This window comes from Cynara cardunculus, unplaced genomic scaffold (genome assembly GCF_001531365.2).
Source record: "Cynara cardunculus var. scolymus isolate 2C unplaced genomic scaffold, CcrdV1 Un_Scaffold_1775, whole genome shotgun sequence".
In the NCBI taxonomy this organism is placed as follows: Eukaryota; Viridiplantae; Streptophyta; class Magnoliopsida; order Asterales; family Asteraceae; genus Cynara; species Cynara cardunculus.
The window spans coordinates 6,474-78,562 of NW_020200871.1; the positions used below are offsets into that span (position 1 = coordinate 6,474).

Consider the following 72,089-nt stretch of genomic DNA (forward strand, 5'->3'; position numbering starts at 1 on the left):
TATTCTGTTCTTGATTGTTATTAATCTGAGTGAAGATTTGGGATTCACACCCTCCTCTTCTGATCCCAATTCTTTCTTAGAGGAGGAGTCAGTCCATGATGATGACGTGGGCCCCCAGTATCATCTAAAGGCCGCCCAAGGATATGATCCCCCCTTCTATACGGCACCTTCTGACCATCACCAGATGCGTCATCCTGACTCATATGCATCATTAGAATGATTTGACCAGACTCTAGACCGATTACTATGGCTACAGGGTGACTCACGACCCTTTTATAAGGATACGGAGAGACGTCTATCGACTGTCGAGTACCTTTGCCAACAGTTCACGTCTTGTCAGGTAAGTGTTTAACTTAATTTATCGGCCACCATTTTTTATTTGTTTCTTGATGAACCTTTGTTTTCTTTTATTAGATGTTGGGTGGCCAACAGTTCGATGTGTCACATGCATCTAAATCTACAATGTTCAGATCTATGTTCTTAGGATCTACACCGGCCCACTACACACAGCCTATAAGTCATTAATCAGGAGTTTCTACTGAAAAATTACCAATTCTTTATTTATTCTTTATTTATTTTGAAAAATGGCCAATATTTTCTCAATTTCCAAGGTATTTCACCATCGGGTCATTGTTCCATGTATCCCAGCTGATGACCTATAGTGTGGTAGTTGATGTGGGGTTAGCTCCATCGTATGGTACACAGGCCCTTATATGCAGCCTGTAAGTTACTACTACCCTTTGTTTATTTTTTTGTTCTTCTAAAAAAATCTATTGAAACTGACCAATCTCAATTTGCAGGGCACATCGGGGTCATCATTCTAGTCGATGACTCATGATTTCTCTAGTCATATACGGTCAGCATTTGACATATTCCAGTCATCATCTACCGGTATGTCAGACCCATCAGACTCATCATATGGTAGGAGTGGCATGTTCAGTACTCCAGTTTGCATGGTAGCTGAGACATCACCCCCTGTAGAGGCCCAGTAGAGGCCAAGACGCAAGAAGAGGTCAGGAAGACAAATATCATCTTCTTTGGCTTCCTACCTACTACTACTCCTCTTTCTCTCACATTGGTGGCTACTATAACCACACTATACCATAGTTTTCAGTTGCCCGAGTGTTGGCTTAGGTCTTACTATAAATAGGCATTGGTGGAACATACTACTGGGCTTGGAGAGTGACATTTCTTCTGTTATTCCTAGATCCACAGCAAATCAAGAATTAAACAGTAATTGAGAGATTGTAGATGAAGATCATGAACATGATGAAACCACCAATTCTTTATTCATAAAAACTAGAAATTACAATCTCTCAAACACCTTACACGACTCTCATGAGAAGAATAATTAGAATCAACAACTATTACTTCTAAGCGCATGTCACCTTTTTATAGGAGACATTTACAAGATAAGCCCAAATGCCCTTAGTCCAATTACATGGATATTACAATACAAAGCAATACATTTGACTTTATAAAACTTTCTAAAGCTTAGGACAATTTTGGTCCTAACATAGTTGTTGAGCCTTGTTAGTACAAAAGTTAATTTAAGTATTACTACTATAATTGAAGATATAAGTAATTAGATGAACAATTTCTGTTTTGTTAATAACACAATGATTGTTGGGTACGAATGCTCCTAGAATCGCGTTCGAAATCAGCACCATGGATGGTTATGATAGCCGATTTCTAGGAGTTCTTGGTTGGCCACCAAGGCCCAGATTATGTCTATACGCAAGCTGATGGTAAGATAAATGATTTCCTGTTATGGTATCATCTAAATAGGGTATGGAAATATGTTTAGATTTATTTAATTTAACTCATAATATAGTGTATTTTTATTAAGTATTTTTTTTTGCTACTCTAATATTTCAGTTCTTTATCCCCATATGCATCAATAACAAGTATTGGGTGATTGGATTTTCAACCTGCAGATGTTTGAGATGATTGTCTATAACAAGTATCGTGTTGCCAAGTTCTTTTACTTATCTCGATGACCAGCATCATGTATGGATGAGTGGAGAGTTCTCATGGGTTTACACCGACAATGTACCACATCAGAACTCCCCCCTTGGCGATTGTGGTGTCTAGGCTTGTAGGTTCCTCTCATAGTGGGTTTCTGAAAGACCCCATCAGCTATGTGGTTGATGCAAGAAGAAAGGCGATGCAGTGGCGATGGCACATTGCAGAGGTCTTATATGCGATGCGGTAGACGTCACATGCGGATTAGCTTATTTTATATGTATCATTATTTTATATGATTGTACGACTTTAGCTCCAAATGACATAATTTATTATGACTGCATAACTTGGTATGATTACATTTACATTTTCACCTTTACATTTACATATTCCATACTATACATATATAAAATCTTTAATCGACTAACAATAATTTATTATATATGATAACTAAGTGACAACGTATCTTAATTCACTAGGAACTCAAATCTGTCATGTGTTGAAAACCCCATTATAGTCAGGAGCTTGTTTGCACAGACTATGGATCTTCATGCTTTATCCTTCTTGGTCAAAGATGGGAGTGTTATGATATTAGTAGATGACAAAGGCGGTCAACCATTAATGATATACTTAAGGCATCCTTTTCTCATCAATGGTCTCATACCTCATCTTTCACAAAGAAAGGAGAAATCAAAAAAGTGCTCCAAAATTTGTCCAAACGAGCTCCTGTTAAGCATAAGGTTTTCAACACATTACAGATTAAAAGTTTCTTATTACTAAGATATATGGTCATTTAAATGTCAAGCTACGACTACACAATCTCTGGTTTTTGCACAATCTCGTCCGACTTCTTATATGCTCTAGTGGTATTCGAGTAGAACTGTCAATATCCACTTTATCGCTATAACATATTGATGTATATTCATTACATCTTCATCGATGGTCAATGCTTCTAGTCCACTCAATAAGTCCGCCTTAGCCTTAAAAAAACAGCTTATAATATTTGCATTCGTTGTATCCTAGCTCTTCTGTTATCTGGTAAAGTAGTTGCATGGAAAGATTGTCGACATCCATTATGTCAACATAGATTTCTAGACCACATAACTAATGTCTTCTAGGTGGTTCTGGAAAGCACCCTTGATGATGGAGTTTCATGGTGAACAATTGTGGATGAGCAACTATTGATGAATATTAACAAGATTAGCCTTAGGCAGGATTTAACACAACTAAGACCCATAAAAAAATAAGCACACTAACCATATAACTCGGTGGTAGTAGTTGGAAGCGATTTGGGTTAAACACCTGAAGTTCCAGACATGAATATTTTCGGATGTCATGTATTCACTTTTGCCTTACTGAATACATTTTTCTTTTTCTTTTTTGTGGTTTAAGACCCTTGCGACTTGGGTATTTATAGGCAAACATGGAGGCACATCCGCAATTGCAGAGGTGAAACTAGTAAAAGTTGCGAACGAGGATCAGGTCAAGATAATGACATTAAAATTGGTTTGAAAAAACCTACAAGCTTTTTCTGTAAAGTTTGCCTTTCAAGGTTCTTCTGAAAATCCTGCAAGATTCGTCTGAAAAGCCTTCAAGATTCGTCCTTTATTTATCTTGACCAAATCCACGTCCGCAATGTTGACCAGTTTGACCTCGCAATTGCGTACGTGCCTGCTTTTTTGCCTATTTTGCAGTCATTAGTTGTTTATTGTTTACTTCACTATAATCCTCGTTTTCCTTCATAAACAAATGCACCATATTCAGATGGTATGCAACCATTTAGCAACAACTGATAGCAAGAATTCACTAGGACATCATAGACGGGATCTGTTGTAGACTTATGCTCTATAATCTTATTTTCCTTCAAGATCTCTTTTGAAGATAGTTTCTCTACAATCATCAGTGATAATATTTGTATAAGTTAGGAGGTCATACCCATGCATAGTCACTATCAAGCTTCTGAAAAAAACCTGCAAGATTCGTTTGAATTTGATTTGTTTATCTTTTTCAAATGATACGTTCGCAATATTGATCAGTTTGACCTCCACAATTGTGTACGTGCCTCTGTTTTTGCCTTTTTAAATAGAAGAGGTTGAATGATTTGTTACTTGCTACCCTTCTCTATTTTCTCTATAAGGTTGAAAGATTTGTTACTTGTTATCCGTCTCTAACAATGGATGGAAGCTCTTCCAGTCCTGGCTTTAAAATTCCAACAATGGACGAGGAGTGGTGGTTACCTATCAATGATGGCTTGATACCTTAAAAACGGACGAGGAGTGGTGGTTAACTATCAATGATGGCTTGATACCTTAAAAAACAGACGAGGAGTAGGAAATGTTGGGAGCTTCATGGGATAAAAGATTTTTAGGTCCACTGAAAATGCCCGATTATGTACCGGGGGAGATCAAGGAATATGAACTAAAAATCCATGCATTAGTTTAAAAATGTGCAGAGCTTGGTGTGAAAAAAAAAAGATTGAGCAAGAGGTGGATGAGAGGAAGAGATGGATTGCTGATGCAAAAGAACAAATTAAGCATAAGCAGAAGTGGATTACTAATGCAAAAAAAAAAAAAATTAAAGAGAAAGAAAAAATAATGATGCATGGTTCGAACTTGCAGTCGGAAAGACTTATAGGCGCATTAGGGACAATAAGGCCAACAAAACTTCCGATTCCACATTCTCTCTGAACATAACAACCAAGCTTTGATGTGTAATGTGCACAATTGTATAGTGCATTGTATCACCTGAACAAATATAATCCCACCCATCGTTTGCTCGCACCCATTGACCACCAACACAAATATGTAATGTAATTTTTTCGACATCGAAACTCGTTTTCAAATGAATTCAAGGAACAAAAATATATAATGAACAAAGAAAGAAAGAAATTAAGCTATTATGCTTTTTCTATATATCTCCATCCTACTAGCGTTGCTATTTATAGATCACATGAATTAAATTCATCCAACCAACCATCAACCAATTACTAGAAAATGGTACAAATATTTGTACAAGCCGCAATTAAACATGTATAAAACATCTGAAAAATGATAATTTGTTCAAAAATTACGGAGGTCGAAGGTCAAAATATAGTCAACAAATAAGGTTCGATTAGTTTCACCCGGGCCCGACAAGTGTAGGTGTGCAAAAAGCCAGGTCCGCAATTGCCGACCAGGGTAGAAAGTGTAAATCTTGAAACTCGAGAGGGCATTTCTCCACTTGCGGACCGAGGATATTGTGGACGGAGGTATAAACTATAAAGTATAATTTTTTTGTCGTTTAGCTGAGTCGGCAATTGTAGACCTAGTGTGTCACGGACAATATGACAATTTTGGTAAAAATGAGGAGGACATAGCTAAAATCTGAAACCAAACTCAGAAAATAACTATTTTAATTAATTTTTTTTTTAAATAAACAATAACGTATAACATGAATAAAAATAATTTAACATATTTAAAAAAAATTTAAATGCCACGTCGGCCTTCGTTCGTAGTCGTTGAAACAAACAACAAAAACCCTAGCGGCCTCTTGGATCCCGATTCACGACGTCGCTTACCCGTAACGTCTTCCCACCTTCAGGTGAATGAAAACTGCTACTAGATCTTAACATTTTACATGTTAAAAACAACCAATTAAGAAAATTTGAACACAAAACCAGAGCAATAATCATTGAACACACTCCATTCGGTTCGAGTTCGATCGTCAGGTGCTCTACCTACCTAACGTCCTCTCTCCAATGGAGGACGCATTCGCCAGATCTGTACCGGAGGTATAATTCATAACTTAATTTGTTGGACAATATTTGCGAACTTAAGATTGAATTCCCCTAATCCTAACATCATTGTCTAGCTAGGGTGATGTCTTTTTTCCTGTATAACTCCATGCAAATGTATGTTCTTTGCGAAGGTGGACGTTTCTTCTGTTTTTTCTTTGGGATGGAGTTGGTGGATGATCCATGATTTTTTATCGTTGGCATTAAAAATATAGCATTCTTGATGTATTATTGTTCTACTAATGTGTGTGCAGTCTTAGCTTCATAGTGAAAATTGACCATGTTTATCATCCTAAAACTATGAACAACTGAGCTCCAACTCCTATCTCTAAGCATTAATGTAAATTGTAATTTAACGTTGTTTTCCTACTGGGCATGCAATGTATCTGTTTCTATATGCAGGTCCTCGATTTCTTCGGAGTAGATCCCACAAAGGGTCTCACAGATATCCAGGTATGGGGTGGTTGACAGCGATCATTTTTCCAACCTTCTGTCCCCGTCTAGTCGATTGATTTGGCTTTTTAGTATGAACTGACATTTTGTTCAAAAATTCATTTTCTGGAATACTTACAGGTCACAAGTCATGCTCGGATTTATGGCAGAAACGGTATGCCCTTGTTTTGATATTCCAGCTGGTTAATGTCTAATTGAACTCTGAATACTTGGATTAGTGACTGGACTGGTCAGTAAAAATATATCATATTATCTGCATGTTTAGATTTTTTATATCAAAAAGGAGCAAAATGTGATGATAAAAAAAAAGGAAATAGATTACAATGCAATGCTATGAAAGTGAAAGCGTACAGTGTAAAATCTCTGACTATATGATTAGGCTGCTTTTGTTGAAGCACTAGATAGATAAATCACACAATACAAGGACATTTCACTAACAAAGCGAACCCAACCAAAAAATATGACAGGGGTCAACCGCCTGGTTCAACCCTACCATTGTTTTCTCTGTAAATGCACCCATATGGCTCATCTCTACACACCACACTGAGGTTTCAATGAAGTAAGTTACTAAGGGGGTGACGACGGAACAAATAATGGGGCATAGAATACAATGAACAACCTGATCTTTGTTTCTGGACGCTTCTAGTGTCAGAAACTCTGACCTGATTGTTACTTGGAAACCTCAGATTCTATGAATGCTAAACGGACGTTGTTCCAAACTAGATGGCTAGGCTAAAAATGAGGCCAACCAGAACTATTGTGTCGTATTTTTTGTAAAGACTTATGCTGATGTAACTAGGCCTCAAAGGATCTTGAACATGAATCTACATTGCTCTATTTTAGGCAAATCCTTTGGTAATTTCCAATTCTTTATATGCATGTTGACTACTTTTCTGATGTTATTTTCTGCTTACCTGCATTAACAGCTTCATCCTTTTACATTCATGTGTTTAGGGTCAAATTGAATGTGTATTACTTTGAGTGAGACCCCTAATACAGTACAGAAGAACGGCCTGTGGGTTTGGGCTGATAAACAAATAAACATAATATATAAAACAAGAAACTAGTACAACATCTTAGCAGTTTTCATTCTTATCCGAAGCTCTGTTAGTACTGAGTAAACGACATCGAAGTAATGCCTCATTTTCTTGTTAATTAGTGCCAACCTTTGGGTATCCTCATTTCTAATTCTTAACGTCTTTGTCTTTGCTGACATCCACCACCATATTCAAGAATTTGCATTTGTCATTTAATATAAAGACTTAAGGAAGCTGGAACAGATTACAGGTGCTTAGGAAAGTGTAAAGTGGCCCAATATTTTTTTATATCACATAATATACACGCCGGGCCCTTTAGGACTCATCTTCTATACTGTGTACAGTTTCCCAAGTTCTGTCTAGCATCGCCATGGTGTGCCCTGACTAAAGTACTGTTCCCCCCCTAAAGTTTTCTCCCAAACTAGAAAAAAATTCATGCTATTGCTGACGGGTACTTGAATGCTTTATGGATGATCCTTAGCTGATAATTTAAACAAGGAACGATTGAACCCTTACTCCGAACTGTAACAACAAGAAATGCATAATAAATAAATTCCATGGAATTTGACAGACAATAGATGAAGAAATTGAAATTTTGAATCATTAAAATGTTAGAGGAAGTCTTCAAGAACTATACTAAGTTCACACGTCATATAGTGACAATGTCTAGCCTGCAATATGGGAATGCATTTCCTACAATATCGGAAGATCCTTGTATCCATTTCTATCGGCTTCTTTCATCTTCCCCCTTGAACTTTCAATGTGGATTTCAAATTCATTATTGGTTTGAAGTTTAGTTATTTTTGGTGCCACAATAGATGCATTTCATCAAAAAGGTACTTTAGAGTAGATGGAAAATGTTCGTAGAAGTAGAGTCTTTATTTTTTGCTAAACTCTTTCTCCTCCTACCATTTGAATGTGTTACTTGGTGAAAACACAATTTCAAATGCATCAAGCACAACACAAAATCTATATGGGGCATCCAAAGTTGTAGGAAGAACATAGTTCCAAGAAACCAATCATTAAGGACATAGTTGCTTGATGTTAACAAATTAATCGTATACCTTACAGAATAGCGGATTGTCCAACTCCAGTCTCATGCTCATGATGTTCTGCCGTATGAACTCTCTCATCATGCCTGCTGAGATAAGGGACTCCAGGGAATTCTTTTACAAATGCTACACTTTGTATCATTATCATATAATTCTTATTAATTAGCACACATCTAATAGATGCTGTTGACGTTATCATGAGGTTAAACACCATCTGATTGACTTTCTGTGTATCACGAAAAAAACAGAATGAACAACACAATCTCTCATGCAATTAGTAAAATATTGTAGTTGACATATGTGCTCATCAATGCACTCTGCAATATGATTTCAAGCAAGAGGCCCTTTCTTAATGCACTTAGCATGCCTTGTAATGCAACAGAATATATTTTAACGATTTTGTTCATATCTTCTTATTCTGTTGTCTGTGCAAACTCCTTCACACCAATCCGAGCAGATTCGAAAATCTGGTTGCCCTTTGCATAGTATCTTTAGTAATTCCAATTTCGATGCAGCTCATGAATATAGACTTATGTCATAAACAGCTTGGCATATTTCTTTCTTGTCAGCTTAATGAGTATGATTTCAGCTATATTTTACGCCGTTTGCTCTTTACTAATTGGTTGCTCTTTTTGTTGCAGTGTTGCCTCAAGAAGAAAGTAAGTATAACCTTTGCTCTCGTCCTTTTCTACTTATTTTTAGTAGGTCTCTTATAAGCTACTTCTTTGTGAAGTAATTTTCATCTTTCTCATCTTTGTACTGGAGATAAAAGTTTTCTGTTATTGTAGCTGTGTTGTGGGGATTTATCATTTTTTTGGGGGGAAGGGTGTTGGTGAGTTCTGAGCATAATTAGTAGTGATTAAGATTTTCCTTAGTTGTGAGTTTCTTGATTCCATACTCAATGTTTTAGATTTACTGCTCATATGAACTTCTGGTAGTTGTTTGCTGTTAAAGTTGTATTGCTTTAGACATTGTGAATATAGATGGCGTCCCCTTACGGATGTACTGCATGCTGTGTGGGCATTTTTGTGAGTCGTGTAGAAAGAGATTTAGTCAAGAATATGAAGAACATAGAAAAATATCAACAAGAATGATATCGGATATCATGTATATTGAATAACAAGAAGTGTTTGCAAAAGAATCTAAATGATATCTATACAATCTGTGTATCAAAAGTTACAAAACAAAGTCTAACAGACACTTATTTATACTAGAACAGAAATGCTAGATACATGGTTTACATGACAAACTAATTACATGAAGACACGTGTTCTAGTATCGTATAAGGAATCTTCGTTTGTGAGAAGTCCTTGATCTGGAAATCTTCTATATTTAATTTTGTATTGAACATTTAGAGTTAATGTTCTAACTCTAAACTCCAATTCTTCAGACTTAACACTTGGTCGCATTTGCTTTTCTATCGAACTCTGGAATCTTAACTCCAGAACTCTGAAGACAACACTTTCAAAGTTAGCACTTGGTACAATTAATTCATCTTTCGAACTCTAAACTCTAGGATTCCAAATTTCTAAAGGCAAGTCTTCGGAGTTAAGACTTAGAGTTTGAAGCAACTTTATCTTATTAGACTGAATGTACTTAAGTGCAATTAGTATAATGTAGAGGACACTCCTATGTAATTAGTATCTCTATATATAGAGACCGATTGTAATTAGGATATCAAATCAATACACAAAACCCTTGTGGTTTATTCTGGTATCAGAGCCAAGTTACCAAAACCCTACCTGCCCTCTTGGTCACGCCACTAGAAGGTTGATCGTCTGCTGCCGTCGCCGGAATCTGCCGTCTGTTGTCTGCCGCCGCCGCCGCTTACCATGGTAGTGAGGCTCTCCATGTTGGTAATGGTAAGGGACTCCCTATACTTCATATTGGCTCCTTAATCATTTACTCACCATACAAACCCTTTTGTCTATCTAATATTCTTCACGTTCTAGAAATCACCAGAAAATTTCTTTCTATTCAGAAATTTTATTTAGATAACAATGTTTTCTTTGAATTTCACTTAACCTTTTTTGTCGTAAAGGACAAGTCTATACGCACTACCGTGCTTATGGCCCAGTGAGAATGGTCTTTACTCTGTCTTCTACCCCAACTCAAGTCTATTAAACAAATCGCTTTTGTTGCTGATCATGCATTCTCTACCATTTGGCATAGGCGGCTTGGTCATCCACATCAGCGTCTTTTTCATTTTATGCTTTCTAGATTTTCTATTCTTGCTACAAATAAGACATTACCTTTTTGTACGTCCTGTCAAATGGGCAAATCATCAAAACATTCATTACCTGTTTCTTCCTTTCGAAGTAATAAAATTTTAGATTTGGTTTATTGTGATGTCTGGGTCCTGCACCTATTTTATCTTTTGAAGGTCATCGTTACTTTATGCTATGTGTTGATCATCATTTTCGTTATATGTGGATCTATCCATTGGCTCAAAACTCAGATATCCACAACACGTTCAAAGGTTTTCTTACCATGGTCGAAATCTATCTCCCTTCTTCTCATCCCTTGGCATTGTTCATCGCTGTTCATGTCCTCACACTAGTGAGCAAAATGGCTTTGTGGAACAATGCAATCGACATGTCGTTGAAACTGGTCTCACTCTGCTTGTTCAATCCAGTGTTTCTGGAATTTACGCCTTCGATACTGCTGTATACCTAATCAATCGCATGCCTTCGCAAACCTCAACAAACAAGTCACCGTTCGAACATCTCTTCAAACGATCTCCCGATTACTCTTTTCTTCGGTTGTCAATGCTTTCCTCACCTTCGACCATACAACCATCACAAAATTGACTTTCGATCTACCCCTTGCGTTTTTCTTGGCTATAGTCCTTTACATCATGGCTATCGTTGCCTTGACCTTCGACCGAGCGTGTATACATTGCTCGTCATGTTCGTTTCAATGAAGACCACTTCCCCTTTGCTATTCCTACTGTCCCTACTTCCTCACCTATATTATCATGTCCCTACACCTCCTCGATATCACCTCACGTGGTAATCGACAACACTCCACCTGTCGCTCCATCTCCTGTACCTGATCCGCCCAGTTCACCACATCCTTTCTTGCCCATCTCTCAATGTTCTCCTGAACCCTCTTCCTCTTTACACATGATCCAGATATCAGTGGTTCATCTCCATTATCATTCACTTCCTTCTCTCCATCACGGCCTCCGCCTCCTAGACAAAGTCCTCCTCACCTCCAACCCAACCCCAAACAACGGGTTCCCTTCAATCCCCCAGCTAATCGTACCACCACTTCCAGTACACCTATTGGACCAATCTCGTTTACCATTGCCTACAAATCTCCTGAATGGCGTCAAACTATGGCCAGGATTACTCCGCTCTTGTTAAAAACGGTATGTGGTCTCTAGTTCCTCGTGCTCATGATACTAATGTTGTTGGTTGTTAGTGGGTTTACAGGATAAAACGGGACAAGACAAGTGCCATCACTCGTTACAAAACGAGACTCGTCATAGAAGGTTTTCGGCAACAACATGGCATTGATTTTCAAGAAACCTTCAATCCTGTTGTCAAGAAGACTACCATCAGGGTTGTTTTATCGCTTGCGGTTTCTCAGAGATGGTCGCTCAGGCAACTTGATGTTCAAAATGCTTTTCTTCATGGCCATCTTATTGAAACAATCTATATGAAGCAGCCTCCAGACTTTATTGACCCATAACGATCTGATCATGTTCGTCCCTCAAGGACCAGGCATCATCCTTTCTCAAAAGAGGTTCATTTTGGAGCTCTTACAACGAGCAAGCCTCTCAGACTCTAAGCCCATGCCTTCTCTCATGACCTTGTCCTATTTGCTATCTTTAGCTGTCAGCCCTGCTTTTTCTGACCCAACTAAATACAAACAGGTCGTTGATGCTCTTTAGTATGTTACTCTTTCTCGGCCAGATATCACTTTTGTAGTTAATAAAGTGTGTCCTTTCATGCATGCCCCTACTGAATCACATTGGTCTGCGGTCAAACGAATTCTACGTTATCTTTGGGCACTGTTGACTGTGGCTTACTCATCCGTCAGGCATCTACTTTATCTCTCCAAGCCTTCTCCGATGCTGATTGGGCTGGGTGTCTAGATGATCATTTATATGGGTTCTAACCTTGTATCTTGGACCGCTCGCAAACAACGCACTGTTTTTCGATCCTCTACTGAGTCGGGATACAAATCTCTGGCTGATACTGTAGCTGAAATTACTTGGCTTCAAGCTCTCCTTCATGAACTTGGCGTTCGTTCCCCTTCAGCTCCTATCCTGTGGTGTGACAATCTAGGTGCAACCTATCTATCAGCCAACCCGGTCTTTCGTGCACGAACAAAGCATGTGGAAGTTGATTTTCATTTTGTCAGAGAAAAGGTTGCTCAAGGAGACCATCGTGTACAATTCATTTCCACAAAAGAGCAGATTGCTGATATTTTCAAGAAACAGTTGCCGACTCCTAAATTTCTATTCTTACGATCCAAGCTACAGGTCGTTACCCGTCCTTAACTTGTGGGGGCGTGTTAGACAGAATGTACTTAAGTGTAATTATTATAATGTAAAGGGCATTCCTATGTAATAGTATCTCTATATATAGAGATTGATTGTAATTAGGTTACATATCAAATCAATACACAAAACCCTTATGGGTTTATTTTCAAATCTACAATCTCCCCCTTTGCTTCAAATCTCGAACTTTTTGTCAATTAGCATAGGAATGAACTTCTCTTGAATGATACTTATGTAGTTCAATTGAGCTTCAATTTGCTGTCTCATCTAGATCATCAACTTTCTTACTTTGGGCCAATCCTCATTTGTAATAATTTTTGGTCTTCTGCTTAGCCTTATTTCTAATGAATAAAAAATAGGCTTCAAAGTTCCATAACTGTATTTATGTACATCATGGGCTCTGAAAAAGAATTTTCCTTGACGATTCTTGCAAATGTAACCAACTAGATCACATATTACAGTTCTTGTGTGAAGACCATCCATTCCATCCAGATTAACAATGGGAGCAAGTAAGAACACTTCCTCTCTTTTTAAAACGAGCAATTTGAATGTCTACCATCCCAGCCCAAATGATTGCTTTAAGAATTCCATGAATGATTGCAAAGAACTTGGCACTTTGTCTTCATAAGGTGCTAGCTTTATGTAGATCTGGAACATATCTTGAAGATGTAGATTTGGAAAGTCAGCTTCGGAGAATTCATATACCTTCCCATCCTCTCTTTCAACTTCAAAGCTGTAATAGATTGTGCTCCATATCTTCTGCTTTACGTCCACAAATCTTGTGATGTACAAGTCTGAGTAAACATCCCTTCTTAACTTCCCACTTCTATGAATGAATCCTTCATACTTTCTTTTGAACCCGTATGATTTTCTTGTGAACGAATCCACATAAGTAACCATTCTGAATTCTTAGTCATGACATAATCCCAAAATTTGAACTCTAAGAACCGTTCATTAAGATTCACAACATTGATTTCTTTTTGCTCATACTCCTTGGATTCAGAGTTGAGAGATAAAACCCGAATCTCTATTCAATTTTACAAAAAAATTATAATCGTCGCCATAAGACTTCTTAGAACTTTTGAAAGTTAGGCCCGAAGGACCTAAAAAAGTTATACGTTTAAATCTTCTTGTTCGAAGCTGGTGATCCAGCCCGTACAGTACGCCATGTCCTTTTCGTCGTTTCCTAAAATATTGTCCCAACTGGTTGATTAATTTGTATGACCATCGAGGGGGTTTTTTACCAATTTCGTTTATTCCAATAGATTTTTTTTTGAAACTTAGGGTTAATTGTGTYGAGTAAAAAATTTACCCTATTATTTCTATTTGAATCAATTTTTCCTTGTTTTTTTTTCTGATCTTTCTATTTTCTGTTCATATTCTCGAGAATTAGGATAGGGAATAAGGATATCATGAATTTTATTTAGTTCAAATGTTTCTGTGCAATTTTCTATCGAGAGATGAAGTACTCTGTTGGCAAACTTACATCTTTCTCAAACACCTTCTTTGTGTTTTCTTCAAAAGTGACCAATTCTAGACAACTCTTGACAAGATTTCTCAACTCTATTCTTTCTTTAATTGCTTCCACAAATCTTGCTTTAACATCTTCATAATCTGTGGATATGATTGCCTCAATCTCTCCCAAAAAGAAATGCAAAACTTAAGTTGTGAACATCGGAATATTTGTAATCTTGAACAGATATCCGCTATTTGAGGTCTTGAAATAGTATTCTGGCTGGACTATATTTGTGAGATTTCCAAACAACATAATATCTTCATAGGTTTGTGACAAAGGATCTTCACAATTCAGCTTAGGCAGATTTAGATCAATAGCAACTTGTAAATCATACAGACCCAAATTTCTAATATAAATTCCCATCAACCTTCTCAATTCCAGTTCAACCCATGAGATGTCAGCCTTCTGGAAGAATTTGAGGGGAAATAATTGATCACATAGCCTTAATCTTGAAAGTCTGCACTTGTTAATCTGTTCTTTGAGCTATCCTTTCTTATAACTACAAGTTCAATGTAATCCACATCTACAAAGCTTTTACTTTCAAACTCTGCTACTTGGACGATTGGACAATTCAAATTCAGTTCCTCTTTTGTGAACCTCAGCCTGCTAATCATTTCAGAATACATCATTTGAACCTCACCAGGCCGGCTACCATTGACTCTAGTAGGCTCTCCTGATTAGAGTAGTTATATACCTCAAATTTACCAAATCTTCTTTCAATTCATTGAATTGTGCAACAGTGGCAAATTCCTCTATTTTAGGCATATAGGCTTTGGGTATTGCAGGAATAGCATCTTAGGTTGATGTAGATGAATCACTTGGAGGTTGGCTTTGGGTTTGTGTATGGTAATGATCCTTAGGTTGAGACTGTGTTTGTGTTTGAAGATGAGCTAATAATAGAGAGGCTTGAGATTGAGCTTGCATTTCTAACATCCTTTTTGACAGAATGTCAAAAATTTTCAATATGCAACTTTGGAAAATCTGGAAGTCACTCTTATTAACTAAATTGGAAGATAAGCTATTGAGAATTGCAGAGTTACCTTCATCAACAACCTTGAGTTGCTCAATTTGATCTTCTACAAGCAATACATATTTGTCTATTCCATCTAGCTTTCATTAACATCCTCTTGCAGATTGTCCATCCTAACCTTCAAACTCCTTGGATTAATAGCCGTCAATTCATTGAGTTTAGAATGAATCTTTTCAAATTCATTCTTACAATAGTCACTAAAGTTGTTAAACTCAGTTTGTGTGACAATTGTAGATAGGAAACCAGGATTAACAGATAATCCTGTTTGCAATCCTACAATTGATGTAAGTTGGCCTGTTGATGCAATAAATACATCATGTACTACAGATGTACTTTGTAATGGGATATTATTGATGTTCATCCCACCGGGACTTCCATCTAATCCTTGAACACCTAGAATTGAAGTGTCTATAGGTGTTGCATATTGACAAACAATATGTTGATTGAAGTTATATATATATACTTGTGCTTGTGTCAAAAAGAATAGCAGTTGTTTTTTGCTTTTGAAGGCTCAACATGAGATGGACTCTCTGACTCAATGCACTGAAGGAATGTGAGGAGGGAACCTAGTTTCCTCTGTTTCAACATTAACATCCTCTAAATGAGGACTTAATGGTGTATTAGTTGCTTGCCCCATATGTGTTAATGAAATTCCTTCCTTTTCATAGAATCTTTGGAAATACTTGGATTTTGAAAATCTGCAATAATTTTCATAGATACATCAAATAAGTCTTTGAAAATTAAATCCAGTTCAAAATTATTAGACTTAGAGGTAAGATCAAATGTCTTAGTCTGATTTTGATTTGACTCTAGACCAATTTGTTCAAAATATTCTAATTGTAGCTCGAGTTCTGAACTGTTTTGTTCAGAAGTCTGAATTTCTCTTTCATCAAAACTAACATTGATGCTTTCAATGATAATTCTGGACTGTTTGTTGTAAGCTCTGAAGGCTTTTGAAGTTGGTGAATATCCAACAAAAACTCCTTCAATAGCTTTCTTTTCAAACTTTCCAAGATGATCTCTGTCATTTAGCACAAAGCATCTGCATGTTAATAAATGAAAGAATTTAATGTTAGGTTTCTTTTTATTGATGATTTCATAAGATGTTTTGAAACATCTTTTTATTAATAATGGTTCTTTTTGGTGTAAAGCATGCTTTTGAGATAACTTCAGCCCATAAGAACATTGGTAAGTCTGAATAGGCAAGCATTGTTCTTGTAGCTTCAACCAGAGTTCTATTCTTTCTTTCAACAACTCCATTTTGCTGAGGAGTTCTCACAGCAGAAAAATTGTGTGAAATTCCTACAGAATTAAGAAAACTCTGAAGGACTTCATTCTTGAACTCAGTTCCATTGTCACTCCTAATCTTTTGAACAGGAAGCTGTAAAAAGACTTGAATCCTTTTGATGAGGGCAATAATGATCCGTGATGCATCAGACTTTTGTCTTAGAAACTCCACCCAAGTATATCTTGAAAACTCATCAACAATTACAATAATATACTTCTTTTCATTTAGACTTTGAATTCTCATTGGACATTAATATACTAACAATTTGTGATTGTGCTACTTAATAACATTGTATAACTGTGACATTAGATTCACTGGATAGGTTGATCCATCATCCATGGCCTTTTCTTATATTGGGTGCAGAAGTTATTTTTTTGTGCTTCTGGCATTTGACGTTTGGAAGACTGTTTCAACTTCTACTGCTTGTTAGAATGTCATGGGATTGCGGATGTACCAGTACCTATCTTTGTTTTAAGGGAAATCACTTGTATATTCCTTACATGTATTTTTCTTTTTTAACATGCAATTGCATCTCTCTGGATACAGGCACTCCTTTTTGGAAATTGGTCCTGAAGCAATTTGATGACTTGCTTGTTAAGATATTGATTGCTGCTGCTGTTGTTTCTTTCCTTTTGGCACTGGTTAATGGAGAAACAGGCCTAACAGCTTTTCTGGAGCCTTCAGTAAGATACATTTTGTTCTTCCGAGATGAACTCGTGTAGATGTCAGATGCACTTATTCTGTATGGACTGCTTATTTAGTCGATTACTATTGCTCTATTCTCCCTTTTGTGACCATTCTGTGTTTTTTCATTTTTTAAGATGCATGTTGGTACTCGAGTGAAATATAATTTTGTGGACCTAAATCCCTATTTGATGTTTCAAGTTTCCAGCAGTATAAATTTCCTTGTTTGGCACATCATGGGACTTATCTTGCAACCGAATCATATAATTCTGGTTGGTGATGTAGGCATTTTTTGCACTAAGGAAATTTGTTCTCTTCCTTGGGAAGAGCAGATATAAGATTTTTAGTTTAAAATTAATTAATTGTTTAAACTAGATTTCAGATGTGAAGGGGATGAAGTAGTGACACAACTTCTGAGTAACAAAGGCTAATGTAAGATAGTGCCCTTCGACAACTAACTACCTTGTCCCCGGACCTGTGATCACCCGGCTATGTTAAAATAATTACTTCTTTTTTGTAAGAAATAATGTAGTTAGGGTTGTAGGGAGCTCCCCAATGTAGGGAGTGGGATAATGTGAATTAGGGTAGGGAGCCAATGTAGGGAGTGCATTGGAGAGATCTTTTTTTGTTTTGGCTCCCTAGATTCGTTAAAGAAGGATAAATTTTGACAAAGTTTTACGAATTAGGAGTTTAGGATATGATCAAGTATTTTTCTTAATATTTTCAAACTTTATATGTGTCTCTTGGGAATATGAAGGATGAGAGAAAAAGATCTATGGAGTATAACACAGTGAATAGTGCAAGTATTTCTTTATAAAAACCAAAAACATTATGCACTAAAAAAATATTATTAACGGTTATTTTTTGTGAAAAACAAATGATAAATTTAATTCAAATCGTTATTGACTACACAGAAGATAATATGTTAAATACATACTAAAAAGTAGGCCTTGATTGTTACGAGGCCTTAGGCCGTAGTCTCAATGGCCTACTGGTTTTGCCAGCTCTAATGGAATCCAGCAAATGAATTTAGTTGACAGATATTCAAATTGCTTAAAGCTTTTTCAGAAGTTCAATATAAAAGAGGGCATCCAATTTCTAAAAAAAACCCAAATGTTTCCATTTTTGGAATCTAAGACTAGTCATTTCTATTATCTTTTGCTTTATAAGTTCTATTTTCTATCAAAGGATTTCCTGCGATTATTTCAAAAAAAGAGTCAGAATATGGTGCGGATCGTTTGATTCGAATAAAATTTGGAATGCCGAATTAATTTAATAGCTCCTTTTCTATTCGTCTGCTATCTATTTACTCCTTTTTCTAACAACATCTGTAGCATCATAAAATGTTATTGAATCTCTTTCCTTTTCTTATCTGGGACATGTGTTTATTTGTCAACAAATGTTGCTCCGTCCAATGCAGTTTATCCTGTCCTTTTATTCTGTCACTATACTTAAGTTCCATGAACAAGGATTGACTGTGGAGCATGCTATCTCATTCTGTTGATTTACTGGTCTGTAATGGAGCCCTTCATTAAGCTGGTGTGTATTAGGGGTGGACAGTTGGCACTTATAGTTATATGACTAAGAAAACGTTATGCAATTGGAGTGGATTTAACTTGAAAGATTATGTTTTGAAGGCAGTCTTAAAAATAGTGGTTAAATGATTTCGAGCTCTGAATACTCAAAACCAATCAAATTCTATGCAAGACAAATACCTTTTTATTGTTCAGTTAAAAACCCTTGGTATTCTATTCTTCTGTTTAAAATTTATGATTCCGTTAAAAATTTATGAATAGTATTTGTAATTTATGTCTTTGGCTTTAACTTTGACCAGATATAATGCAAATTACAGGGTATGCTTAGCATTGTTTAATAAAAACATTAATGTCATTTTGCTGTAATAATTGGAATACGGATCACATGGCTTCATTTACATATATCTTTCTCTTCACCAAATTTTGAACTTTTTGAATGGTTCTGGCTCTGTTATTAAATTTTTATTGATAGTATTTATTAATGATATATCTGGCTGTAGCTTTGACTGGATATAATGCAATTTACACTGCTTGCTTAGCATTGATTAATAAAAAACATCATGTCTTTTTGTTGTAACAATTGGAATGTATATTACATGGTTTCATGGCACATCTATCTTTACCTTCACCATTTTTTAGCCTTTTAAATGGTCCTGGCTGTTAAGTTTCTGTTCCTGGAGTTGTTGGTGATCTTGCAATTCACACTCTTTCAAATTTCTTGGCGTATATGAGTTTCGGACATTGTCCTAAATCATACATTGTTTAGGTAAAATATAATATTGATACGCTCCTATTCTAAATCCAGACCTTTTTTGTGGGTATGCTATGGCAAGTTAATTTCTTTTTGTGGGTACAATATGACAAGATAATTTCTGATGGATATGACAAATTCTTCTCCCCCTCGTTAGGACTTCACACGTGTAAAGTAGATATTTTTAATATCTATGTGTGTCCTGAGTATCCTTGGTATTTAAAACAATCTCTTGTAAAGTTGAGTTTTGCCTATCAAGTTCTTTAGATGTATAACTGAATTTAGAGTTCTTCTTGTTTAAATAACTTCACTCCAAATGTCATGCATCTTAAATTTGTTATTCTTCTTTTTGAACGTTAAAAATGTATGCCAAAATTATAATCATTTTGAAGCAGCTTAGGCTAAGAGTGATAAAGCACAACAAATACTTATGGTCTACATTAAATGCACTCACTAAGTGAAGAAGATCATGAATGATGCCTGACTAGTTTATTTCTCTCTTTCATTTATTCTCTTTCTCCTTTCATCCTAGTTATGATCCTGCATTCATATCTTTATCTCCAGGACTTGACCTATGATCAACAATAACCCTTACATTATATTATGCTGGCTTCCAGGTGATCCTCATGATATTGGCAGCAAATGCTGCTGTAGGAGTAATTACTGAAACCAATGCTGAAAAGGCTTTGGAGGTAGGTCATTGGTGACAGCATTGCGACAGACACTTGTACACAGAGTTGTTCATTCCACACACTATGTTTGCATTCCTTACTCTTCTGCTTTGCTTAGAGAGGAGCCTCGGCCGGTATTAGTTTTATATACTTTAGCTTGAAGCGTATGTATGTTTTTTCAAATCTTCATTTTTTTGTTTATATAATTTAATGTTATTCTTTAAGGAATGTAGATGCAAATGGTTTGCTTTTAGTACACCAAAATATTATGGATACTTGGATAGTAGACATGGTATTGGCTCAAAATTATCATGCCTCAACATTTATGTATTTTGAAAACGTAGGGATAGTAAGCATGATGGTCAGTTATTTTTTTTCTTACTGTAGCATAAGCCTTTGCCACTTCAAACAGGCGCTTTACGTGGCTACTCTTTTCTACCATCACTGGACTAGATCTTGGACCCGAAGGGCTAAAGTCATGATAAACTAGAAAGGAAGACTGAGAGCTTGCTACGAGCGGATTACTATTATTATTTTGTTATGCTTATAATATTGTTTTATGGTCTTTGGTAGCAGTTTTTGCAACCGCTAGGTGCATCTTCTCTTCACATTTTTTACAGTATATGGACTATGTTCATCTGTTTATCTCAAAGTTAAGTGAGATGGCATGTGATCATGACTTCAATTCATTTATAATTGAAATTTCATAAGCTAACTCTAGTTTTATTTAACATCCATTTTGTGTTACTTTTTTGAATCTTTTCATCTTAATACGCACTGGTATCTTTGTAATTTCTGAAAGATTTGATTTGGTTGCGTACCCTAATTAATCTGGAATAAAGTGTATACTATTGTTGTTTTTTATGCTAATTCTATTCATTTCTTTTCTTTTTTGTTGTAGGAGTTGCGTGCCTATCAAGCAGATGTTGCAACCGTCATGCGTAATGGTAAATATTTAATGCTACCTTTTAATAGTCATGAAAATGCCATTGTTGTAATCCATCCTTGGACGAATGCTACTCCTATTATTTGAAAGATTAAGGTGTTTATATAATAACAATTCATCTACAATCACCTTAATGATATTCAATTAAGAGCATGTATAAAATGGCATGAATCACATGTTCTGTTCATCTTTTCATTTGGTAGTGTTGCGTGCTAAGTTACGCAAGCACCAAACCTTTTCTTGATTATCAGGTTTATCAAGCATCTAGCTATTGCCATCTCATTTGTGAAAGCTTTTGCAGGTTGCTTCTCCATTCTTCCTGCGACCGAGCTTGTTCCAGGAGATATTGTAGAAGTTAGTGGTAGGTTTTGTTTCGTATCCTCAAGGAGGCTACATTCTTAACATGTACCTTCCAAGTCTACAGTTTCATCAATTAATAATATTCTCCTTTTTCATTTCTGCGGCTTTCTCCAATGAATAGTGGGTTGCAAAATTCCAGCAGACCTGAGAATGATTGATATGTTAAGTGATCAACTACGTGTCGATCAAGCGATTCTTACAGGTATACTCTTTACATGCCCTTATCATTTTGTGATGAGTTAAATGATTTTTATATTTACAATAGTGTCTTCACATTGTTTTTGTTGATGATTACCATTTTTGCCCTTCATTATTGTGAGATATCTATTTCAAGAAAGTGAAAAGATTTATGGTGCTCTAATCCAAGTCTTCTATTCTTAACTTAATCATCATTGATGGTTCCTTTTAGATGACTTGATGTGTTGACTATTGGACATTTTTATTTAATTCAACTCAAAAGGGTCAGCTGATAATGGGAACCTGGAAGGACATGCACAATGGAGGTTCTTGGGTAGGGCTGGTGGGTGGATAATATGAAAGACACAACATTTTCTAAACAAAGTTGTATAATGCTAATTAAGCCCAATTAGCAGCAGTTCTAAGTGCAAGAAACTGTAACAAGTGCTTTTTCATTTTCAAGTTATTGACAACATGAAAATGACAACGTTCCTTGCAACATATATTGACAAGTTGTCTTATGGTTTAACTGTGTTTATCTTCTAGTGTATATTATATTTTTTTGCTCGATTGTGGTGTGCTGGGGTATGATTCCTTAGTTGCTCCTTTGTGCTACATTTTTATTATTTTTTTCCATTGTTTGTCATAAAAATCAATTATAATCCCACATGGATTTATTTATGACAACAGGTGAGAGTTCTTCTGTGGAAAAGGAGCTCGAGTCTACTTTAACAACCAATGCAGTGTACCAAGACAAAACCAATATCCTTTTCTCGGTATGGGTTTGAGCAGTTGTAATTGTTCTTGACACATTATTGGTTGCTAATTACATGTTAATTACATGTTACAAAGGAAACAGCACCCCCTAACATGTAGATTTCTAATATCATGCAGTTTTGTGCTGTTCTAAGTGGTTGGCTAGATAGCAAGCACTGTCTATTCCTTTGACAGAAAGACAAGATATAGTTTTTCATTATTTGCGAGTAAATTCTGAGGCAATGTTTCTTCATTAGTTCGAAATATTCTTTGATCACCATTTAAAGAATATCATGACTGGCAGTCTATACTCTGAGCTGTGTCTTTTTCTCATGCTTTATACTCTGAGCTGAGTCTTTTTCTCATGCTTTATGACATGCTTTTAAATGAAATGTAGCCTAAACGTTTAGTAATAGACTGTGCTTTGACATATTCGTCTTCTTTCTGAAGTAACCTCTAATTGCAGTACCCATCCTTTAATAGGACCTCAAAAGTAATTCTCAAATGGTCCAAGAATATGCACAATCATAAAGGGGAAGCTAGAGTGAATCTTGTGAGAATGTACCCCATGGCCCCCAAAAATAAGTATAATCTTTATCCCTTCGTAAAAGCCATCACAAAAGAAGACTAGTAAGCTCTCAATTCTTGAAAGGGAGATCAAGATTTATATCAAGAAGCAACTCCAGAGTTGGCATGCCAACCGATATGTGAATAGTAGAAACTTAGGATGATTGTTGCTAGGCTGCATGTATAAACTGAAGTATCTGAGTCCAAAGCTTCTTTGGTCTGCTTTTGCTGCGCTTGAAAAGAATTGCCATGATCGACGGTTTTCTCTTAAAGAGTTTGTACTATGCTCATCATATGTCTCACTCTTTGCTTTGGTTTTTCTTAAGTTCGGTTCTACCATAGGAACAAAGAATTCATGAGATTTCCTGGGGAAAAAGTTGATGGGAAGTCTTTAAAAGAAGTTATCCTATGAGAGAACTAATGAATTGAACTTGCGATGGCCAGGGAACAGTAGTGGTTGCTGGTAGAGCAAGAGCTGTTGTTGTTGAAGTTGGTTCTAATACTGCAATGGGCAGCATACGTGATTCTATGTTGAGAACCGAGGATGTAAGTTTCATGTATATCCAAATCATCCCCTGTTTGCATCATATCCTTAAATCTAATTGCTTTCATTGCAGGAAGCAACACCACTCAAAAGGAAGCTTGACGAATTTGGTACTTTCTTGGCCAAGGTTAAAGACTGCCTCTGTTCACTGTATATACCTTTTGCTATACATTCTTCTCTACTCCAATTCATCCTATACATTCTTCTCTAATCCAATTCATCCATATATGTTCATGGTGCGATTTTCTCATCCGTTTTTATTAGAGGTATTCTTCTTTAAAATTGCAGTGGTTCAAAAGGGTGTGAAATGGAAAATGACAAGAATGGTCAGTTCTGGTAATACACAAAGACACCATAAAACACTTGTATGGATGATCCATAGTAATGTATGCATATCTAGTCATGATAGTTACAACTTTATCTCGACAGTAAAAAGTAACTCTTGGAGGAGAATTGGCATAAGCATTAGCCAGACTACTGTGTACAATACATTCGAAGGGGAAACTGAACTTCCAAAGCATAAAAGATACATTGACTGTCCAAGGCCATTCTAATTATCCCAAACTGCCACTTGTCCCTTCTAACATTGTTTACTTTCTGTGTTAGGTGGCAACTTATTAGTTTATTACATGTACAACCAACATCTCAAATTTTGGTATGAAACGTTGGAGCATCAAATGATTCTTCATTAGACACCAGCATATCATACATCACCTTACAATTAATCAGATGTGGCTAAAGTTGGTTTCCTCAGTTGACATTACTAGTTTTCCTCTCTTTTGATACTTGGCTTCCTAGCCAATCTTCAACTGTTGTGTTCTAATGACCTTAAAGTTTTGTTTAAGGTAGTGAAAAAACTATCATCTTGAATTGCATTTGGATTCATTCTGCTTTAATTGAAAGCATTGTCAATACCTTTCCTCCTGTTACTTTGTACTTTCAAAATTTATTTATGTTTTTTGGTGTGAAATTTGAATGGTATTTGCTTGGATCTAGATCCATTAAGGTTCCAGTTTTGAGTAGCTAAGTACCATTGTAATGATATTGTTAATGCAATTTTATTAACAACTTGAGAAATGACTAGCAGAACCCTTCACACTTGAAAAGAAAGTTGCATTTAAAAAGTGACAAAATAAATGAAGGCCTCTTCATGGCCCAGCTTCCTTGAACATGGACCCAAAAAGGTGTATTGTGATACTCGGAAACATATGACTGGTACTGACAAGGGCTTGAAAGAAACATTGGACTTTTTTGTAGTTCTCAATGTGACAGCAAGGTGAACTTTGGACCTTTGTTAACTTGGAAGAACCGACCCCACCAGAAGCTGCATCTCTACTAAAGTTTTGAGTTTTATACCTGGAAGTTGACAAGCAGTGGTGCACTAGGGGGTGCCTGGTCTATAGCACATATAAACAACACATCCTTGTTTCCATGCTGCTTAGAGTTTCACACCACACAACATGCACATGTCATAATACATGTTGCAACTCTCCTTCCTTATCCTAGGTGGACATTCTTGTAAGATTACATAGGACAAACTTGTATCTTGTACGCAATTTTATGTCAAAAACTAGATTAAGTAGGTTAATATTAATACATCATTCAAGGTGAAGTGAATGTTCAATAAAGAGAAGGAAATCTATTCCTTGACCCCTAGCCTTATCATGTTATATTCGAGGGCTACAAAACCCCTGCAAACCATGGCATTGCTTCACTGATTCTGAAGGTCAGGGCAGACGTTCTGAGCTTATTAGTTCAAATATGCACTTCATTCTTCATTCAAAGAGCATTTATATTATTGGTATGACTGCAAACTTGTGTTGCTTCTTTCTCTATTCTTAGGTCATAGCTGGTATCTGCATATTGGTGTGGATTGTTAATATTGGCCATTTTCGTGATCCTGTCCATGGGGGCTTCTTTCAAGGTGCTGTTCACTACTTCAAGGTAAATATTTGGGAAAATATCTATGCATTGATGCTCTTTACCACTTAATGTTCGTTGTATGGTGTTAAGTGGCTATTTGTCTATTAGTTCTAATTATAGTCACATGAATTTATTCTACTATGTTGATATTTCTTGATCTTCTTAGGGAACTCTTGGTTATTTACGCAATAAGATGTGGACTTCACATTTGATTGTATTTCTGTTTTTGGTTGATAATAAGGTAGTTGTGAGTTATTTTTTGTATGATTATATTTAGTGGTTATTATTTACTGAAAACCACATTAACAACATTTGTGTAGACCCTAATATAGGCTTTGGTAAAGTGAAAGCTTAATAAATTGGATTATATTATTCGTATCAACCAATGTTGTATTATTGATTAATATATGAGAAATAGAAGAATCGATTAATTCTTCATGGTATCAGAGGTGTAATCACCTGCTTACTGGTCATCTCATTGTTCTCGACGATCCTGACCGTTTTCAGCCATTTCGAGACCAGATATCTATGAAAGCAAAACCTTCGCTTTGTCGTCCTAGTCGTCGCTTCAACTACCTGTTTTTGTGACCATCATGGTGGTTGCCAACCAACCTTCTGCCTCATCATCGGACTTCCTTTCATGTTCAGGGTCAACATCATTGCTACCCTTCTCGATAGCCTCTCATAATCTTGCCAAAACCCTCTAAAAGCCATCATCATCTCGCCGGAACTTTAAATTTACACCAGACCCTAAATCGTTGAGATCCTGAATCTCATGTTCATCAATGAGATCAAGCTCTCTTGCTAAGAAATAGTTTCGAGAATTTGGTACGTGTCTTTGTTCCGAATTCAAGTTAACTGATTATTGCCAACTACCGTCTGCCTTCCTTTTGCTATTTATACACACTGTTCCCACAGTGTTTGGCTGCATAACAGTTGGCTAGAATTGTGTATAAACACATGTTACAAAACTACACCGTTGGGGATGTGTTTCAGCTGCCTATTTGTGCAAATAGGGTTGCTATTTGGCTACTGTGGTGTTTGTAAAAAGGCTATTTTCAGCTTTCGTTGGGATTGTTCTTCGTATTTTTCTGTAAGCATTTTTTATGGAAAATTATGAGACCAATCCATTCAAGAAAGAGCCATTGGATCTACTTTAAAAATTGTTTGATCAATCTGATGGTAGTTCCAAACAGGTAGGTTTGGTGGATAAAATTGAGTCTGCCACGACCTTAACAATAAGCAAAGGAATTGTGAAAATATGGAGTGTGGATATAGGTGCATGAGATCACACAGGTGATGGTTTACTCGTACAACCAACTAATTATGCATCTGTTTGAATTCCTACTCCGCCTTGTTCTTCATAGCTTTGGATATATTCTTACATGTGATTTCTCCTCAAACTGGGTTCCTCCTCAAGCAAATCTGGTCTGTCTCAAAGTGTCAAGTCTATTTTCATAATTTTCATTCGTATGTGTACCCTCAACATCATAGCAAGCTTGATCCTTGTCATCCAAAATGTCTATTCTTAGGCTCCTCTTTCAATTAAAACAGGTATAAGTGTTATTCTCCATATACTAAAATCGATTCTATATCACTTTTCTCCAAGTCTTCTGTTCACTGGGATTGTGAACATGAACCTCGTTCTTGGAACCCTTGGGAACATAACTTGATTCATCAATTGAGCCTTCGTGCAATGTTAGTCTACATGAGTCTAAAATTCCTCATCTAGAGTCCTGACATCGATCCGATCCTGAGCTGAAAACTTCATATATATCCGCTCCTGAGCGCTCAGTCTAAATCTATGCTGCTTTTGCCTCAAAAGAACATAATAACATATTCTACGAGGAAGAAGAGATGTGTAGAGCTTGAAGCAAGTTCATAACCTGTTCAACTCATTGACCTCTTAATTCAAGCTTTCCTGAGAAAGTCATGAGTGAAAATAGGTCACACATGGAAGATATGGATGATTCAAATGTGCCCATTGCTTTGAGGAAAAGAGTGAGACAATAGTTAGTCACCTTATTTGTAAGCATATCACTTATGATGGTTCGCGACCTTATTTGTATGCATATCATATATGATGGTTTGTCACCTAATTTAACAGGTTCTGTTTCTACTCTTGACTCTACACAGACTCTGAAAAACATTTATTTTACAAAATCGATAGTGGAAGAAGATTATTCACAATGAGACGGAAGTATTTAAGAAATATGAGACATGGACACTTACAAATCTCCCACTTGGAAGGAGGCTTGTTGGCTGCAATCGGATATTTATAGTCAAGAAGAAGGCGAATGGCAATGTAGAAAGGTACAAGGCTCATTTGTTGCCGGAGGGGTTACTCTATCATATGGAATCGACTATTGCTAAACTCAACACCATCTTGATACTGAATCAAGACCGAAGTTTTCAACAATAGGATATAAAAAAGGAATTCTAGGATGGAGGTTTAATAGAAGTATATATGGATATTCTACATGGGTTTGAAGGTAATCAAGCAAACAATCCGTCTGTAAACCTAGGAAATGACTCTGCGGACTAAACCAATCCCTTAGAGCATGGTTTGATAAATTTTAAATCTCAGACACGACGATCTAAAATAGGAAAACATGCCATTTTGATATTCTATGTGGATGTCATCACTTTAACAGGTAACAATGAGAATGACCTACATAATTTAAGGAGTATTTGTCACAAGAATTTGAAGTAAAAGACCTTGGGAATCTGAAATATTTTCTTGGCATGGAAGTAGCTCGGTCCACAAAAGGTATTATTATTTCTCAAAGGAAATACATACATGATCTACTAAAAGAAACTGGAATGCATGGATGCAAACCTGTTGATACTCCCATGGAACTATTAGGACCCAAACCTAATTATGATTGATTGATTAACTGAAAACTAACACAATTTTAAACTACTAAAGAAATACTACAAATTTGACTACATTCTAATGCATGCGCTACCCTCTATGTATACGTGATTATCTAGAATCCTACTACATTAAGGAAACTATTTTAATTATTTAAAATACTAATTTAAGTGGGATAAGATAGAATTATCTCTTACTTCTTCTTAAAATATGTTTTCCGCGCCAAGAAGTTGGATTTGAGAACAGACAGTGCACGAGGGACACGTGGAGATATCAATGTGTAATTTGATGTCTCATCTATTTTGCTCACACTAGACTTGATATTAGGTACATAGTTACAAGTACATAGTTACAGTTGTTTGTCAATGATTCTACAATATCTAAAGATGACACTCGGGCAGGGAGGAAGGTTGAGATCTACTCTGATGGAAACCTGGCTCTAGATGCAAATAGCAGCAAATCAACTTCCTAGTATTGTTTCTTTGTGTGTGGAACCTCGTCAGTTGTCACTTCGAGGAGTAAGAAACAATAGGTAGTGTCAAGTAGTACTGAAGCGTAATATAGAACATTGACACAAGGAATTTGTGAAGGAATATGGGTCAAAGGAGTTCTGAATGATCTTGGTCATCATCTTACCTATCATGTCTAGATGACGTGTGACAATAAGGCGACTATTAGCATTTGCACCATGATAAGACCAAACATGTTCATATCGATCGACATTTCATCACTGAGAAGGTGACAATTGAAGTGGTGAAATTTGACTTCAACACTAAATAACAAACGGTAGATATCCTCAGTAGAGCACTACCGAGACCCTAATTTGAGGACCTCATATCCAACCTGAGACTATATGGCATATACTCATTAGCTTGAGGGGGAGTGTTGCATTTGGTAGAAAGTTAGGCATGTATTTTGTGTCTATCTTTTTCTTCTATTAGTATCTATTTTAGGTATAGATTGGATTATGTTAGCTAAATAAACCTATCGTGTATATGATTAATAAATGAGTAACGGAATAATCAGTTAATTCTTCAACTTGTTACAAACATTTCATGCAAAATCTTTGTCCTGACTTAATTTTATCTTACCTAACTAGATTGCAGTTGCCCTTGCTGTTGCTGCGATTCCGGAAGGTCTTCCAGCTGTTGTTACAACGTGAGTGATTTGCTTATATTCATATACGCTGGACTTCATCGGCAACGAAAGATGGATTCATATTGTGAGCCCAGGAAATTGAATTTGTTTGATGCTACCAAAAACAATATCACTTATTCCCTCATATTTGCACCTAACCACACAAATCACATGCTTGAAATATTGGTGCATTTGACTATTTGAGCACAAGGTCTAATATGGAAGAGACCCCTCTGTTTGAAGCAAAGTGGATAACACAAAGTAGAAAATGGTAGAAGATCCTGATCCCAAATTAAAGAAAACTGAATTTAGGTTGATGCATAAAAGTAGATTGAGATTGTGTAGTTTATCTTCTTGTATGGTTTTGCAGACGTTTTGTTCATTCATATTTTCATTCTTTCTTCTACCTTCTCCTTCATTTTAAGTACAAAAGTAGAATGCAAGTGGGAGAGTGAGAAATATGTAACTATATTGTTGTAAGTTTAGAGTAGTTAAATCTCTAAATTAGCATCAAGTCTCTTTGACTTTGTGAGGGTTGGTGAGAAGAGACTTTTCATTTCCCTTGCATTTGAGAAAAAAGACTGTAGTGACTGAGACTACTTTTTGCCAGTTACCTACTTACATCTTTCTATCTTAGTCTACTACACATTTTAGTCATTGAGCCAGACAAAGGCCTTGGATATTGACTGTTAATTTGCCCCTCGCATGGTATTTTGGTCATATGAACATGCTGTCCAATTATTTGGGCGATGGCTTAGATGCAATTTTATTGGATATGCTTTATGGTATGGTAATTGACTTGCAACACAATTTCTCAAGTTTTATCTAGGTAATGCAGGCATAAATGGGATGTAAAAAAATTCAGAATATGCTTACACTGTTACACATGGAAGATGTTAGAATAAATTATGTGCCATCATGTGTGCTCATCATTGAAGGGCTAAAGGCCAAAAGGAGATCGTACATCTAATGTTCTTATTTGCAAATTTCAACAAGCTTGTCATTATGGCTGATTATGAACTCTATTATATTTAATTGACAGTTGTTTGGCTCTTGGAACAAAAAGAATGGCTCGTTTGAATGCTATTGTGAGATCATTGCCTTCTGTAGAGACACTGGGTTGTACAACAGTGATCTGCAGTGACAAAACTGGTACCCTGACCACTAATATGATGTCAGTTTCGAAGGTGATTTCTGTTTCTGCTTGTACTCTATACTTCGGATCTTACATGTTCTGTTTATGGAACTCCCATAAATTTGGTTTTGCTAAACAAGTGGCCAGGGTTGTAAGTTTTCATGGGTAGTTATCAGTTTCAGTTTAGACTGAGACTCTATTTTCCTATTAGATGTTCTAATTCTTTTAGTTTTTGAGCAATGAATTATCAATTTTTTTGTCTTGGACTTCCAGTTCTCTCTTGTTCTCTCCTCTCTCTCTCTTTCTTGTGTCTTGTGGCATGATTTTTCTTGGGATCATAGCAGTCAATGCGTCAGTTGACTTGGATTGTTTTATTTCAAAATCAAGTTGGGTATGGGTAAACAAGACGCAAGTTTTTCAAAAGAAAACCACAAGGGTTGTGGCGTAGTGGTTGAGAACTTGTGGGATGTGGTGGAATATCCCATCTGCCCAGGGTTCGATGCCATGCGTACATATCAATTGAGGCCATTGAGTTTATCAGGGCTAATTTCTTTCAGTCACAATATGCTAGGATTAGTGTAGGCATAGCCTGGGACACCTTTTCAAAAGAAGTGTCCAAGTCACACCCTGACTCAGTAAACTACCATTAACTTGATTCAATTTTAATAAATTGGTTGAATAAAACACTGATTCGGCATGAGGGAGAGTGCATTTCGTGAGGGGAAGAGTATAGGTGAAATGAAGTGAGAGTTGACATTTGAATAGTTAATTTGGTTTTATGTAGACATCATGCAACAAGAGATCTCTCTCTCCTTTTCACAAACTTGATCACTGGATTTTTAGGTTTGAAGAAGCAATAACACTTTATCTTACACAATACTAAAATTTCAGACATATCTCTGAACTTCTAGAACAATATTAAATATCCATGCTTGTTTACTTGTTCTTCGTAGATTAACATGCCTACCTAGAACCCCTGTGTAAAAAAATTAACCCTCACTTCTTTTTGTTCTTAGATTATTGATTTTTTGATTGGTTGTTATGAACACTTGCCAATACCGTTTGGACCATTGTGTACCTTTTATTGGTATGAGATCATCCGAAAAATGCTATTGTTTTCCTGCTGATACATATAATGTTTTTGAACTTCTTATTTTGGATATTAGTACCTATCCATTTTCTGTTTTGCTTTATTTTGTCTTCTTCTAGATTTGTGTGCTTCAATCTGCCAGTCATGGAGTTGTGGCTGCAGAGTACAGCATTAGTGGTACAACATATGCACCAGAAGGTTCTATTTTTGATGGCATGGGGATGCAAGTAAGATTAAGCTGAAAATTTACTTCCATTTTGTTCAAATTATATCTTTTTCTTTCTTAACTTTCTTATTAGACTTTACTTTTCTCTGTTTACTATTTGTTGGCATTACGCTTTAGGAATGCACTCGTGTCCCACTTTGAAAATTGACTAGTTTCACAACCTGTAAAAACCTAATTGTACACTTTGATCTGTGAGTATTACATAAAAGAACTTAATCACAAAGGAAGATTGATAATCCAAGATAAATCATATCAATCAACACCTTCCCCATGGGAGGTGGAAATTGATGTGAAGCAGGAATTCATGACCATTTACAAATGCCAAACCACTCACAAGGTGTTCTCTATTAGAAACAGTTTACGGACCTTTGACTAAAAGGACATCAGTTTTGCCTATTATTAGAGTATGCATTCTTCTACGTGTTTGATCTGTGTAAAGAAGTCTTGAACCAGGGCACTGTTGTTTTTCTGGCTGCCGAGCCACAGAAAATTCTGCTGTGTGGCTGTTTTTGTTGGGGACTAGGGTCTCAAAATTGAATCCTCATAGTCTGGTCTCAGATACCTCATTACAAATTTGGTTAGGAACCTGTAATTAATATTATTGCTTTAGAGGTATATGTGTGGACCAAACCTAGAATGACTATTACTATTGATACAGTGATACTACTATCAACTTTGACCAAACATGTCAAAACCAAACCTCATACATCGGTATGATTTTTCCGAATTGCTGAATGCCACTACCTATATGATATTGAACATTATCCTTGACTGCAACCACACAAACATGATGCAGATTAATGTTGAGCATTGCTACATTGATCCTTGAGGCATCTGATATGAATATCCCCAACTCTACTGTCCCTGCTCTGCTATTAATTACAATAATAATCATTAATATTAATTATAATGATAAGAATACTACTGCTATTATGTATAATAATAATCTTTAATATTAACTATGTCATTATGAACTTTTTGCAGCTTGATTTTCCTGCTCAATTTCCTTGTCTCCTTCACATTGCAATGTGTTCAGCTCTCTGCAATGAGTCGGTTATACAGTACAATCCTGACAAGAAGAAATATGAAAAAATTGGCGAGTCAACTGAAGTTGCTCTTCGTATACTAGCAGAAAAGGTTGATTCTGACATCTACGATGCCAGTTGGCTGACAACTTATTTTTTTGTCCTTGTTCACCTTGACCTACTATGTTGCATCTCCACCTTAGTTTGTATTTTTTGGCTTCTTATCAGGTTGGTCTTCCTGGTTTTGATTCTATGCCTTCTGCTCTGAATATGTTGACGAAGCATGAAAGGGCGTCGTACTGTAATCATTATTGGGAGAACCAGTTCAAGAAGGTTCGTTATATCTATTTTTATAGACCTTTCTCTCTCTCAATTTGTATCCTTCTTTCTGATCGCATCATTATTAAGATCATCGTGTGGCATATCGTAACATCTACATCTGCTGTACTTTATAATTCTTATGCAGTTCGGTTTTATCATTCTGTTAGTTTTTGGGTCCAGTAAAGTTGTGAATGCATCTTCATCCTCCATGTCAGGAGTTATAGGCTTTTCTCTTTGTCAAATTCAGACCATGTGTGCTGTTACTTCTGGTTCATTATATTTGGCATAAATAATATCTCAGACTCAAAATACATCAGGAGCATATGTTTATGCACTCTTTTGAGCAATTTCTGATGTTTACATCATGTGTTCCATATCCTTTCTTTTATGTTGTTTATGTGCATCTATCTGTTAATATATACTTGGAAATGTAATGCATGCAGATATCTCTTTTGGATTTTTCTCGTGATCGCAAGATGATGAGTGTTCTTTGTAGCCGGAAACAGATTGAGATTATGTTCTCCAAAGGTGCCCCGGAGAGTATAATTTCCAAATGTACAAGTATTCTCTGCAATGATGATGGTTCCACTGTTCCTCTAACTGCACATATTAGAGCTGAGCTGGAATCTAGATTTTCCAGGTTAAGGACTGATTTCCTTTCAATATGTTTGCCACTGGGCTCTTTTTGTCTGTTCACCTTAAGCTTATAAGAAATTTTGACAAAATGTTGCCTACCCACATGAGTCTTAATTTGCTTCAGCCAAAACAATTAAGGTATCTGTTTCTGCTCTCTTTTAATAATTATTTCCAATTATCCATGTCACATTAAATTCTTTATGTCGAGTTTAACTTGCAAATTGGACATTGATGTTCTCTGAGAATGGCATCCTTAGTGTTTCTCTACTGTCACACAACAGTTATCATGGAACTACTACGCTTTCTCTTCCTTTTGACCACAACCTATGCAATGTTACTGGTTTGGTTGTCCAAGTCTCAGCTCTAAATACATTGAATTGCTTAGTGAAATAGCGATATGTTTGAACTTTTGTGAATCATTTAACTTTCTCCGTCATGCCAGGAAGCAATGATAATGCATTGCTTGTTGTCTGTTAATGAAAGATGTGCCTCTTTTGAGCCTTTCTAGTGCTGTCTTTTTTCTTGGCTGTCATTATGTTTCTTGCAATGGAAAGATATGATGGAACCTTGTTTTTTATTTGATATAGATTCTCTTGTTCTATTAAAAGATATAAGAATTTCTTAGGGGTGTTGACCATAACCGTATAGTAGCTTCTAAATACATGTCATTAGGTATTAACTCTCCCTCACAGATGATGCTTAAAAATTTGACAAAGCCCAAAGTAAGAACTTGGAATAATCATAGTTGTTAAAAGCGTGCCTGAGGCACACCAAGGCTCTGAGGCTCATAAGGCTCAAGGTCTTGCGCTTTTTTAAAGTCAAAGGCTTGGCGCATTCACGAGGCTCATTAAGGTCCTGCGCCTTCATTGAGGCGCCTTGTGGGCCTAGGCGTGCCTCATAAAGAGTTACTAAATACCTAGTCAAACTCTAATATTAAATAAGTTTTCTCATCTTCTCATGTTCTGATTTCTTAAAGAAATGAGTTATTAAATGGATGACATAATCAAATACCCAGTCCTTAGAACTTCAAAGCCTTCTTCTCTATGAATACCCAGACCTCACAACTTCTCCTTCACGGCTCACGCTTTAAACCCCTCTTTCTTATCGAAGTGTTGTTGGTTGCTGCATTGGAGGCTTTTACTTGCTACATATTTTAGTTGTTTGTAACTCTGTGTGTGTATATATATATCTATATTGATAAGATGCTCCTCACATTCTTGAGGCCCATGCTTTGCCCCTAGGCTCCGGGACCCCTTTGCGCCTAAGTGCGCCTTGAGCTTTTAACAACTTTGGAATAATGAGATAAAATGTTGAAATGATTCTTCAATAGCATAATGTTTTTATGGGGAAAGAAGCAAATGTTCGGAGAAACTTCACTGGCTACTAGTAAGACTATGCTTCTTTTAAGTTTGATTTTATTCATTGGGTAGGTAACTTACATGGTACGTAGCTCTAATTTTCAAGGTCATTGCTCCAAGGTTTCCAGTTGCATTTGCTGTCATCATTATAATTGCAAAATTCATACTCGATTTAAGTTACGCATAGTATGCATCTTTTACGGCTCTCCACGCGTGAGTGGGGATCACATCTAAATGGAAGTGTCTTTTATAGTTGTATGTGTCAGAAGATTGATCTTCCTTCTGACCCCTAGTATCAGAAGATAGATCTTCCTTCTGACCTTAATATCAGAGGATTTAAAAATGAGACTTGCTTCTTTTTCTAAAGTTGATCCTTGTTTGAAAGATCTGTAAAAATCATTATCACTTTCTATAATAGGATCCTTGTTCTGAATGCCAAATTTTTTCAGTTTTTGGTTCTGAAAACTTGTCCACAATTTTCTGTGCATTTTAAATCTTATGCTTCATAGCATGTATTGATGTATATAAAGTTACTTTTTCTTGTTGAAGGAAAGCATTTTGAGTTTCACAAGTTCAAATGCTCCATGTCATTCAATTCTTTAAACTGAGCAGCATATTCTTTTTCTAGATTTTCTTCCTCTACTTTACTTTCAACACACACACACACGCTCTCTCTCTCAGCATACTCTTTTTGGGCTCTGTTGATCTCCTTATCTTTTCTAATAATTTATTTTTTGTTTCATTTCATGGGAATAGATGCAATGCATCAGCTTGTTGATGCACACCCTCTTTTATAGTGGTATGTATGTGTCAGGCTATGTAAGAGCACACATACAGAGTTGAAGACTTCCATGATCCATCCTTAGGTTGATCTTTTTTGCATTGTGTCTATGTCAATCCGAATGTTAGAAGACTTCTAGATCTAGTTATTGGCTGAACGTTTCTATCCTCTTTTCACTTCCGTATTCTTTTCTAAATGGATTTTATAAATCAAAATGGTCATTCCTGGACATGGTATTCGGTACTTATTTTCTAGTAAATTAATCCTTTTTTTATGGTTTTACTTTTGTCAAGCAACTGCAACTTAATTTATTATTCTTCCGGAAGCAGTTTTAGCCTTGTATATTCACCTTTCTTGACAAATGCTGTTTCTTACAAAAATGATGTTGCTATGTCTATGCGTGGTTCTGTTTTCTTTATGTGTCAGGGCATAAAGAATTCATGCTTGTTAGTAGGCAAATATCTGATCAAATTCATATATTTGGTTACTGGAATATTATCTCTACTGATCCTTATGTTAAGTTATATTCTTTGTGTTTCAGTTTTGCAGGAAAAGATACTTTAAGATGTCTTGCACTTGCCTTAAAAAGGATGCCCACAGGTCAACAAAATATTTCCTTAGATGATGAGAAAGACCTTACATTTATTGGCTTGGTATGCTTTCTTTCCAAAACAATCCAAGTGTTGTCAAGCTTTCATCTTAGCTCATGTGTGTAGACCTGTATTTATTTTTATTTTGACATAACAGGGTTCTTTGTTAGAATTGGGTGTCTATTTATCCTTTTGTTTTTCTCCACACAAGATGATTAAGATGAAGAAACCATATTACTGTTAAAGTGGGTGCAAAAAGCATGGTGATCTCAATCCCAACCAGATCTATTTTTTTTGATAATTATGGATGAGTTTTTGTATTAATTATCATGGCCTTGTCTATGCAACAGACAACAAGGTCCTGGTGTTTGATAGATGCGTTGGCGATGCATCTATGAAAGGCAAGGTGCCTGACTGGAAATTGTTAGTCCCAAATTGGAATGGCAAACACACAAGTAATTTTAGAAATGAGGGGTTGGATACAATTACACAAATTTTCACTTAAATTTAATTTTTGTTGATTTTTCAAATCAAGAGTTGCACAAAGAAAACAACATTGTTGCGGGAAAGAAAAAGTTAAAAATCTATTCTGACAATTTTTTACTTAGAGAACAATCACACAACTTAAACACAGAGAAGAACTCTTCTGTTTGAAGAGCTGCCGATTTTTGCTGTTTACATAGAGAGTCTTTAGAAAGCATAACCTTGCATGGAGCAACCATTCTACTTTATATACCACCATGTGCATTAATGCATGGGGACACTTGTCATCTTGGGGATAAGATGGCAGAGTTGACTTCAAAACCTTTGGGGATGTCCTTTTCATCGTACATATGAAAAGGACTTGTCTCTGAAACACTTTTCAGTCATTTCTTCAGATGTCACATCAAGCCCAAATAAGTTGATTTTTTGATCTAACAGCTAAAAAATGGGACCTTCGACCATCTTCAATTATTAAGCTTCATCAACCATCATCACCTTCATCTTCCTTCATATTCACTTTCAGTTTTACCTTTAGTCATGTTCACGAACTTTTACCTTGGGGAGGTATATGAAGGAACGAATCAGTGGATTGAAGAATTCAAGCTCGAAATACATTAATTTGTTCAAGTATCAGTCATGATGATAGAAATAGGTAAATAAAGGTAGATGCAGGTGATGAAGGTTTATGTTCTCACGTTCTCACCAAAAATTTCATTCTCATGGGAACCCAACCCTTCATATACATATACATACATATATATACATACACATACACATACACATATACACATATACATACATATGTATATATATATACACACATATACTTACATATATAGAGGTGAGTTATTATGCAACCCTTTACATTTGTACAACCAATACAACTCAATCTCAACCGTCTATTTAATTTGATGAATATGTGATTTCATAAAAGTTCTGACTGTTTCCTAATATAAAGTATTGATCATAATTAATGAACCCTAATCATCTTCCGTAGATATTCAAATCATAATAAATGAACTCTCATCATTTCCATAAATATCTCAATTGATTGGGTTGCATTGGTTGTACAAATGTGATGGATTGCATTTAAAACGTCCCCTATATATATATATATACTGATATCCATGTATGTGCACACACAAGCGTATGTATAGTCATATACATACATATACATATACTTACATATATATATATATATATATATACATATACATACATATGTAGGGTTGGGTTCACGTGAGACCAGGCTGTTTCCGTGAGACCCGTGAGACCACATTTTTACACTTGAAACTTCACAGCAAAAACACTGTGAAGGTTTAAAAAAGTCGAACCTTCATAGCAAAAACACTGTGAAGGTTACCTTCACAACATTTTGCTGTGAAGTTTCAAGTGTAAAAAGCTGGTCTCACGGGTCTCACGAAAACAGGCTGGTCTCACCTGATCCCAAGTCTATATATGTATATATATACATATACTTACATATATATATATACACATATATACATACATACATATATATATATATATATACACTGATATCCATGTATGTGCACACACAAGCGTATGTATACTCATTTATATCTATGTACGTATATGTTTATGTGAAGAGGAGGGAGTTTCATCCCTGGAACTCTGTTAATGAAATCAAGTGTATAACTATGTCATACTTGGCCATAATCTTATAACAAAGATGATACATCCTCCTACAAGATATGGTATATTCATATTAGTATACATCATCAACAATAACAGGTGTATATTATATATCACCGCCAATAACATAAGAACGGTGTATAAGGTTATTCCTGTCTATCCTGTTTGCCGTTTTCACTTTTTGGCAGCTGACTAAGAGGATTAACATTACTTAGATCAAGGATGAAACTTAAGCAGTGTAGCCTTAAATTCTCTAGTTCTCATTGGTTGACAAACTTCACTTTCAATGGGTACTAGTGGATGTATGGAAGAATAAACTCCATTAACTTTGGTGAATCTTTTAGCTATTCCAGATACTGTTTCTTTTATGGTTGCCTAAGCTGATGTTATTGTGTTTTTTTGGTGAATTATTTAGTTATTCCAGATACTGTTTCTTAAATCCTCTATTACTTATAGGTTGGAATGCTTGATCCACCAAGAGAGGAAGTAAGAGATGCTATACTTTCATGCATGACAGCTGGCATACGTGTTATGGTTGTGACCGGGGATAACAAGGTAATTAAGTTACTTTCTTTTTCTTCAGAATAAGAAAAAAACATTTCTATCTTTGTGATTATTATTTTAATTGGGGATGGAACTTTCAGACTACTGCAGAATCATTGTGCCGAAAGATAGGTGCTTTTGATCACTTGCAAGATTTTGTGGGGCGTTCTTTCACTGCTTCTGAGTTTGAAGACCTTTCAGCTTTGGAAAAGACAACAGCACTGCAACAAATGACTCTCTTTACTAGGTATGGTAGATTTTTATGTACTCTCTTTGATGGTGGATTTTATGCATTCCATTATAACTATATAAAGGAGTTGTCAAAGACACACTTGGCGAATCAGAATGCTGTTCATTTTGTTCTTTTTTCTTTCTTTGAAAAGGTAGAATCCAAGCTGGACACATTTGGGACAGTAGTTTTTTTCCTGCCAACAACCACATTCTTCATTGATATTAACTTAATGATGGTAACCTCTGCAACAAGAAACAGAATAAAATAATCAGTGGTGTATTTGCAATTGGAAAGTCACCTTCAAATTAGGTGATTGATCATGATATAATTACTCTGAGCTGAAATTTGTTATGCATGGCTATTGGAGATTGTATGGCATTCAAAAGGTTTTATTGTTAAAAAAACTGCCAAGGCTTACTCTGGTAGTAATTAGTAAACAGTTGCAACGCCAATGAGCTTATAATCACTGTACTAGCTAGAGAGGACTGAATGAGTCACCTTCCTAGGTTCCTAAAAGTACTCCATTCTTGTGCTTTTGTATTTAGTTTTTCTCTTACAATACATCTTCCCGTTTTATTTACTTCCTTGAAATATGAAGTACTACAATTTGTGAGATTCTGGTCAATATTGTATCCTCAGGGTTGAACCATCTCACAAAAAGATGCTGGTGGAAGCGCTACAACACCAAAATGAAGTGGTAAGTCTATTTGACTATCCATTATGGTTGTAGTAACCTGTTCAAGTTTGCTCAGAATTTTCATTAGCCTGATTTAGACTTGATGTTGAAGCACATTAACCCTTTTAGTTCCCCATCCAATATGAAATCTCAGTGTATTTGGACTCTGTATGCTTCCATTTTGCATTTTAGCTCTATGTTAATCAGTCGCTCTATCAATCACAGCCATATTGCATATTTTTGAGCTACATGGATGCTATTAAATGGTTTTTATATTTTGGTTTCTTGATGTTACTTTTTCCAGGTTAAAGATTTGATGTCTCCTGTCTTGGATGTAGTTTTTTCGTTTTCTTTGAATGTGGACATTTCTTGCTCAATCTTTTTCAGGTTTTTTTTCCAGACTGATGAACATGGATTGCTTGTTTCATTGACTGAACATAAATGTCCATTTTCTGACCAAGGGTTGGGCACTGGATGCAGCTGGGTGATCTGCCAAAGAGATAGGGATGGCCACGTCAATAAAAATTAGAAGTTACTTTAGATAGCAGCCTCATTTACATCATCATGAAAGATAACTTGTTTCTCTGCTTTCATATAATAATAAGACTGAAGCGTTTCAAGGGTAATGCCTGTTAGGAAATTACTAGAAATCTTTGAGAGAATTTGAATGCGTGCGACAGAGAATTTTGTTAGATGAGAAAATGAATTGAGTTTACAAATGATTAGCCCCACTTATTTATAGGCTAAACAGAAAGAAAATAACTAACAGAACTATGTCTACCAGAATTAAAGTCACACCACCCGACAAATCTCCACCTTGACTTTAATTCTACAATAAAAAAGTCTACTTCCAGTTATCAATGTTTAGCAGATCTAAACAATGTCTGAACTTGTTTAAAGAACCAGGTTTAGTAAGTGCATCAGCTGGGTTGTCATCGGTTTTCACTTTAACTCCTTTCTGACTAACGAACGTCTATGTGCTTCGTTCTTTCATGATGCACCCGATCTTTCGCAAGACAAATAGCACTTAAACTGTCAAAAAAAAAAAATCACAGCTTGATCTTGATGAAACCCAAGATCTCTAAGCAGACCCTTCAGCCAAATCCCTTCGTTAGCAACCTCTGTAAGTGCCATATATTCAGCCTCTGTTGAGGATAACGCAACTGATGGCTGTAACGTTGCTTTCCAGCTTACTAAGGCATCTCCAACAGTGACCACATAACCCGTTAATGATCTTCGAGTGTCAAGATCAGCTGCCTAATCTGAGTCTGAATACCCAGCAACAAACTGTCTCCTTTTCCTCCATAAATGAGACCCACATCAGCTGAACCTTTAAGATATCGAAAAATACGTTTCACAGCAGCCCATTCTTCCTTTGCTTGACAAGCCATACAGCACGAAATGACACTGATGGCATGAGCTATGTCAGGCCTAGTGCAGAGCATAACATACATAAGACTTCCCACATCGCTTGAATAAGGAACTTTGCTCATATACTCCACTCAGCTTCTGTTTGAGGAGCCAAAGCCACCGACAACCTGAAATTTGCAGATGATGGGGTGCTCAAAGGTTTTGCCGAAGCCATATCAAACCGAGAAAGTATCTTCAAAATGTAACTTTTCTGTGACAAGAGAAGTTTACGTCTAGATCTGTCTCGAACTATTTCCATCCCAAGTCTCTTTTGAGCAACCCCCAAATCTTTCATATCAAACTCAGAATTAAGGAGTTGTTTCGACCTCTTAATTTCAGCCTTATCTCGAGCTGCTACCAACATATCATCCACATAAAGTAGCAAATACACACGTGAACCATCAACTACTTTCTTATGATATATGCAACAATCATAAGGGCTTCGATTAAAACCATGTTTCACTATAAAGCTGTCAAATCGCTTATACCACTGCTTCGGAGATTGCTTCAACCTGTAAAGCGATTTCTTGAGCTTACAAACATAATCTTCCTTTTCTTGAACCACAAATCCCTCCAGTTGACTCATAAATTTCTTCTTCAAGATCTCCATGCAAGAACGCTGTTTTAACATCCAACTGTTCCAACTCCAAATTTTGTTGTGCTACTAGTGCCAACAACACTCGAATGGATGTATGACGCACCACCAGTGAGAAGATTTTATCATAATCAACCCCTTGCTCTTGGCTATAACCTCTAGCCACCAAACGAGCCTTAAATATCACATTTCAGCTCCTGGCAGCCCTTCTTTCCGCTTAAAAGTCCACTTACAGGTCACAACTTTTCTGCCTTGAGGTAATTTCACCAATTCCCAAGTCCTATTTTTGTGAAGGGACTCCATTTCTTCACTCATGGCTGCTATCAACACATCGGCCTACTTTGTTGTGATTGTTTCTCTATAAGTAGACGGCTCAAAGAACTCCAATTCTTCAGCAACTTGTAACACACAGGCCACCATGTCATCAAAACCATACCGAACCAGCCTACCAAATTGTCTTCGAGGCTTGTCTAACGCCATGGACCGAAATTCCTAGGCTGGTGCTGACTTTCGGACTCAACAGGTCCGGTTTGAGTCATGTTACCGCGCTGTCCAGAAACATTCTCACCCTTATCAAAATCATTTCACTCATACTCCACCTGTTCGGAGATCCTCTCCTCTTGGTCTTTTGAAATAGATGAAGTAGACGAATACCGTATGTCACACAACATACTTCCTTCATCAAATATTACATCACGGCTGAGAATCACCTTTCTTTCATCAAATGACCTGATCTTATACCCTTTTACTCCAACACCATATCCGATAAACAACCCCTTCTTTGACCTTGGTTCCAACTTTCCTTCACTCACATGGTAGTACGAAGGACAACCAAACACCCGTAAGTTCGTGAAATCAGCTGGCTTACCGGACCTCATTTCAATAGGGGCTTTACATCCAATTGCTGTTGTCGGAGACCTATTCACCAAGTAACAAACTGTGTTTAACGCCTCACCCCAAAAACCTCTAGACAACCCTGATTTGACAACACACATTTGACCCTTTCTAGCAGCATTCTATTCATCCTTTTGACCACTCCATTTTGCTATGGAGTGTGCCTAACCGTTCAGTGCCTTGCAATCCCTACATCTTTACAAAACCGGTCAAACTCATTCAAACAAAATTCCAAACCGTTATCAGTTCGCAACCTCTTTATCTTCTTCCCAACTTGATTTTCAATGTGAACCTTTCATTCTTTGAACTTCTCAAACAACTCACTCTTGTATTTCATGATAAACACCCAAGTCATCCTAGAGTAATCATCAACAATTGAGAGGAAATAACGGCCACCACCAAGAGAAGAACCTGTGAAGGACCCTGGCAATCAGCATGTAGATAGTCCAAAGTAGACTTGGTATTATGGACAACCTTTGAAAAACGAGACAGATTTGACACCTTTAGAGACCCGAAGTACTCCTTTTTTATAGCTGTACTTGAAACCTTTGGAATCTAAGGCTCCAAAGAAACCAAATTCTTTTTCAAATTAGGTACATGACGAACATCAACCAAAGTTCTCACTACACCGTAGTGCATTTTGATACTTATCGAACCTATTTCAACAACATTACATGGAACGTCGTTCTTCGTTAAAACACTTCATGTTGCAACCTTTTCATAAGTATCAAACCAGGCCTTATTTGGTGTGATGTGGAATGAATACCCAGAGTCAAGAATCCACTCATCTTGCTGACTTTTAGAGTCAACTACTGAAAGAACCTATTCAGCCTCTGAACCCGAATCATCTTTACCAACAACAGCGGATGCCTTCTCATTTCGTTTCGGACATTCATTTTTCCAATGTCCAAGATCACCACACTTGTGACATACATCTTTTAGGCTTGCTTTCGATCCTAGACCCTTAAATCTTGATCGACTTCTTCCTTTCCACTTGCCTTTACCTTTCTCTCGACCCTTTTCTCTACCTTCATTTACCACTGACAAGCCAACAGATTGGCTTTCAGTTCCATTTTCGGAAGCTTTATGGCGTAATTCTCGTGAATGCAAACTTGATCAAACTTCTTCCAAAGTAATTGTGTCCCTTCCAACTACAAATGAGTTGACAAATTTTTGTATTGAGGGTGGCAATGAAACCAATAAAATGAGGGCAGCATCCTCATCTTCAACCTTGACCTCAACATTCTTTAAATCCATAAGAATGGAGTTTAACTCGTCAAGATGTTCCTTCAATGGCATCCCCTCCTTCATTCAAAGCGAAAATAACCTTTGCTTTAACAACAACTTGTTTGTTAAAGACTTTGTCATGTAGATATTTTCAAGTTTCAGCCATAAAAATGCGGCAGTCTCCTTATCTGCGACCTCGTAAATCACTTCATCGGCCAAGGACAACAAGATGGTGCTGTGAGCCTTCTCATCTTGTTGATTAAACTCAGCATCAACCATATCTACAGGCAGCCAAGGGAGTCCAAATTCCTTGCTGTTTTAGGAGAGCTCTCATCTTAATTCGCCACAGGCTGAAATTATTCTTCCTAGTAAACTTGTCGATCTTAATCATTTGTGGAGGCATCCTAAAATTCTGATCGCAAAGGAGATAAGAAAACCCTATTTGATGGTTCTACACCCTTAGTCGATTACCAAACGATGACCAATTCCAGTCGCCCTCCACCTTGAATCGAACACCAGTCGCCAATTGATCACCAATTACAGTCACCAGTCACCAATCGATCACCAATTTCAATCACCAGACACCAATCAATCACCAATTTCAGATACGCTCCACCTTGAATCCGTTACCTTGAATCGGACTTCAAGATTGATGCAATTGATTGCCAAGGTTGCAATCGGAAGAATTAATTTCACAAAATCAGATTGTCTTGATTGATCGCAGAAGCAAGAACAGAATTTCCAGAACCAACAGAAGCGTGTCAATCATAACCACTCTCTCATACCAATTTGTTAGGAAATTACAAGAAATCTTTGAGAGAATTTGGATGCGTGAGGCAGAGAATTTTATTAGATGAGAAATGAACTGAGTTTACAAATGATTAGCTCCACTTATTTATAGGCTAAACAGAAAGAAATGACAGACTAACAGAACTATGTCTACCTGAATTAAAGTCACACCACCCGATGCCTTTCAAGATCCCTTAGGTTTTTGTTCCTGCAATGGAAAAAAGGAAGTGGAAGAAAACATAATCATGATTTTTTCCTGAAGGAGGAATGAACCTCCCAAGTTCCGAAAAATTTTATTGCACATAAAAGGGATTTTGCAAACTAAAGGTGGGCCACCCACCTGCATATCCTCTCAAGCTACTACTAATACCCTGAGATCAATGTGAATATAACTAGTCAAAACCAGTTAAGCAGAGGTCATTGGAATACTCTAGAAACCAAAACAGCGTCGAGCAAATACCATGGTAATGACTCAAAACCCCATACTCTATACTTATTGAGCCGGTCTATCACTTGTCAATCTTCAATCTCATTCTCAACCCTTCTTCATGTCAAAGCTCAATCTTCAATCTCATTCTCAACCCTTCTTCATGCTAAAGCTCAATCTTCATCATCAATTGATTCGAATAAGGGGAGTAGCAACCTGAATTTTCGGAGCTTTCCATATCACATCATAATTTTGTTCGTTGACAAAGCTTTCACACATGTGATACTCTCCTCTATTTGGCTCAGACAGACAGGTTGTAATTGCTGTTCCAAAAAACCAAAGGCACCTTATAGAATTAGAGTAGTTGTTCGGTTTGAAAATATTTTCAATTTGAACATGTCTTTTTGTTTCTTACAGAGGCTAAAATGCAAATTTATCATCTCTTTTGGGGTGTAAGGGAGTCCTAGGGGAGCATTCTCAAATTTTGTTGGAAAATGGTTGCCTGTCAAAATTTCTATTATTACATCCCTACTAGTTGACTTTCTAATATTTAGTGTTTCACAAATGATCAAAATTTTTGTTTGAAGGTTGCCATGACTGGAGATGGGGTGAATGATGCACCTGCATTAAAGAAGGCAGATATTGGAATTGCCATGGGATCAGGAACAGCTGTTGCCAAGGTTTTTATCTCTACCAGAACACATTAATTTGATTCCTGTGCATATCCAGATAGTTATACATGTATGTATTGACGGCTTCTCCATAAAAAAATCCACAAAGTTGCTCCAATGTGATCAGGATGCATGCTGTATATCTTGAATCTTTGAATGTTGATACAGGTTATGCTAACCCGCCTGATAAATATTCATGCCAACAAAATTATGATTTCTTGATCCTGCATAGTTATTATGGGCTATGTCTAGTGATTTTTTATGTTCTTCCAAGAAACTAGGGAGGCATCTTTTTTGTGTGCACACACTTTTTATTGAAAGGCAATAATAATAAGAACAGGGAAGAACCCAAAAAAATACACCGGAGAGTCCCACATTCTGCAAGGGAAAATTGATAAGAAAGAACAATCAAACCATTACAAAAACATAGAAACCATAAAGAGGAAATGAAACAAAACAAAAGCAAAGGACCAAAACACGAGCTAGATGGACGTTAAGACTGCCAATTAGATCCACATACCTATCCACCCTAGAAGGTTTGTTCTTCTTAACCTTATTTGAGATCCAAAGAAAGGAGGTTGATTGAATTTCTGAAAAAAGCTCCCGAGTGTAGATTCGAGCATCACTTTTGAAGACCAGAGAATTTCTCTTCCTCCATAAGATGCAAAGAGTAGTCCAAATGATTGCTTTTCTCACAGAAGCTAATGAGGATGCACCCCCGTTGCTACCATTGCCCGAGATTAGTTCCTCGATTGATCTTCTAGACTGGATATTCCCACCACCACAAACAAATTTTTTTCTCACACCTGCACACAGATCGAGCACTCTAGAAAGCAATGATTAAGAGTTTCAATCTCACTGTTCCATTTAGGACATAGGGTAGAGTCTTAAGTAATACTGGAATCCCTTCCCTACACAACCTCCATATGAAAACATTAAACTCTTTTTGGAACTAAAGAACACCAACGCGTAGTTCCAGCCCCATTGTGTGTATCTAGCAGCCTACTATCCAACACTTGTCTCAATTTTTTCACAGTGAAGCTCCCTTTTGCATCCATATGCCAAACCCACTTATCAATTCTACCTGGATTAAGGAGATTGGTTGCAACAGCCACACAGATCTTCAAACTCTTGACTGGCTCTACTCCTAAGGGAACTATCCCAAGTCCACGGCCAACCATCTCCCCAGCTGGAACAATTCTAGCACGCAGATTCCTCTTTTTCACCCTCTCCAAGGCCCACAAACGAGGAAATCTATCTTTTAACCTACCACCCTCCAACCATGATCCAACCAGAAATCGCTATTAGCTCCATTACCAATACTTCTGCTCAACAAGTCCAAGATAGGTAATCCTAAATCCTCCATTTCTTTTACCGCTTTATCACCCCTTCCCAAGCACCACCTACTATTTCTACCAGTAAACCGCCATCTCTATCGTAACGCTCGATATAGTTCTACTCGATGGCACCCCTTCCTCCGGTTTGAATCTCCTCAACCATTTTCCAAGCAAGGCGAGATTAAAAGCACACATACTCCCTACCCCAAACCCCCCAAGAGAGAATCACAAATTGTCCCATCGTACCCAAGAAGGATAATTAGATCTGTTCCCCCCACCCCAAAAGAGTTTCCTTAATCTCTCAATGGCTTGCACGACGCATATCAGCACAATACAAGGAGAATACAACGGTAGACTGTTCAACATGGATTTAATTAGCGTGAGTCTTCCACCCATTGAAATAAGGTTTCGGGTCCAGCCGTCTAACCTTGATTTAATTTTTTGGATAACTGACTGCCAATATGTTTCTCGGGCCACCGAAGCTCCTATCAGGAGACCTAAATACGTGAAGGGAAAAGAGCCCGGGTCGCAACTTATAATTGCTGCCGCTTCTTCAATAATCTCTTTCTCAACACCAATCCCATACAACTTGCTTTTCAAGAGATTCACTCTCAGGCCCGACACCAATTGAAAGCAAAGACGTAAAGATTTTAAGTTCTTTAAGTTTTTTCGACTCCAGTTTCCAAAGAATAGAGCATTGTCTGCAAATTGAAGATGAGAAACTTCGATTTTGTCTTGACCCAGTTTCACGACTCTGATAGCCCCTTATTTTTTGCTTCTTCCACAGTAATGCTCATCTCTTCCATCGAATAAGAAAAAGAAAAGGAGACAGAGGATCTCCTTGTCTAACATCTCTTTCAAGGTTGAACTCGCCCGTAGGTGAATCGTTGACCAAAATAGAAACAAAGGCAGATGAGAGACAAGATTTAATCCATGAAATTACGGCTGGAAATTGATGTTTCTTATTCTGAAATCATCCCCTGCAATCTACTCTATGTGCATATATATATATATATATATATATATCAGCATGAAAAGAATTTTTATCCTGAATATAACATCTCATCTTTTTATAAGAGCCCGCAAAACAGAACCCTAATCGAAAAAAGACCATGTTGCCCTGCGGCTTGTACGACCGTGCAAGGTTTTTTCTTTGCTTCACACACGGCTGTGTGAAATGCTTGTAATATTTCTGCTATCCATGCATGGCCTTGCATGGTTTCTTCCTTGCTTCCACACGGTCGTGCAATGCTAACATGCAAGGTTTTAAAAAGCAGAATCGGGACCCGAGGCGTTTTCCTTCCACGCCCTGAGGCGTAAGCCTCGCAGCGTAATTTTTTTTTTATAGATACTGATAGTAAGCAAAACATAATTCCATACCAAACTTTAAACGTCATAGATTCAAAAAATACTAGTTATGCGTCTAAAAACATATCAATCTACAACTTATAGTTCCCCGTAGCATGATCAAGTTGTATAGCTCCACAATCATATCCGTAATCACTATCACTTTCATCTTCCAAATCCACAGAAAACAGAAAAATAATACAGAAAACAGAAAATAATATATAAAACAGAAAATAAAAATGATAAAGAAAAACAGAAAATATACAAAAAAACATACATAACACATTATACATATAGAAAATACATTTACATGATATAGAACATATATACTTGACTGAAATATATATAATATAATATAATACATTATACATAAACTAAAAATATGGACACAAACTAAAAGAAGCTTACTTTTTGGGTTGGCCTCTGAGATCAATATCTTCTTGAGAGAGGAAAAGGTAAGAAATGGAGAAGAAAATTTTGGACAGGCGTGCGCCTCAGAAACACCTCAGGCTTCAAGGCACCGTCTCACCAGTTGAGGCTTAAGCCTCGTACAGGGACCATGAGACGCCGCCTCATGAGCGGTTTGGACCACCTCGCCTCGAGGCGCACCTCGAGGCGTATGCCTCAAACGATTTTGAAGACCATGCTAACATGGTGTTGATGTGTGGTGTGCAATGGTGTGGGCTGCTACTTGATGTGGATTAATCTGGTTTCTTGAATCAAATGTAGAAGCTTCTATTATTGTTGATTGTAAGCTGTTTGGGTTTGTTTCTTCTTCCTCTTTACTCTTTGCACATACTACACTTATGCCAAGGCGCTTTTCGTTTATGGTGTTTTTCTTTATTTGATCCAAATAACCTTGCAATAAGCACTCCTTGCTTCTTTAATGCTTAGCAACCCCATATTGGAATTGTGTACATGTTTCAAGACGTCTTTATTGCATTTTAAAGCTTCAGATATTCTTGTTGTGTACAGGAGCCCCAACTAAGTCCATTTCATCAGATTATAACTTATACTCCCATCAACACATCATCAAAGGAAAATATACCATTGTACACATATGCTGATTTGCATGACTTTAAGCATGTAATTAGCCTGAAAGTTCCATTATAGGGATAGAATATAACAATATAAACTGAATATAGTTCATACAATGAACTATAAATAGTTATTTCTAAATTTGACCGTTCTCTTTTTTCTGCAATGATGGATAGTTTAATTAAATTTTTTGAAAATAGCACAAGATTGGTCTTAAGTTGATTTGGGGAATAAGTACAGAAAAAGTGGCTTGCTTAATTGAAAATATTACAAAAAACATGGTTGGTTTGATTAGAAATGGTACAACATTGTTCTTGGATGACCATTTACTTAAACATCTTTGAATGAGTCTGTGTTTTTGTATTTTAACCTTATTATTCCACCTGCCTTGAAACAACTTTATGCCCTTTTTTGTCGATGTTGATCATGTTATTACTACATTCTCAATGGCATCCATTAATCATAGTGCTTGCAATACCTCATAGGCCTACATCTAATTAGTGGCAAGTTGTAGATGCTTATTTGATGCAGTAACTTTTTTTTGTTGCACTTAGTTGGTTGTGCCATCCAAAACTGTAGTCCAATTCTCATGTGGTATTGCGCGTCCAAAATGTGCCGTTGATGCCCTTACTCGTATGTACTAGTATTGGTCTTTAGATTGCATAACTTATAGCAAACATTCCTCTCTAACTGGATTGTTGTTATGTCCTTTATCAGAGTGCTTCTGACATGGTTTTGGCTGATGACAATTTTGCTACTATTGTTGCAGTAAGCTTCTTGCTCAGTGTTCATTTGACTAATCATTTGCGGTATTATGCTTGCGATGTTTCTGGTAGCAAAGAAAGATATGTGAGTTTATGCATTGGAACTGATTTCTGCTTGTCGATTATTACAATTGTGGTTCTACAGGCTGTTGCAGAGGGAAGAGCTATATACAATAATACAAAGCAATTCATCAGATATATGATTTCTTCAAACATTGGAGAAGTAGTATGTATCTTTGTTGCAGCCGTACTTGGAATACCTGATACTCTTGTTCCCGTAAGCTCCTAATCTCTATACTTCTATGATATTACATTCTTGCTCCCACAAAATTCTTAGAATTATCCCTAAACAAAAAAGACCTACAGTTAAAAATCTAATTATATCCTAGAGATTCTTCACTTGGAGTTATTTCTTATTATTTTGTTATCTGAGTTATTATTGCCTCTTTTAAAGGATGACAATTATTTGAATGGCTCATATGAGGGAAGAATAAACAGACTTGGCACATTCATTTATAATGCAATATTAGGTTATCTGACCATGAGGATATCTAGCTCCCTAACCAATATCCTACATTTCCTTTGATCTTCATTGGTTCCCTATCTGGATAAAGCTTGATGTCAGGAACCATTGTAGAACCAAATATTAGACCATGAAGCATAAAAATCTCTTTAAGAATATCAATAACGTATTTCTTTTGTACAATGTCGTCTACATGTAAGATTATGAATCGTCGCCAAATGTCTTTAATGCCAGAGAAAAGTGAGATCCAAACATGAGGAGCTTGTTTTACTCTATATAGGGATTTTTGTATACAACAAACTTGTTCCTTGTGAGACCTCCCCAACAACAAATCCAAGAGGCTCATCTCTATTCTCCTTTAGTATGGCCGGTAAAACATTTCTTAAAAGTGTTTCGATGTCATGGTTTTTGCTTATTTTCTCAACCGTTTCCTGTCATTTACCATGTCTAGTTCATTCCGAGTTGTTTATGCTTGATTTGTGCCTTTACCCCTCTGATAAGTCTGATGGGTAATGGGTTGAGAAGTAATTCTCTTGAAATTTGCTTCTTAGGATCTCTACAACACACTTTCATGTTGTAGGCTTTATATAAATGTTGTACTGCATTTACTTGACAGGATTTCATTATTCAACAGTTAAGTGCACAAACTATTTTTTCCGTACATATTTACATACTAGCATGCTTTACATACTTCATTATGTTACTTTTGAGTGGCTATCACTCATAATACAGAAGTTTTTCACAACTTCTACCACTCATAGGCTCTAGTTTTTCGATTGTAATAATCATTAGTGAACTAGTTTTAGCTTCATAGTTTATACAAAGCAAAATCCGTAACATGCAATACGTGGTTAATCAACTAGAGGCTTGATCTTTGTAATAAAGCACATGTAAAACTCAACAAGTTCATGATGACAGGTATGTATCCCAGGTTGGAATTAGATACAAGTAATCACCTTGTGCTTTGATGACTATTTGGATATAAAATTTTACAAGGGTTTCACAAGGGTTTAGTTATGGTGAGGAGTAAGGTGGTGATGATTTGGTTTGTATAGAGAGCTGTTTGGTTGGCTCTGACTCTATGAAAACAATTAGTCTTAAAAAGGTGTTTTTCTATTACAAGGGAAATGGTTGAGATTCTATGGTGTATATCATTGTTGTATAAGAGGGAAATAAGATAAAGTTGAACCAAATCATATCATCCCCATCAAGCGTAAATCACTGCCAAACCCAGATAGACACATAGCAAAAATGTCATCGATGACACACTAGTCCATTTCTAATAAGCTGGACTTTGTTGACAAATAAATGTCTGACCTAATACTTTTAAACTTAAAATTGAAACTGAATTCTTACACATTTGTTTGCTGTTCTTTTAAATAAGGTGGACCCTGTTGACAAATGAATGTTAACATAATACTTTTTTGGTGTTCTATTCATATCAACTTTTGAAGTAGAAAAATAGTTTGTTTGACAATCAACAAAAGATAAGCTAGAGATTTTTTCTTGATGAGAAATGAAATTGATATTGTTACTGAACACCTAAAAAAGTTATCTGATGATGGTTTTTATAGGGAAAAAATCATCATGTACAATTTCATGAAGAAGTGTTTAATGATGCCTTTGATTAGCTAAATTTGATGATTATGAGAATGAATTGGGTTTAAAAAGGAGTAGGATTTTATATGTTCTAGAATAAGTATATGGGGTGTAAATGTTGCTTAAAGAGTTGAAATAAAAAGCTCAATTAGGGATAGAGGGAGCCTTGTATGCATTCATCTACATATATGTAGAAGTATTATAGGTAATACTTGTGTAATTCATTTTTTTCTCATCTCAGCGGTTGTATGAATCATTAGAGTTTGAGGTATATGTATTTGCAATATATTTGCATATATATAGAGGTTGTATGAATCACTAAAATGCTTGATGACACTTAAATCACCAACATTGAACTGAGCAATCAAGTGCTGTATGGATCCTTGCATATGATCCTTTATGAAATGGCTATGAAATAGACTAAGCGAGCCTCACGGAAGTTAGTCCTTTGATGTAAATATTGATGATCAATCTTAATCTTATTTTGTGTGCTCAAATGATCTGTCTGAACCAACCGCTAATAAGCCAAAGCAATTTAGGCAATCTTAACAATCCACAAACTATATCCTAGGGATTGGCTCTGCAGCACTTACAGTGTCACCTGTTACCTCATGATACTAGAGGTCTCCGGTTTGATTCCATGGAGTGCTATCTTTCTCTTATCTCGAGGGTCAAATCACTTTTCCCCAAGGGAGAGCTCTGTCTGATTCGGGTATATGTGGCAGTGGACTTGGACCTTAGGGACTTCGGCCGATGGTAGAATACCACTATAAAAAAATCCACAAACTAGTTGAGCTACTTGATAAGCTGAACAATTTTGGAATGTGATCTTTATAATGTGGTCTAGGAACAGCCCCTGATTTCTTTCTTGACCCTATAGAGGGTTTGAGTCAGGCGACATGGGCTAAGTTTTGATAAATGAGCCAATTTGGCCAAACCTGGTTCATCCTACTAACCGATGTGAGGACTTGCATCTAAGATTCTAAAGTCAGATCTCTTGCTGTGACACTGGCTGAGTTTGCAATGTCATTAGGTTAATCATTGCCCTTACCAAATGAAGCATCACTCTTTTACAGGTCCAACTTCTCTGGGTAAATTTGGTTACGGATGGATTACCGGCTACAGCTATTGGTTTCAATAAGCAAGATTCGGATGTTATGAAGGCTAAACCTCGTAAGGTATTATTTCAGTTGCTTTCTTTTAATTATTATATCTTACTCTGTCATATGCTAAGCTTATGTTCCATAAGCCTTTTTTTCCTAAATATGTTCTGGTCCAAATGTCAAATTGTTTGTAAGTGAGCATCCATGAATACTAACTGTTTGCTGCCAAAGAGGCTTGCTTAAGCTTGTGATCTCTTTATTGTCACAATTTGAAATGTGCTATTGTATGAGATTTGTATTGGCATGAGAAGGGCTCTCAATAAGGTTAGATATTTGTATTTCATTGTAGATGCATTTCTCTCCTTTTTTGCAGTGAAACTGTACTAGTTTCGTTACATATTAAATCTTAAAACAGGAAAGAACATGAGTTTTTATTGAAATCTAAAAACTATAGAGCTATTCTTCTTTGGGACAAGTCGTTTTAAAATCATAGAGCTTTCACATTATGAGTATATTTATTTTCTCACGTCTTACCTTGGAAATTCACCTTTCATCATGTAAATTTTAACCTTCTTTGAATCACAGATTAATGAAGCTGTTGTCAGTGGATGGCTATTTTTCCGGTATTTGGTGATTGGAGGTAGTGTCATGGCATACCATGTTTAATGCACTAACTTTGTTGCATGCTAGTAATAACTTTAAATCCATGTTGTCCACTGTTTAAAGATTTTTATTTCGTATCGGGAAGAAAAAGGTGAATTGTATATATATTTCCCATTTGTAGATAGCTACGTGATCAACCTCATTTATTGCAAACTTGACCTATCTCCAGTTTTCATTGTTTACTTTTTAGCATTTCAATCTTTTTCCAACGACCAATAAATAACAAAGCATGACAAATATACTTTTTAATGCAGCTTATGTTGGACTTGCCACTGTCGCGGGTTTCATATGGTGGTTTATTTACTCTGACACTGGTCCAAAGATACCGTATAGTGAACTGGTAAATCCGATGATGTTGGTTATGTTTACTACTTCAAGTTTAAATGCTCATCCAGAAATGACTTGCCATAATGAGTTTGTCTATTCTACTGGATCATACCATGATTCGGCTTTGTCTTGGGGTTTGTTTCGAAGTTTTTCATCGTCTCTTCTTGTTTTAGTATATGTACATTCACTTAAAAGTCATGAAGTATCTAGGTGGATTTGGAATTTTCCCCAGAATTCTCATCATTGTTGGGTTTAAGCATGCCCTCTGCTGTTAGCTTCTTTTAAACAACTTTTGATCCAAAACATCAGTTGCTACTATTAGAGAAGAGATAAGAAGAGCTACTACTTAGGATCTTGTGTGTTGGACCTCTAAATTATCCAGATCGATGATCCTATCCAAAGAAGGGACTGCCATGAATGAAAACAACAGTTTAATGTTGAGAAACATTTTAGCTTATTGCAGTTTTTTATGCTATTAAGCTAAATGCATCTTCTTGATATTAATGCAGATGAATTTTGACAGTTGTTTGAAACGTGAAACTACATATCCTTGCAGTATATTTAGTGACCGGCACCCCTCAACTGTGTCAATGACAGTGCTCGTTGTTGTTGAAATGTTCAATGCTTTGAACAATCTCAGTGAAAATCAGTCCCTCGTGTGAGTATTTGCACTTATGATCATTGTTTCTCTTTAGTGGTATGATTTTTACTATAACTTTGTAAAGGGAAGGTCCATATGCCTGACAGTAGCAAAACATTACCTACTTTCTAAATAAGGTCAGCCAACTGGATGTGCTGGTTCATCATAATCTTTCAAGCACTAGTAGAAACAGTTGTCTTATCACTTATGTTACTTACCTTATAGTGATATGATGTATAATATTCATCTGCATTTTTTGTCGAATCTTTTAAAGGGTTGAAGGTGTAGGATATTTTGTACAGTGAATAACTAACAGTTGATGAAAATTTTCAGCGTTATACCTCCCTGGAGTAATTTATGGCTTGTTGGTTCTATTGGAGTGACTATGTTACTTCACTGCCTCATTTTGTATGTGCACCCGCTCTCGATTCTCTTTTCGGTAAGTTTGTACTCTCCCTTGATTTTCTTTTTCTCTGGGAACTCTCATTTGAAGCACTGAAATTTTCATGGTAGGTGGTACCATTAACATGGGATGAGTGGACTACTGTCTTGTATTTATCATTTCCTGTAAGTTGTTCTATCTGAAATTGTCGTCTCGCTTTAAATTCTTATTCATCTATTTAGTAGAACTTGATTATTGTTTTTGTCTGTAGGTAATAATGATTGATGAGATACTGAAATTTTTCTCCCGAAATTCACTTGGTATGTTCCTTCAAAACAATCCTTGTTACATGCAAGTTATGCTCCGCAGAGTCATGAATGTAGATATCTAAAAGTCTTTGTTTCTTTGTCATCGTGGATTTGCTGCTTGTCAGGCATGAGATTCAATCTGAGACTGAGGAGAGCTGAATTTCTCTCGAAAAGGGAAGTACGTGATAAATGATGTAAAAGCCACCAGCAGCAGCCAACAGAGTTTGTGTAATTTATAGAATACAATCAATAGGGAAGAGGGTCTTCTGGTTTAGGGTTTAATTATATATATATATATATATACACACATATATTGTTGTAACAAAAGATGAGGTTGTATAGACATACACATACAAATAGGTTTTATCCAGCAGACATGACCATGACCTGTTCTCTCTAATTTTTACACACCTCCTCAATAATATATCTGTTTATTTGGTAACGCACACTTGTATGATGATTATTAGTAATAGTAATATTTTGGGCTAAATATTTCAGTTTTATATTGTTTTTTTTTAAACGACTCTTGAAAATGTTATATTATGGCTGGTGAGACTGTTTAGCATTTTGGTTATCACAAAAAGGAAATGAAAAGATATGTGATTTTTTTTTAATGAATACTTAAATTGGTCTTAATGCTTTCAAGAGTTGAAGTAAATATAGGTAATGTCGAAGTATATTATGTGTTAGGAGGTGATCCTTTGTTGCCAAGTTATTGGAGTTCCTTTAATTGGAATCTCATTATTATTTAAAGGGCTTGCGATTGTTAAGATTTTATAGCTTTGTTTCTCTATGCTTTTTCTGTTCTTTTACATGTAGTACATGCGCCCTTGAGAGCTATTTAAAGTTTGACGGGTCTACACTCTTAACACTTGCAATTTGGATTTAAGATCGATCAAAGGTCTGTTAAAATTGAGGATTTGACCAAAAATTCAATTGTGCGAATTTGATACAATATCCAAATAGAATCTATTTTGACTTTTTGAGCAAGCCGCCGGACTATGTCTTAAAAACAATGTTTTTTTATGTAAATTCAACCATATTACGGGGGACTTTTTTAGTTGGTTTTGTAATGGACAGCAAATGCAACAACAAAATTATGAATTTACCAATGTCCTACATAAAGATGTTTGACGATATCATAGTCATGACATAATAATACATGTTTAGAAAAAATACACACGCCGATTTCTACAAAAACAAGAAGCAACAACATCGACTTGGTCAAGACAAGAATGAAACTATCTTATCCTATGGACACGAAAGAAAACATTCTACTCTTGCAACAAATACAAGGTTGTTCACACAAATGCTGCATTTACAATAGTCCTGTCACAAATCATATGTACAAGGGCTCACCCACTTTGACTTGCCCATCAAGTCTATACAATTTGGTAATGTTGGAAAATTTACATCACAAACATTTGATGATTATTACACATTCCACATGCTAGCTTTCTAATGACAGAGAGAAAAATGTGCATTTTMAGCTTGTTTTCGATTCATTGATTAAACTAAGCCAAGGGTAGACCACCCGACCTTGGCTTAATATCTTAAACCAAATTCTTTGGGAGAATCATTTTTCAAAATCTAGCAGTTGTCCTAGATGTGGACACCTTTGAGGATTGTTTACATGTTTTGCGTGAGTGTCACTTTGCTAAATTGATCTGGAACATCTTTATTCCCACTCAACATCAAAGTGCCTTCTACTCAAGGATTGGACATGTAGCAATGCTTCTTGTAAAGATCTAAGTTTGGTTTTGATATGTAAATACGATCTACAAACAAATTCTGACCATACCATATACTTATTTCTTTCCCGCTTATTCTAATATGTTAGCAGATGAACTCAGTTGGTACACCATCTAAAACTGAGGTGGAGACTAATTCTATACAATCTTTAACAAGAAAAAACATATAATAAGGAATCTCTAGCCTAGTACGTCCTTTCATTCCCTCTCCCCTGAAGCCTACAAAAAGAATTGAAACAAATGATCTGAAATGGGACCAGGAAGACAGCCCCTCGTAGACTTGACTTGGAGTACACCCTGCTTCCACCCTTTCTAGTTAGAATGTTGCTTATCACCCGGTTCATTCTTTAGACCTCCCTATGAATCCCCGTAGACCCCTATGCTTAGTCAAACTCCGAAAAATATAACTTCTATTGAATCGATTGGGGACCTTGAATCCTAATTCTTTTGTCATGGAAAAGGGACTCCTATTGACTTTTCATGCTCCTCAGCTTCAAGATGAGGGGTTCCTTCTCATTAGGAACATATGCTTACACAACTAGCCTTCCTATCCTTGCCTATGCCTCTCTCTCATTCAACGACCAATTTGTTAAGTGGGATCTGGGCCTCGTGTCTTAATCCATACATCTTATCCCTATTGAGGGGTTATTCGCAGAAGGCCCAACCCATATCTCTGGAATCAATGATTGGTGGAATCATCTCATCCCTTGATGAGGGATCCAGGACAATATAGACAAGAATATTTTGATATTGGACTCGAGGTTTTAATATATGGACTCAAGTTCTCAAGGAGAATTCTTCCTAACTTAATACTTTGATTAACCAATTAACCCACTGCTCGTTGTAGAGGTCATTAGGCCCACTACTGAAAGTGGTTGGGGAAGTGTTCCCTACGGGCAATTCAATGAAAGGAGGACTTGCACGTGGATAAGAATTTCAATTCACCCATTCAACAGGGTATAGTCTTAAGTCCATCAAAGTGGCTTAACTCCCAAGATCAGATGGACCTAGACCTCAATAGGGAATAAGTCTAAGTGTAGCCACTCACCACACCTGTAACGCAAAGCACTCCCTGGAATCCCGGCTTGGCACTGTTAGTATTCTTCATCAAGAAGGAAATGAGCAAAGAAGAGTTATGCAAATGCAAGGAGAGATCAAAATGTAACATGATAAGGATCCCAACAAACAAAGAGTACCTTCGACATGCTATTAACCCTCATAAGGAAACAAACCCCTTGTTTCTTATAGCACTGAGGAGCAGTAAACTACAGTGATAGAAGAACCTCGACTAGAGTTGCAAGTAAAGACCGGTAGGAGCGAACGAAGCGGAGCGAAGTGAAGCTATTAGGAGTGTGCGAACGAAGTAGTGTGAAAGATTTAATATGGAAAATAAGAGGTAATAGAAGATTAATTGTAGTTCCTCACTACTAGCATGTCAATTTGCTAGTGTGTATAGTTCAGAATGTAAGATTGATGTAGAGCATCATATACCCCATTTGCATATATAAAGTGGTCTCTAAAAAGCTATCATCAAAAGGATACAAATGGTATCTAGGGCATTGGTTAGGCGAACTAATTTACCCACATCTACTTGGAATTATCCAATAATGTGTGAAACTTTATTTATTTGCTTTGAACCAACTATTATCCAACCATTTTTATGCTTATTAGTTGGTAAGGAGATACGAGCTTCATAATTTACATTTACGTATATTTGGTTATGCACTATATGTGCCAATTGAGAGCCCACAACACACCAAAATGGGTCCTAAAACTGAGCAAGTATACATGTTGGATATGAGTCCCCCAACAATTATCCACTATTTAGAACCCTTGAAGAATGATCTCGATACCCTAAAATTACGGATTGTCACTTTTATGAGACATTATTCTCATTATTAGAAGGAGACAAAAAACACATTTTCCAAGGGAACGAAATAAATTGTCATGAATATTATGACTCTGTCATATTATGATCCCCAAACTTCACAATGTATGAAGTGAAACAAATAAGACTTAATATCTAATACGTTGAATATTATTCCAAAGTGACAAGATCATTCATACCAACTGCAAATAAACACGCAAGGTTAAAATCCTTAAACAAGGGCACAACACCACTAGAAAGTACATTACAACCACACAACCGATGGTGTGGTTGAGTTCGTGTTGGTCCTATTAGGTTCTACAAGATGTGTATAGCAGTTTGTAGAAGGGGGGATGAATACAAACACAGTAAACTTTTCAAATTTAAAATATATATTGATAAAGAACGATCAATACAGATTTTACAAGATTGTTTGCGGAAAGATAAGGTAAATAAACCTATCTAAACACTCTAAAGTTACACACTAGTTCTTAGCAAATAAAAAAAATATTTGTTGTAAAAGACTTAGAAGGATGTTAGTTCTTTCTGGGTAAGAACTATTTTAGAATACAACAGGGATTCTAACTTGCTTTTGAAGATAAGCCTATTGTGTTCTTAGTTGTGTGTTCTTTTACTTATGAATGTAAGTTAGGGTTCAAGAGTAAGTACCAGTATCTCTGCATGGAGATAGAACACATCTATTTATATCTATTGCATTAAATGCACATTTAATGCAACGTAGTAGGGTTAGAACATTTGTCAAGCCTTTAGAGAAAGACTTGTGCTTTGCTACAGTGAATAGTACAAAAGCCTGTTCATGAGCAGACATCCTTTCACAAAGTTGGTGGGTAGTAGAGTCAACTAATTGGATTCGTACCGTACTATACTTTAGAAAGGTTATAGGTTTGTCCTTTGTGTGTATAAGGACAAGACAAAAGCAATCGTGCTCAACAAGCTTCTTTTGATCACTGAATGCTGGAATGACCTCAGCATTCGCGGAGGCTTGGGCAGTCTTCACACATGTGTAGACCAAGATGTAATCACTGAATACCGCTTCAGATCACGTACTCGCTAGTCTCTAATCTTCAGTTTTCATATTCGACTTTCACTGAAGGTTCTTTGGTGTGAGTTTTGTCTTCTTGAAGTATCGCTGTCGCTGATGGATTTACATTACATGTTCTCAGCGATCACTGAATAGACTCAGTGATGGTCGCTGTAACTAAAAGACAGAAACATAAATACTTCGTATAAGGTAAAATGGATTATCATCAAATCACTAAGAGAGAGGATCAACAGTTCGTATAAAGGATGATGATGAAGAGGTGTTCAAAGTTGGATTTCCATAGTTAACTAGAGTTAGGTAATTCCAAGATTATCGCTCTATGTAGGCAATTTTAAAGTGTATATGATTAAGGACTATCATTACATATATTAGAGTATATGAAGATAATGCAACTTATATACAAGAATGAAAAGTGGATACAACAACGGTGAATCAAACAAAGGTCTTAGGAGAATGTGACATATTTGTTTATCGAATCATTGCCTAAATGCAACATTTAAAAAATATATGAAAAGTATTGGAATATGAAGACTTTACAAACTCCCTTGATCAATATTCAGGATCATGAGGAGTAGTAGACAAAAGGGAGAATCTACTATAAATATTACATTGGTATATTGCCTATTTCCTTGTTTTTATCTTATTAGGTTTTATTTCTTGGTGTAAGATTTTGGCGATGCAATAGTTTAAGTATCATCTTGCTTCCCTGTTTTCAAGGATTAATGTACAAAACAAAGAGAATATTAGAATAAATGAAACTTCTATTTTGCAAAGAAATGGGTGTGTTGTACTATTTCCTTCATCTTATATTTCTTTTTGTTGTATGTTTTTAACGAGGCAATGTTATTCACCATTACTCATTTGACTCGACAAATGTGGAGTGCTGAAAGATATTATGTGCCATCATAAAAAACCCGAAGTGATAAGGAAGCTTATGGAGTATGAGAGATCCATTTTGTTGTAAATGGATTGTGCTTAATAGAAACTTACAGCTTTGTTTTTCTCTAATTTGGTTATTTTTTTACACAGAATATTTTCGGTTACCCACAAAATGGTAACTATTTGGGTAAAAAAATACCAAAGTCAGGAATGACGTGACAAAGTCACGACTAGACATATGTTGTAGATAAGAACTAACGACCAAAGACTTTGAAACTAACGGTCATCACTCTTGATGACAATCGTACGACATTTTTCATAACTAAAGATACTCATATTGTTGGTCGCCCCTAATCATTGACTATCATATATTTCTAATGACATTTGTTGCTACTAAATCTAGACAAGCAAGCGTTTTTTTTAATGTTTAATGCATATATTGTCATATTTAATGATTAACAGACATAACTGAAAACAAGCGTTCAAGAACATTAAATATGGAGACCATTGCTGACATCTAAACTCATAAAGACACATTTATGAGGATGACTCCTATATAGACGAAGATTATCATAAAGGAGAACACATGGAAACAACATACGAATTACACAAGAAACATACGAATTACACAAGCAGCATACGGATTATACAAGCGAAATTCTCTCAGAACATTCTTGAAGATCTCAAGCAAAATCACGATTTTTTTATTTATGATCATATTGTAATCTTTGTATTTACGACCATTTTCACACAAAGGATGACGTCCCAGTTTGACGTCATTAGTGCACCGACAACCTTTTATTGTCGTCTGTGATTTTTACCCACTACAGAGGTTTTTTGCATCACCAAATTCTTGCATCTTATTTATTTCCTTGCAATTGTCATGTGTTTATAGAAGAATACAATCTTTAGTTGTTAAATCTCTTAAGTTATTTTTATAAAATAAGTTTAAGCACAAATTGTTTGGCGTCAATCATCGGGCCCAAACTAAAGAAGTTCTTCGAAAAACATCTTTATTTTTAACGATCTTTGTCAAGTTTTTGTCACTTGTAGAAACATGTGTTGGGATTAAAATGTTGTATCAAGTTTAAAGGGCTTTTTGTGTGAATATCTTGAGGAGTCACTTGTGACCTCCCTTGATCCTTAGTATTAATAGCTTTTGTCTTTGTTAGTTTCATAACACACTTAATAGATTATATTGAGCTTAACTAAAACTTTCTCTGGAATGAAATACATATGGAAGCTTGAAGCCATACTCATGTTCTTGATCTTTCTTCTCTAGATTTCTATTCTATTACATGAATATGGAACTCACAACATGGCAAGCAACGAAGCAAATCATGATGTTCTGTCTCAAATGAGACCGAAATTGGAAGTTGCTTGTCGGCATATCAGTCTATTGGATGAGTAGAATCGCATGGCACAACAAGAAGTCTGTAATTTGAGGAATCCTGGATCATCAGCGATACCTCCTTTCAATCCCATGAATTCTCATTATGTGGGACATCCAACTTTTAACCCTGTAGGTGCCCCTGCAATAAGCATTGTACGTTTTCCTCCATGGCTACCTTTGACGTAACATATGAAGTTTGTTCCGCCACCTACAATGAGAATCCCATCAATGCCTATCACTTTGATTCCCATACCTACAAATACTTTTTTCCTAATGCCATTGTTCCCTATGTTTTCAATATATCCCGCCTCAAATATCCCGCCTCAAATATCCCTGTGTCTAGTGATGACAAATAATCAACCTTGTGACTGACTCCCTATGAGACTTTGGGTCTTAGGACTCAAGGTTCAGTGTCATCCCTCTTCTGGTATCAATTCCAATGATGACCAACGACATCTGTTACGATGATCCCATCGTAAAGTTCTTGAAATACTTAGAAGAGCAAAATGAAATGATGTTGTCACTATTATCCAAATTTTAGGAGCTATCGTTCTTGTTGACGTGGAACCTCCAATGGGATTCCAAGCATCGCCTTTTGTTGATTCTATCGTTCTAAGAGATACAACATCCCGGTTTCACTCCAAAATACTTAGGAGTGACGGACCCGAACGAGCATGTCGCTCAATATAAGCAACTTATATGGACAATGTCGATCCTTTAGCACCATCAAGAAGTGTGTATGTGTAAGAGTTTTGGAGCAACACTCACTGGTGCTGCTTTGCAATGGTTGATCAATTTAAAACCAAAATCAATCCACTCATTTGCTGAGTTAGTCAACCAGTTCTTCCAAAAATTTGCTAGTAGTCATAGAAATAAAGAAGCAGCCTAGTAATTTAAACTATGTCATTCAGAGGAATGGAGAGTCGGTGAGAAATTACTTTAATTGTTTCAATTCCGAAATGATTGGTATTCACAATTGTGATATTCGAACAACAATTAAAGCTTATAAGCATGATCTAGACAATAGTTTAGAGTTATATTTGGACTTAACCAAAAACCTGGTACAAACTTCGAGGATGTTAGAGCTAGGATGCTATCCCATATGCGCATCGAAGATGAAGCTAGCTTTCAATGAAAGCACCATCATGACAAAAAAACCTCTTAGTGTCAAAAATCCTGAATTCAAAGTCAAGACCACTCCAAAACATGAGCAGTCACAAAAGATATCAAACGTTCAATTTTACAAGAAGAAAGTGTTAGTTATTACGTACGATAAAAATCAAAATTTTTATATGAAAAAACCGGAAACAAGAAATGTAATAACGAAACCGAAGAACACGTTTATGTAATAAAAGCAACAAATAAAATCTACAAATGTACCACGATTGTAGATCAAGACAATTAAGGATCAAACGTAGAATCCCTCTACCAGTCCGCACACGAAGCCATAAACCGGAACAAGAAAACCTTCTCGCTTGGAGCACCAAAATCGACCTCAAGAATCCCTTGGGGTTGAGTTCGGCCGTAGATAGGAGAGAGAGAGAGAGAGATGAGGGAGAGGCAATTTTGTGTAGGGTTTTAATTATTATGTTTATCTCTAGGTTAGTTAAGTTCAAATACCTGCGTTTTGGGCTTAAACCCTAACGGGTTTCTAAAAACCTAACAGGCTTCTAAAGCCTCTTTAAACAATTTAAAACCCATTAATAATTAATAATTTACCAAAATAAATTATCAAACTATTATTTACTCATTAATTGTTAAAATTAACAAAATTAGTCCCCAAGGTTTCTTACTTTCCAATTTGGGCTAAGTAGGGGTGAACACAGGTTGGGTTGGGCGGTTTATGACGTTTTTACAACCCAACCCAATTACGGCGGTTTGAAAAATCTCAACCCAACCCAACCCATTCAAAAGTATAACCCAACCCAACCCAACCCAACCCTTGCGGGTTAGGGCGGGTTGGGTTGGGTTGGCGGGTTACTAAAACTCATAAAATTGTCAAATGAAATATGATAAATAATACTAAAAGTATACCAACAAAGTCATTAGTTATTACAATCATCCAAAAATATATATAAAGACTAAGGGGTTGTTTACCAAATCTTACCGGATAAGTGCTGTCCGGGTAAGAGTGCTGACCCGGGTAAGTGTTATTCCGGTAAGTGTTGTCCCGGGTAAGAATGTTTACCAAATGTTTTTGGTAAGTGCTTACCATAAATATAATGACCAATATAACCCTATTTGTAATTATATATTAAATAATATATGATTATTTTTGTTATTAATAGTTTAATGGAAGAAAAAAAACAATTGAGTGCTATGGTTAGCTATCTACCTGGTGTCCCATCTCTATCTACCCCTGGTGTTCCATCTCTATCTACCCCTGGTGTCCCATTTCCATTGCCTACACCTCCTTAATTTAATTGAGTGCTCTCTCTCTCCGTTCTTATGTACAAAGCAAACAGGACCATGGTGGGTCAGCCAGAGGCAACAAAGACGCCACACCCTTCTCTCTCTGAACTCCCCCCCACAAGATTTTGTTTTCTTTTCCCACAATCAAGACGGAAGAAACAGAAAGAATGGAGGAATTAGCATCTTTATGGAGTTATCAGGAGGTGGGTTATGATTCATTCTTTGTTTCCTGTTGAATTCTTGGGTTTTTTACCCTATGATTTTGGCGATAAAGATCCATTTTCCGTCATTGTTGAGTGTTTTCCTACTTTTGTGACTACAAATTGAGCTCTAAATCCAACTATTTTTATGGAGGGAGGAGGTGCGATGAGCGGCTGTGAGGGGAGAGGTGCGACGAGCGGGGCTGGGGAGGGAGGAGGTGCGACGAGCGGGGTTGGGGAGGGAGGAGGTGCGACGAGCAGGGCTGGGGAGGGAGGAGAAGTGACGGCCGAAAGGGGAGGAGGGTGGGGAGCAATGAGTCGGGAACGATGAGGTGGGGGAGAAAACCTAATTGTGAAAAAGAGGGCATTCATGGAAAGTGGATATCTGACCCGGGTAAGCATGATTTTCGTGCTGTTTCAGTCAGTTCTCGGTCAGTACCTCGGTCAGTTCTCGGTCAGATTTGTATTTTGGTAAACAATCTAACTGCTGACCGAGTCAGTATTGCTGACCGGTTAGAGCCTAGTAAACAGCCCCTAAATCCTCAAGTCTTGAAATCAATTTTCGAAAATCAAAAGTTTGATACGAGCAATAGACTTCCCATTTCCATATGTTAAATGCTCAATCAAGTACAACCGTCTTTGACCTTCCCGACTCCGATGTTGCATTCTCCTTGAGCTTGTCTACAATTCAAAAACAATATTAAACAATTATTAAGAATATGTAACTATATAAGCATGAAAAAAGAACCATCATTAAGTTTACCTTCTTCAAGAAAGTCATAAGATGAAATTTCATCTAAAAACTCACTTATTTGAATCCCCTTATTGTTCTCTTTCAACCAACTTTGTGTGCATACAAGGGCCTCCACCATTTTTGGACTCAAAGAGCTTCTAAATGAGTCTAAAATACGACCGCTAGTACTGAAGGCGGATTCAGATGCTACAGTAGATATAGGTATAGCAAGAACATCTCTAACTATCATAGAAAAAATGCTATACCTATTAGTATTATCTTTCCACCAAAGTAATACGTCAAATGATGGAGTTTTTGGATTGATAGATCCATCAACGAAATATCTATCAACGTCGTTCATGTTTTCCGGCACGTCCATTTGTTGTTGTTGCAAAAATGATTCCAATAATCTTTTTCTTTGAGATTCTTTGGAATCATTCTTTGGTGGTGATTCTAGTTTGATAGCCTATACAAAAAAAAAATGAATATAAACTCAACAAACGATAACATATTAACATRCATAATTAAATTTTAAAAAATGAGTAACTAACCTCATCACCATCTTTACCACCTTGTGAATATTGATTATATAACTGATGAAGAATTTGTTCCACCTTAACAACAAGCTTAGCAACAGTTTGAGCATCATATAAGGGCTCAAAACAAAACTTCAAATACTTCAACTTATACCTCGGATCAAGTACAACTGCCAGAAACAACATGGGATTGATGCGATCTGGATCACCCCAATATTTGTCATATTTACTCTTCATCTTAGTAGCCATGGTGTATAACAATGAACCATTGTTACTAGCCAAGTAACTCAACTGAGAATCAATCTCACAAAGCTCATGAAAGAAGTTGTTGGAAGTTATGTGCAATGTGCCACTAAACTTCAAAGTAACTTCGTAAAAAGAGGACAAAAATTTGACAAAAATAGAAGCACACTCCCAATCACTAGAACTCGGTGGTCCAATCCTCTTCTTATCATTTTCTTTCTCCTCAAAATAACTCAAAAACTTGTCATTTTCATCTGCATACCTTTCAAATGCCTTTTCAAATTTAAGAGCTACATTCAACATCATGAAAGTAGAATTCCATCTTGTAGGAACATCTAAAACTAACCACCCCTTGTAATCAACTTTTTCTTTCTCAACGCAAGATTTAAACTTTTGCAACCTTGAAGGAGATGAACGAAATAAATCAATTAAGATCAGTTTGGTTCATCATTGTCTTCGATTTTTGGAGATTTAGGAGTATCTTCCATTGCTCCTATACATCGCCAATTAAGATCACATTTTCAGAAAAATAAACCAACAAAATAGGCAACAAAATAAATCAATAAACCAACAGAAATACACACACAATTAAACTAAATACTGACAGTTAAATTAATAGCTAAGTGACTAAGCATCCAACAATGAACATTTTCTTCTACAATGAACAATTAAATTCTTAAATTAATACTGCAATTGCATTGAAAAAGAAGGTTCCTTACTTGCTTACGGGACGATTTCTGTTTAGTGGTTACTTGATGAGTTGCTGCGAGTACGATGGAGGGAGACAGCGACGGAGGGAGACGGCGACGGAGGGAGACGGGCGACGGAGGGATTAGATTTAGGAGAAGGAGACGGTAGGTGGAACCGGCGAACCGCAAGCAAGCAAGAAAGGGAGTAGAGACGTAGGAGAAGGACTGAAGGAGACGGTAGGTAGGGTTGTGTTTATCTAATTGAGTTAATTTCTAAATCTAAATTATCTAATTGTTATTTTTGTTGGGCTGTTGGTTTGCTTGTACTTGGGCTAAGAGTAACACATAAGATTTAAGTCAAAGAAGGCTTAAGAATTATTGGGCTAAAAATTTTAATACCAAATTTTCAAACAAACATGAAACACTTTGTTAATTTTTGTAAATATCACACACACACACACATATATATATATATACACATAATTTATAAAAAAAATATACATTAGCGGCGGGTTGGCGGTTTGGGTTGGGTTACGTTATGCCAACCCAATTTCAACCCTTCTAATTAGCGGTTTGGTGGTTAGCGGTTTGGTGGTTTAGCGGTTTGGCGGTTAGGTTTAATCGGGTTGTTAGCGGTTTGGGTTGGGCAGGTTTCGCGGGTTGACGGTTTTTTGTTCACCCCTATGTGTAGCCTCAATAGACTTATGGAATTTATTTACTAAATTCATTTGTGACATTGGACATTATTTCCAACAAACTCCCACTCGTACAATTCACAGTGAATCCTAGTAAGGTACAATAAATTAACATAAGGTATGCCATCCCGATGACAAGTACTATATTCTAAAAATCATATGATAAGAATAACAACCCCAATAAGTGATCCAATATCCCTTCATTCTATGATATCCTGTTGAATGTATGACATGGAGTATTGTCAATCAAACATTCAAAATTATGTTTCTTGATCGAGATTCATGTTGACCACATAACAGACTGTACTATTGATCATCTATCATCTCAGCCCGAGCATGGCCATGCGTTTCTGTGTCATCACGCAATCCTCAATGCGCCCATGGATATTTCTTCCCCCATAATAGGCGGAAGGAACGAATGAACTTCAAGTACACAGAGCTTGGTAAACAGATCGGCTGCATTTTCTTCTGATGTAACTCTGCTTACTTTGATGTCACCTTCTTCGACAACCTTCCCAATGTAGTCATACTTCCTGAGTATGGTGCTGATGACCCCTCAAGTACTTTACCAACCTACCCCTTTATTTTTTCTAACCCTGAGCTATCTTATGCTCAAACCTCTTCTTTTTCAGATCCTTTCTATGAAGAATTGCCAGCCATGGAAGAAGAATACAACATGGCTGATGATGTCATGCTGATTCTCCCGGGAGCTATGAATCAAGAAAACGCCAGTCCTTTTCTTGCTTCCATCCGCCTATTACCCCTGATTCGATTCCTAGGATTTTGTGCACTTGCTCACGCAAGCTTTTGCTAGTAAGAGCTGACTGCCCAACCCGAGAATAGGGGCCTCATGAGGTAGTAGAGATTGTCTTGATCAAAATGGACCAAGTCCATAAAGACATGCCTCTCAGGGATGACCTTTCCTCTGACCTCGAGCCATCAAAGTTGAAGTCAATGACGTGGAGAAACTACTATCTGCGGTGCAAGCCGATGTACGCACCAACGCTGAGGTTATATATGCTCTAAACGGCAAAGCCGATGAAATGCATGCTCAACTTACCAAGCATGGTGAGATGTTTGAGCAAATACTGGATCTTCTTCAACGTCCAGTGCCAGTTCATGCACCCTCCTTAACAGCTGAGGATCGCCTATTGCTGGATCAAGTGCTCAAAATTGGTCTTCTTCAAGCTCAATCTCTGACCGAGATTGAACAACGAATGAATATCGCTGTTGTAAGTCTTGATGACCTCACCTCTCGTCTTGCTAATGACAAAGAGTGGGGAAAAGACTTAGCTGCTGTTGTTCCTACAACACTAGTTGATGCTGATGCTCAAGTTGAAAGAGCTAAAGTAAATGAAGCTGATGCCATCACTTCCCATGAAGCTGAAGCTGAGGAAATTGATGATATCATCATAGTTGATGCTCAAGACGAAGACCTTCCTATCACCTCTGCAACTGATGTTGGTGATAAGGAAGATGAATATTATGATGAAGATGATGATGATGATGATGATGATGATGATGAAGATGATCCTCTTTCCTTTCCTGATGCTGGAAAAGATCTTCGTGGTGATGATGATGAAGACGACGATGACGACGACTTCACCATTCAATACCACAACAAACCAGCTAGCGCCCTAAAAGGAGTCTCTCTCAGGGATCAATATCCCAAGGGAGAATGAGAAGGAAAAAGAAAAAGAGACTTCTGCAAAGAACCAGAACACCTCCTGCAAAGACAAAGGTGTTGCTGAAGAAGGAAATACGAAATTTCTCTTCAAACCTATCAATCCTAAACAATATATTGAATCCTCTAGGTTTGCCGTCGTCACTTCTCTCTATCAATTCTATTCTAATATTCCTTCCATTACCTATGGTCGTCTAGAGGAATGGGTACCTGAAAACCCAACTTCTAGTGTTCGTGGCGACCAACAGATGACTCAGCTTAAGGAGTCACTCGACCAAACTAGAGTAAAAATTCCTCTTCGTACCTCTAATTGTGGTGAGTTCTATTTCTTTACATAAGCTGAAAGACTCGAAGCTCTCAAGGCTGAGAAAGAACTCTAAATTCAACGTCAACAGACTGAGGATAGCCTCAAGCTGGCCAAGTATCTTGCCTCTCAAGTTCTTCCAAAGAAAATGTCTAAAAAGATGGTGAATGTTGTCAAGGCCCAAGCTAAATTGCTCTCAATTGCATAAGATGAACGTCAAAAAGCAATGAAGCTGAATGCACGAGACAAGAAATGGAGTGAAGGTCACCTTAACAAAAGAATCAGTCCCCGTCCCATCACTAACGTCACAATCAGTGGTCGTAGGAGAGATGGTGGAATGATTATCTTCATGCATATCATCAGAGACAACCTTGACTCAATCATCGAGTACCCTGCCTAACTTGGACGATATGGCTATGACGAATGGTTGGAAATCTGCCAAGCCATTTAGTACTCGAAGTCAAGACACAAGCCGATAATTAAAGACATCCTCAGCGAACTGATCAAGAAGATGTCTAAATATGTTGTTGTACCTACAAAGCTGACGTTGAAGAAAGGTGGAAGTTGAAATTCTTCAGATCCTAATGATGGACCAACTCTAAGGAACGAACTCCCTGGAGGGAGTCCTAAAGGATTCGAAGAAGCCAAACATCTCTATGCTGAACCTATCTTTGCCAACGAAGGGTCCTTACACACCCAACTCTATGCACCTAAAGCCTGAGTTTGGATTCATGTTCCTTAACTATGATGGCAAACACAATTTTCAAAGAGTGTCTGAGCTCCGTCTCTGTCCTATAGAACATCTTGATTATCTAAGATATTGGTTGGACAATAACCTTATGTTGAGATGATAGACTGCAAGATCAGAAAAGGATTTCTACGTCGAAAGATGCTTGGAGAAGAAGTACCTGGTTATATCAACTTCAGCGACTTGGATTAGTTAGAATTTTCTATCTTGTAAATCTTATCTTTCATTATAAGTCTTATCTTTCTATGTCTTTTTCTTTTGTGTACAACTTATATGTAATAAGTCTAGAATGTACTGTTGTAACACTTGTATTCCTCCTTTTGAATAATATAAGTATTTCATCAGTATCACTAAAAAATATCCCTGAAAAGAGTAATAGGGACATATGTCTATGAGTTCCAGTAAGCTCTTACATTCACTGAAAAACTTCAGTCAGTGAACATGCTTTCAGTTTCAGTTTTCCTTCTTGTACTTTTTCTTAAACTTGTAACTTGAGAAAACTTACATAGTAAAAACTATATCACTAAAAAAAGATCCCAAAATAGCT

General features: G+C 36.6%; 2 protein-coding genes across 4 annotated transcripts; one reads left to right on the forward strand and one right to left on the reverse strand.

Annotated features, from left to right (window-relative positions):
• Positions 1-5,500: 5,500 nt before the first annotated feature.
• LOC112502684 (calcium-transporting ATPase 3, endoplasmic reticulum-type) lies at positions 5,501-56,835 on the forward strand. Of its 3 annotated transcripts, XM_025106664.1 has the most exons (35): positions 5,511-5,734; positions 6,140-6,190; positions 6,311-6,344; positions 8,921-8,938; positions 16,987-17,079; positions 17,170-17,306; positions 20,211-20,285; positions 21,166-21,211; positions 21,512-21,571; positions 21,692-21,772; positions 22,438-22,523; positions 23,515-23,616; positions 23,688-23,741; positions 25,457-25,558; positions 29,512-29,570; positions 30,592-30,736; positions 31,894-32,001; positions 32,985-33,137; positions 33,254-33,358; positions 33,790-33,986; positions 36,663-36,774; positions 39,307-39,405; positions 39,495-39,640; positions 40,265-40,322; positions 46,231-46,323; positions 50,754-50,804; positions 50,946-51,077; positions 53,999-54,100; positions 54,611-54,665; positions 54,943-55,028; positions 55,525-55,673; positions 55,989-56,094; positions 56,169-56,222; positions 56,309-56,357; positions 56,471-56,835. In XM_025106664.1, the coding sequence occupies exons 1-35, from the start codon at positions 5,702-5,704 to the stop codon at positions 56,536-56,538; spliced, it is 3,099 nt and encodes a 1,032-aa protein (XP_024962432.1). In that variant the 5' UTR covers positions 5,511-5,701; the 3' UTR covers positions 56,539-56,835. The 3 variants fall into 3 exon arrangements, with proteins under 3 accessions (XP_024962435.1, XP_024962432.1, XP_024962433.1); XM_025106667.1 differs by lacking the exon at positions 16,987-17,079 and having other exon boundaries at positions 5,501-5,734; XM_025106665.1 differs by lacking the exon at positions 50,754-50,804.
• Positions 56,836-66,529: 9,694 nt separating this feature from the next.
• On the reverse strand, positions 66,530-67,728 carry LOC112502685 (zinc finger BED domain-containing protein RICESLEEPER 1-like). The gene is made up of 3 exons (XM_025106668.1): positions 67,195-67,728; positions 66,674-67,109; positions 66,530-66,591 (listed from the first exon to the last, which is right to left on the reverse strand). The coding sequence occupies exons 1-3, from the start codon at positions 67,726-67,728 to the stop codon at positions 66,530-66,532; spliced, it is 1,032 nt and encodes a 343-aa protein (XP_024962436.1).
• Between the last annotated feature and the right edge of the window lie 4,361 nt (positions 67,729-72,089).

Bases quoted from the DNA above. Each gene is read 5' to 3' on its own strand.
- LOC112502684 (XM_025106664.1), top strand. From the start codon at position 5,702: ATGGAGGACGCATTCGCCAGATCTGTACCGGAG. The intron at 33,138-33,253 runs GTTGATTCTGAC...GCTTCTTATCAG, and splicing joins TTCGTATACTAGCAGAAAAG to GTTGGTCTTCCTGGTTTTGA. The intron at 55,029-55,524 runs GTAAATCCGATG...ATATTAATGCAG, and splicing joins AGATACCGTATAGTGAACTG to ATGAATTTTGACAGTTGTTT.
- LOC112502685 (XM_025106668.1), bottom strand. From the start codon at position 67,728: ATGATGTTGAATGTAGCTCTTAAATTTGAAAAGGCATTTGAAAGGTAT. The intron at 67,110-67,194 runs GTTAGTTACTCA...TTTTTTGTATAG, and splicing joins GTGGTAAAGATGGTGATGAG to GCTATCAAACTAGAATCACC. The intron at 66,592-66,673 runs GTAAACTTAATG...TTTGAATTGTAG, and splicing joins TTATGACTTTCTTGAAGAAG to ACAAGCTCAAGGAGAATGCA.